Consider the following 65,796-nt stretch of genomic DNA (forward strand, 5'->3'; position numbering starts at 1 on the left):
TATGCATCGATGTAAACATTCAACTAAATTTTTTGACACTAATTATCGGTAAAGAGCATATTCAGAGATAAGAAACTCAAGAAAACACTGAATGGAGAAGCACCTGGAACTCAAAACTCAAGAAAACACTGAAAGAAAAAGTGTCTTCAAGGAAAATGCGAAAAAAGGGAGGAAGAAATATCTTACTTGTATAGAACAACTAAACCGCAAAGGGGTTGAAAAGCAAGAGGGAATTAGAAACCTGCATAAGAAATCTATAATAATAACAAACATGCATGAAGAATATCTTTTATCTGCGTGACAAAACCCTTGAAAGCAACAAGACGAAAACACTCCTAGTTCTTCCTCTTTTTCAGTAAAACTTACTATATAAACCAAACACAACTTCCCTGTCCCAACCATATATGGTAGACCCCTTAAAGATCTGATTCCTTGATCTAATCTAACTCGTACTTGCAACAGTAATAAACTAAAAAGAATACAACAAATAAAGTTAAGGTAAAGTTTTCAGTACCATTTTCTCATTTTTATACTGAACGTGCCAATGAATAAAATAGACTTTTCTTTGTAGGACCATGTAGTACAAAATTCAAGTTTCTTGTCTTAGCTGAAAAACGAAAAAGTTTGTAATGGATCAAGTCTACACACTTATAAAGATGCTTAAACAACTAAAGTCCAGTTGTTGTTCACTACTGAATATAAGGTACACAACAAATGTTTAAGAATAAGGTTAAATTATCCAAGTTGTTTGAAAATATTCAACAATGGAATGTACTCATCGACTAGCCTGCTAATGACTACCAATTACTACTAACAATGTCATTAAGTAAATAGCTTCACTTGTGCAATAGTCCAAAATAAGAAAAAAATGGGAAATCCTTACATTAGATAGTCTTTCCTACAACTATAAGGCTCAAGAAGAAATTAAACAAAGAGGGATTTCAATCTAAGCATGCAATGAATCTTTGATGCTCATGATGAATGAATATATCCCTCCTCATAGCTATTATGACACTGCATAATACATGTAATTGACTAACAACACTGACATATATACGAGCTGACACTGCTAACCTGAAACAATACAAATACAAAATGCAACCTAAAGTCTTCTTCAACGCTGTTAGTATATTTCATTTAAAATAAACATGTTGATTCAAAATAAAGACAGAATTGCCTAGAAAATTAGAGAAGGACATACTTAATCCTTTCGCTTTCATTTCAACACCCAATACTTTATGAAAGATAACAAAAAGTCAATTCTATAATGAATTTAGAAATGTGAAAACCATATACTATGTAAAAAGCAGTGACAAATTTGCTAAACCCCAAGCTTAGGTAAATAGCTTTCTTTTGTTCTCTCTCTTTTATTTTTCCTAATTAAAAACATGTAGCACAAGTAGCATGTACAATCACTAATGGATTATCTATATATTCACGTAACATTCACAAATTGTTTGACACATTTATAGTAAAGAGCATTTCAGAGATAAAAAAAAAAAAAAAAAAAAAAAAGCCCTCAACAAAACACTTGATGGAGAAGAACCTGAAACTCAAATCTCAACTCATATACAAGCTAGCTCTGAAGGAAAAGTGTCTCAAAGTAAAAGCAAAAAAGGAAGGAAGTGATATCTTATCTGTATAGAACAACTAAACATCAAAGTGGCTGAAAAGCAAGGGGTAAGCTGCATAAGAAATTCATAATCATAACAAACATGCTTGAGAGCTATTTTACTCTCTTCACAAAACCCTTAAAACAACAAGACAAAAACACTTCTTGCTGTCTCGCTATTTCCTTAAAACTTACAAATATAAACCAAACTTAACTTCCCTTTCCCCACTACTTATTGTATACCCAAAAAAGATCCAACAAATTGATCTAACTAGTACTTACAAGAGAAACAAACTTAAAAATTAACGACAAATAAATAAAGTAAGTTTGCAGTACCATTTTCTTATTTAATACTGAATGTGCCAATCAATAAAATAGACTTCTTTGTAGGACACTTTCTTGTCTTAACTAAAAAGGGAAAAAGTTTTGTAATCGGAACATAAATCTCTGCAGTCCAGTTGTTCACTATTGAATATAAAGCACACCCTACAGCATTTCCCATAAAGAATTGATGCCACAAGATAACAAATGAAATTCTGAAGAAATGACACTGACCTTCACTTTTATAATCACACTTTTGATTATATAAAAGAAGATTCCAGGATTCTAGGCATAAAAGCAGGAAACAACAACTCTCATAACAGAAAACTAAAAAAACTGTAATAGCTGACTCAACAGCCTAAAAATTTTCAATCACTGTACATAATTTCACTAATTATTTAAACACATAGTACAAAATGGGGAACAAAGACAAGAACCCTGGACTATGTTTAGGGACAGGTCTATAATATACAATACATTGCTATCTATACAAAATTAAGATCTTAACTTTTTGGATCCTAATTGATATGGTTGTTTATGTGTCAACCTCACATTGAATATAGGTTAACAGCACACATATCCCATCATCCTAAAACCAATAGTTATCAACCGGAGTCCAAAGTTGAGTTTTAACTTCGTATTTGTAGCAATACTCATAAAAACAAAAATAATAATAATAAAAAAAAGCAGAATTATTTTTTCTTCCATTTGGGAGTCATTTCTCAATTATCCTAAATGTCCAGGTTTACAATTTTCTATAAAATTTATTATCAAACTACACCAGCTACAATACAACTTCTTGATCACAAGTTCTTGAAAACACTAACTTTAAAACAAAAGTAAATGAGAGCATTTTTAATTCAATTGTCTTATCCCTAATGAGTTATTACAACACAAGCTGTAATAGCATTTAAGCCTTCAATAAAGTATTGCTACAAGATATCAACAATATAAAAATGCCGCAAATCATAAAACAGAAGAATATGTTTTTAATCTGAATTAATTACACAACATAAGTTACCAACTATACACCAAGTAATCAATTACTAGAGTCCATAAGCTTATTTCAACTACAATAATAGGCAAGAATCACCTACTTACTTCCATGTGCAAGAACACATAGACAAAGAGAAAATTAAACTGCCTTGTTCACAACCATGTCCCTTGCATGAATGCTCAAGGACGTACTCACTCTCTTTGGCACACCATAATATCTCAATTCTAAGAATAATCTGCTACACAACCTGCCTTGAACCAATCATATCATGACAACAATAGAAAGCATGCTTGTTCAAAGCCATGCCCATTGCTTGAATGTTCACGGGCGTGCTATCTCTTGTTGTCGTACAATGATCTCTCAAGTCTAAAAATAATCCGCTACATAACCTGCCTTGAGCCAATCATATCATGACGACGACAGAGAGCACACTTGTTCACAGCCATGTCCCTTGCATGAATATTCACAGGCGTGCTCTCTCTCGTCGTCACACAATGATGTCTCAAGTCTTAAAAAAATTTGCCACATTACCTGCCTTGGGTATCTGCTATATTACGTGCCTTGAATAAATCATATTATGACGACGACAAAGAGCACACTTGTTCACAACCATTTCCCTTGCATGAATGCTCACAGGCGTGCTCTCTCTCGTTGTCACTCATTGATTCCTCAAGTCTCAAAAAAGATCTGAACAAGAGAGGTAAGTGTTAAGGAGACCTAGCAAACAGGTGTCCTTAGCATGATGATGGCAAACTATCACAGTTTGAAATCTCAAAATGCAATATTTTTTAGTAATCTATTTTTATTTTATATTATTGTCCTAAGCAAGATCATGGGCACACTATCACACACTTAGAAATCTCCAAATGCAATATTTTTCAACAATCCATTTTTCTTACTTTAGAGGCAACAAGAAAAAAAACGCCACTCCAAATTGCAACCATCATGAAATCTCACAACAATCTTAAAATTGTATCAATAAAACATGTTATGATAACTAAAAATGTCTCTAGAGAACGAAAAATTAACATAAGGTCTTCTATGCATAAAATTAGTACCTGACCTTTATTTATTTATTTTTTTCTAAGAAGTAACTATGACAATATCATTGATTGGAAAAATAACGGCAAAGGGTTGAACATGTTGTCCACAAAAGATAGGATCCATCTAAAAGATCACAAAATAAAAAGATCGATCTTAACGATCACAAATAGATTAACTAATGGAAGTAACAAGTAAAATTAATAAATATCATGACCCAACTATCACACTATGTTTCTTATTTAAAGAGAAAAAGTAAAATAAACTTGTGCAACTTGGATCATTCACCCAACTGAACACAAACCATCCTTAAATTATTTATATATTCAAATCAAGTTATAGGATGATCTTCCACGGATTAGATCACATAGAATAGCATTATCACATGTTTATCTCAAGATAGATTTAAACAGACAAATAAACTGCAAGCACCTTAACCCAAAATTTCAAATCTTCAGAGCATAGTGCCAAATTCAAGAACGTTTTAACAAGCTTCAGAACAGTAAATATCAAACAAAATAATAAAAGCAATTTCAAAAAACAAGCTTCATCTTCAATCAAAAAGAGAAACATGTAATAAGGTCCATGAAACCCTATTTCCCGTTAAATCTCAGAAAAGGTTCATGATATAACATGAAACCAAAACATACAACTAACAGACTATAGTTTTTTTCCCCCTTTCTTTGTCTCATATATGTTCCTACAGAAAAAGAAGGAGAGCATAATGAACTCCATATGAGATACTCAACAAAGTTTCATCACAACACCAACACAAAATACAAAGAAAATGGCTGAATCCTTGAAAGGAAACTATAGAGAGAAATAAAATGAGCAACTAAAGCATGAAAACAAAACACAAATACTAAAAAAGTAATAGAATTTTCTTCAGACATAATCATGCACTACAATTCCCAGATCCAAACCCAAATCATATAACAGTAAAACATAATAAAATCACACTAAATACAAACATAACAGAAAGAAAGAAGAAAAGAACCAGCAAGCACAGCACACCTATTTCGAGAGGCAAAAGAGAGAAAATGCACAGAGAATAAAAAAAATAAAAAAAAAGGGTCTTGAGTCTATCCCCTTGAGAATCTCACAATAATAATAATAAAAAAAAAGAAAAAGAAAAAGAAGTTTGAATGTAGAGAGTTCTAGACCTCTAGAGCTTCTTTGTAGCCCATGAAAAAGCTGTTTTGATCATCTGGAGAATCCGAACAGTCAAACAACACCATTTATGGAAGATAAACAGATGACTTTTGCTGTTAATAAAATTAACCCGAGACATTAATTTTAATGTTATATCAAATTATCAATCGCTATGAGATAATTTTCTGTGGGCCCTTGGGGTCGCAGTTTGATCCAGCAATATACATCCTTGATTGGGAGAACCACCTTTGCCCACCCAAGGTTTGGCGAAACGACACTTGTCCCAATTAAGTTTTAAAATAACATTTTCTTATTTTTCGTCTTATTATGTTAGTGTTTTTTTTTTTTCTTTTTTTGTTAATATTTGATTAAAAACACTCTTAAATAATTTATTTTTAATTAATTTATTATAAATTAAAATTTAGTTAAATTAAAATTTTTATTCGATTATTTATTAATTTAAATGTAAAGATATTTTTTTCTTTATTTATTTAATTAATTAGGAATATTGATTTTTTATGTTAATTAATAAAAATAAAAAACATAATATTATAAAAAACATGATAAATTTAGTAGATTATTGAATAATAGTGATGAGATATTGATAACATTATAAATAAATAAATATTAAGGTCATTTAACTTTAAATAATTTCATAACATTATTCATAATTTTTTAAGTGGAGTTAACTATTTTTTCTTTTTTAATTTTTTAATATTTGACTTTTTAGCTAATTAAAAAATAATAAAAATTTATAAAATAAAATATTTAAGAGTATTTTCATCTTTTTAATAAAATATTAATAAACAAAACTTAGAAGGGTGGAAAAGTGTTATTTTGAAACTTAAAGAGTAAACAAGGGTCGTTTTGCCAAACCTGTCGTTCTCCCTCCTTGATTCAGACCTTAACTTGCAGGGGTGAATTTGATAATTTACTCTACATATTAGAAAAAAAGAGATAATCCCCTTTAATTCAAAAAAAGAATAAAAATTCGATTAACTATTTTCTAATACTTGTAAGGTCGACTTTGAATATTGCATCAAAATCTCTCTAATCAATAAGTAAGTACAGCATAATTATTTAGATTGAAGTTGTTTTGCGTTTTGCTGCAGGTACCATCTTCATGATTTCTTACCTCTATTTTCGAGAAAATAAATATGGGTATGGCCAACCCAACTCCTTTTTTAAAGTCTTCTCCCTCCAATTCCATTAACATGGAGTACCACCCCATGTACGTTGAAATCTGACGGTTGTTTTCTTAGTTTTATGAAATCGGACAAAGTACAAGACAGGATAAAACTCAAATTAAGTAAGTTGTACCTATGAAATCATCATGAAATCTCACAACAATCTTAAAATTGTATCAATAAAACATGTTATGATAACTAAAAATGCCTCTAGAGAACAAAAAATTAACATAAGGTCTTCTATGCATAAAATTAGTACCTGACCTTTATTTATTTATTTTTTTCTAAGAAGTAACTATGACGATATCATTGATTGGAAAAATAACGGCAAAGGGTTGAACATGTTGTCCACAAAAGATAAGATCCATCTAAAAGATCACAAAATAAAAAGATCGATCTTAACGATCACAAATAGATTAACTAATGGAAGTAACAAGTAAAATTAATAAATATCATGACCCAACTATTACACTATGTTTCTTATTTAAAAAGAAAAAGTAAAATAAAAAACTAATATTTTTTAAAGAAACTTGTGCAACTTGGATCATTCACCCAACTGAACACAAACCATCCTTAAATTATTTATATATTCAAATCAAGTTATAGGATGATCTTCCACGGATTAGATCACATAGAATAGCATTATCACATGTTTATCTCAAGATAGATTTAAACAGACAAATAAACTGCAAGCACCTTAATCCAAAATTTCAAATCTTCAGAGCATAGTACCAAATTCAAGAACATTTTAACAAGCTTCAGAACAGTAAATATCAAACAAAATAATAAAAGCAATTTCAAAAAACAAGCTTCATCTTCAATCAAAAAGAGAAACATGTAATAAGGTCCATGAAACCCTATTTCCCGTTAAATCTCAGAAAAGGTTCATGATATAACATGAAACCAAAACATACAACTAACAGACTATAGTCTTTTTTTCCCCCTTTTCTTTGTCTCATATATGTTCCTACAGAAAAAGAAGGAGAGCATACTGAACTCCATATGAGATACTCAACAAAGTTTCATCACAACACCAACACAAAATACAAAGAAAATGGCTGAATCCTTGAAAGGAAACTATAGAGAGAAATAAAATGAGCAACTAAAGCATGAAAACAAAACACAAATACTAAAAAAGTAATAGAATTTTCTTCAGACATAATCATGCACTACAATTCCCAGATCCAAACCCAAATCATATAACAGTAAAACATAATAAAATCACACTAAATACAAACACAACAGAAAGAAAGAAGAAAAGAACCAGCAAGCACAGCACACCTATTTCGAAGGTAAAAGAGAGAAGCTGCAGAGAAAAAAAAAAGAAAAAGAAAAAGGGTCTTGAGTCTATCCCCTAGATCTCACAAATAATAATAATAAAAAAAAGAAAAGAAGTTTGAATGTAAGATTCTAACCTCTAGAGCTCTTTGTAGCCATGAAAAAGCTGTTTTGATCATCTGAGAATCCGAACGGTCAAGCAACACCATTTATGGAAGATAACAGATGACTTTTGCTGTTAATAATTAACCCGAGCCATTAATTTAATGTTATATCAAATTACGCTATGAGATAATTTCTGTGGGCCCTTGGGTCGCATTTTGATCCAGCAATATACATCCTTGATGGAGAACACATTTTGCCACCCAAGGTTTGGCGAAACAACACTTGTCCCATTAAGTTTAAAATACATTTTTACTTTTTTGTCGGTTTGGGTTTTTTTCAATATTTGATTAAAAAACTCTTAAATATTTATTTATTAATTATTAAAATTTAGTTAAATTAATTTTTTTATTTGATTATTTATTTATTAATTAAATATTTTTTTTTCTTATTATTTAATTAATAGAATATTATTTTTATGTTAATTATAAAAATAAAACATAATATTATAAAAACATGATATTTAGTGAGATAGTGATGATATTATAAATAAATAATATTAAGGTCATTTAACTTTAAATAATTTATAACATTATCATATTTTTAGGTGAGTTAACTATTTTTTTTTATTTTATATTTAATTTTTTGTTTAATTAAAAATAATAAAAATTTATAAAATAAAATATTTAAAGATATTTCATTTTTTTTAATAAATATTTAAAGATATTTCATATTTTAATAAATTAATAAAAAATAACAAACTTAACAAGGTGAAAAGTGTATTTTAAAACTTAAAGAGTAAAATGTTTTCCAAACCTGTACGTTCTCCCTCCTTGATTCAACCTTAATTGACTTGAGGTGAATTTGAATTTACTCTACATATTAGAAAAAAGAGATATTCCCTTTAATTCAAAAAAAATAAAATTCGATTAACTATTTTCTAATACTTGTAAGGTCGACTTTGAATTTGCATCAAAATCTCTCTAATCAATAAGTAAGTACAGCATAATTATTTAGATTGAAGTTGTTTTGCTTTTTGCTGCAGGTACCATCTTCATGATTTCTTACCTCTATTTTCGAGAAAATAAATATGGGTATGGCCAACCCAACTCCTTTTAAGTCTTCTCCCTCAATTCATTACTGGAGTACCACCCCATGTACTTGAAATCTGACGGTTGTTTTCTTAGTTTTATGAATCGGACAAAGTACAAGACAGGATAAAACTCAAATTAATAAGTTGTACCTAGAAATCGTGTTATTCTATCCCTTTCTTCAATTAATGTGGTTTTACCGCGAGCGTGTACACGCGGTAAACATAAAAAAAATTTGCGGTCGTTTCAAGTTTGGCGTCGAATCACATCAGTTGAAATACTAAACGGACCACAATGAGACGTTATTATTTATTATTAATAATGAATAGATGACACCACGTGGCCATTAGTGGGGTGGGCCTTATTAGAGTTGAGAAAGTGATCCGTCTGGCCCTAGCCTGGCCTGCCCGTGCCATTTTACTTTGTTTTGACGGGACCAGGCCTAACCCGTCCGTCACAAGGCAGCCGGTTAGGCCTCTTTTTCTTCAAAATGTGGCCCCGCCCCGCCAGCCCTACCCGCCGGTTAGGTGGCGGGCTGGGCGGTTAGCCCGATCTTTTTTTTTTTTTTTGTTTTTTATTTAACTTTTCAAATAAATAATTATAATATATTTGTTTTTAATTAACTTTTCAAATATCAATAATTCAATTCAATTTTTTTGTTTGTTAACATTTCAAATATTATTTCATTTGATAATAAAATTAATATAAGAAAAATATTCATTTTCAAAAAATAAAATAAGAAATTAACACATTATTCCTCTCGTTAAAAACCTCACCAAGAAAAACCCAATGGGAGAAAAACTTGGTAAAGAAAAAGAGTGCAATAATTGACAATTAATTTAAAATTACATTTTACAAAACAACTAATTTGGGGGTGGTTCACTAGGACCTCCCTCATCTGTATCATCTATATTACAAAATTGAAACATTCTACTAAAGTATGTCGATAACCTCGTATTGATCTTGATGCGCGATCGTTCCCAATCTCGAAGACATGTAGGACTTCAATCATTTTTGGAGCAAGTTTAGTCCTCCTTCATTTAAAATCCTTCCACTTGCACTAAGTTGTTCGATGAGACGTTTGAGACAGGAGCGAAAACATCCAAGGAGTCTTGATATACCGGAAAAATACATTTTCGGCTCTCCAATCTCTAAGTATCAAAGTGACCTGTTGAAACATTTCGGGGTTGCAATATTGTTGAAGTTCATTACTCTGCGACTCCATGAGGACAGCATATTTGTTGTGTTGTTGTTGTTGGTGGTGGTGCTTCTGGAGGAGGCTGCGGCTGTGCTTCGGATTCGGGTCCTCTTCGGCCTATTCAGTGCATTCCAAAGTATAAGTCTTCATTTTTTGTTTCTTCTCTACAACTTCCTGGATATTTCCTTCTTTGCACTGCGGGTTCCCATACCTGTTTTCATATTGGAAATATACTTCGAAAAGATATTTTTTACCTCTCCTATTTGATTGACAAATGATTCGGTTGTAAATTTTCACTTAAATTGTCAACACCATTTTCTAAACGTGCTAATTTAATTCTAGATCAAATAGCACCTAACAATAAAGAAAAGAATGGGTTCCCAATATTTCAAAAAAAAAATTTCCATTGCCTTTATTGGTGCATTTAAAATTTATTGTCTCTTTTTGTAAATAACTCAGAAATTTTTATAATTGTATGTATTACCAATGGACTAGTAGGATATACACACCAGAAATTGTAAAGTGATTGGTAAAAACATTTGAAAAAGAATAATACTTAGCTATCTTCAATCATTTTCAACCAAATTGAGGACCTCTATTATTTGCTACAAAATAACTAATTATATTAGCATAAGGTAAACATGAATCAACATTAAAAATACTATTCCATCTAACAGGCATATCTAATGCAAAAGTTCTGGAGACATATTTGATTTTATACAAGCTTCTTGAATTCAGCATTTCTTTATTCTACCAGTAATCCAAGCTAAAGATTCCCTATTCTATCAATATTTTTTTTAATTGTTTTCATACACTTTTCACAATTAAATTAAACTAACTGCACAATTGGTGAAAAAACTTCAAATTGTTATATAAAGGATAATTATTTTGAAAAAAATCTATAGCTTTATTAGAACTTGCATTATCTAAAGTTAAACTTATCACTTTATCAATAATACATAATCTTCTAAAACTAACAATTTTATTATAGATTTCTAAACCACTATGATCCAATCCATTAATCTAAATCCTAATAAAATTTATTTAATTTAATTCATTATCAAAATAATGACTAGTACACACATAATCTTGTTTAGCTCTACCCCTCCAAATATCGGCAGTTAGAGCACACTAATAGACAAGTATGAATTTTATTTTTATTCTAATTTCTTTTTTTTAAACAATTTTATTAATCATTTCTAGTTGCAGTTTTAGAATAACTTTTAAATCCTGGAAAAAATGAATTTTGACAAATCTTTCAAAATATTTATCTTCAGCATATTAATAGGTTGATCAGCTGCAGCAATATATAAAGCTAACTGTCCCTATATACATCAGAATTATAACGCCAGTAGTACCCATATTAGTTATTTGAGTTTGATTCTTTCTCTATTTCATGTTGATTAATATGTTATTAGCATGCCTTTTTAAAGTACTATACCATTACCTAATCACGCTTTATAAACATTTCACAATATTTGCATCTTGCTTTCTTGACTTGAACGCCATTTTCTGTCTCGTAAAACTTGTCGAAATGCGCCCAAACGTCTGATGTGTGTCTGTCTTCCTTTCGACGGCAGTTGATATCGCCTCACTTGAGATGAAGTTGGACGAGGACGACGATTAGGAGACGACTTCTAGAACCACCGGAGCTGTTGAATGACGGCATATTTTGAGTGTATCGGATTCTGAGACTGGGATTGGGACAGGCGGACTATTTGAATCTCCTGCATTCATAGTAATCAGCGGGACTAGACTAGGATAGTAGTTTTCTTCACATTGAAATTGAGGGAGAGAATATCTATCTTTGTAGTTGAAAAAAAAATTGATGTAGAAGAAATAAAAATTAAGAAAGAGAATTGGAATATGGAAATTGGAATTTGGAAAATTGGAAATATGATTGAAAATTGCAAAAACTAATAAAAATTAAAATAAGAGCAAATTGATAACAAAAGATTAGAAATAATGAATAATTGACAGAATCGAGATTAGAGAATATGAGAGTGACAGAATTTGAGTTGTGAGAAAAATATGAAGTTTAGGGCCAATTTATAGAAAAAAATGGGAAAAGAAAATGACGAAAAAGACCCCTCCAACGGCTATATTTCAAGGGTAAAAGTGTAATTTAAAAAACTAAATAAATTTTGCATTTTTTTTTAATTTTTTTTTTGGCCAACCGTTGGCAACAGCCAACCCGCCGGGTTGCGGTCCTCCTGCAGAGAGGACAAAATAGATACCTGCGGGCCGGCGGGTTGCCATTTTGCAACCCGGCCCGCCCGAGGGTGGCTGAACCCTCTTCATTACGCCTCTAGTTTTGATTATGGGCTTCAGACTCAAAACGCGTTACGTTATATATACGTATACATTTTCTCATATGGGAGTGATATAAGATTTATAACACATTCTCTCTATCCCGATCATACTGATAACATATTGTAAATGATCCAATATGGTGTTGTTTGCTTTAGAACTATAAAGCTTCACGGTTTTGTTTCTAAGCTTTAAACACAAAACACATCATGTTAGTTTAAGACCTATAACCCCATATATATATACACTACCCTCTTACGCATGAGCATACGGGATTCACAACAAATATCTCCTTTTCCTTGGATGGGATCTATTATTTCAGTGGGTCGTATCTATAATTATGTGGGCCTCATCTACAAATTGAGTTGGGTTGATATTTTTATTTTCTATGTAAGTTTAGGTCTTGAATAAAAATATATGGAAATTATATTAAATGTCCATTTTGGGATACTCAATTAATAGTAGTACGTGTATCTCAGGAAATAGTGTTGTTCACCGATTTAAACAAAATACCCTTTTCTTAACTTAAGAAAACGAAGGGATTGATAACCAACCAATACAAACCTGGTATATCGAATAGAGTTTGTTTTGTTTCAAAACTATATCAAATAGAAACTCTATCGATCATCGATAAAAACTGATATAGATAGAGTCGTAAAACAAAATATATTTTAACCGATCAATTGATTGACCCATAAAAACTCTATCGATGGTATCAATTATTTTGGGTCTTTAAGTTAAGAAATGGTGATTTGGCTTAATTGGTGTTGAACTTAGAAATATGGGTCCGTTGGTTTTAGTATTTTGGATAGTATTTTTGAAAAAGTAAGAGTTGAGTGGGAATAACGAGGTAGGATTTAAAAATTAACCAAAACACCCCCTTGGTTTGTTAATTTACTAAACACTCCTATAATAAAATATTAAAAATTAACAAAAACACCCCCACCCACCCATTAAATACCGGCAGTCGGCCACCACTGCTGGAGGGTGGCCGAAGTCGTCGTATTGGTGCACAACCGGCTGGATCTGACAAGTCATGTGTCGATATGACCTTTTCCAGCCAGTCCATCATTGGATATAGTCGGAAAAGGATAGATCTACGACTAGATCTGGTCGTTGATAGCTAAATCTAGCTGCGTTTGGTCGTCAACAACAACCATATCTTGGTTGTCGTTGACAACTAGCTAGGCCAAAGATGACCAGATCTTTGACCGTAGATCTGGTCAGAAAAGGCTAGATCTTTTTCGGCCAGATCAGTGCACTACCGACTAGATCTAGTCGGTAGTGCGCCATTATACCAAATTCTAGTCACCTGTCAATGGTGGTGGCTGAAATCTGGCAAATGTGGGTGGGTGAGGGTGTTTTTGTCAATTTTTAAACTTTTTTAGGTGTTTAGTTAAATTAACAAACCTAGGGGGTTTAAAAAATAAAATAAAATAAAATAAAATAGGATTTTTAGAATAGGAAAACAAATGTGTATTTTGAGTATAATAGGGATAGGGGATAGGATAGTGCAAAAATAATTAAACAAAAAAACCTATAGGTCTTTTATTGGATGAATATGTTAGTTTTATTTAATACTTTCTAGTTTTCGATCAAATCTATCGAACCATATGAATCATTAAGCTAACGGTCCCACTAAAAAACTTTTTCACTAATTTTTTTATCAGTGTAATTTATACAAATTGTAATTCCCAAGTAAAAAGGTACCTTGGCCCATCCACAGTATAAAAAGTATAAGATAAAAAGGTTTTTGGTGGCTAGCAATAAAACTTTGCATTTTATCAAGCGATTATCAAACACCCCCCTTTGATGTTTCAAGTACCTCCCATGAGGTATCAATTAATCTCAACTACCTCCCTTCAAAGTCGTTTACTAACGCGAAGTCTTAATAGAATTGTAAAATTCACATTTTTGCCGTAGCAAAATTTTTTCTTTGCCATGGCAAAAACACCAAACCCGTAATTCCAGAAGCTTTTTCGTTGTGGTGAACATTTTTCCTTGTCGCGGCAAAAACACATTTAAAAGGATTCTATTTACGAAATTGCCCTCTCTTGACTTTTAAACCCAATTTGTCTTGTTTTCAACCTTAGTTCTGATCAATTCTTCCAAAGTGTATCCATTTGGCGGCGAAACTCTCATATCTTTTGAATTCAAGTCTATTTTCACATTGAAAGACTCGAAATCATTGTTTTCACTTCATAAAGATGTTTGGTTCTGAAAAGGGGAATAAAGTGAATTAAGTATCTCTTTTTCCATAAAAATGAATAAAAAGTAATCTAATGCTTATTAGAACATGCTACAAAATTACTATATAATTTGGGATTATCATTGGTGTTCTTCAAGGTGAAGAGCATGGCTCTATAGCAAAAGATGCCTCTCTTGATGATGAAGGCAATATTCTCTTAGTCGTCTGAATGCATCGGAGTCTAGTTTCAGTTTGAGAATGCATTAAAGAAATTGAGCAACTCATGGTCGGTTGTAGCGTCGACCAACATGTTGATGTGTGGTAGAGGGAATGAGTCCTTGGAGCATGCCTTGTTGAGGTCAGTGAAGTCAATGTAAACTCGCCACTTTTCGTTATTCTTTCAAACAATGACATTGGCAAGCCAGTTAGGGTATTAAACTTCCCGAATTGACCCAATGTTGATTAACTTCTATATTTCTTAAGTGATGATTTGATTGCGCTTCAGGGCGAACTTATGTTGCTTCTACTTTACTAGAGGGAAGTGTGGGTCCACCTGTAGTCAATGAACCATCACTTCGGGGTCGATCTTTGTCATGTTAGCTTGTGACCAGGCAAAGCAGTCATGATGCTGTTTTAGGAAGTTGTTGAGCTTCTCACGAATGTTAATTCTCAACTGGGCTTCGAACTGGACTTTGTGGTCGTCGTCGAGCTCTTCCATACTTGGTTGGTCCAGGTCTACTTTGATTGTTGGCTCGAAATGTAGTTACTGTAAGGTGGGTGGCTTGGCCCTCATGGGGTTTCGGTAGCAGTCGTAGGACATCCCTTGTTCAGCTTTAATCTCTTTGACTCCCCATTTGGTGGGAAATCTGATGACTTGATGGAAAGAAGATGGGAAAACCTTCATGTTATGGATCCAAGGTCGCCCGAGGATGACATTGTAGGCTAAAGTGCTGCTCAACACCATGAATGTCACGTTGAGGTTCTTTCTACCAACATAGACTGGTAAAGTTATCTCTCCAATGGTGTACTTCTACTCGACATTGAATCTAATAAGGATCATGGATCGACGATTGATGTTGGACTCATCAATCTGCTCTAAGAGCATGCAGGAACAAAACATTTGCAGATGAACCATTGTCCACAAGAACTCTTTTGATTCGACAATTTGCAATCAAAAGTGAAATCACAAGAGCATCATGGTAAGGGTTGATGAGTTGTGTGGCTTCATTGTTGACAAAGCTAATCATTTGATTGGTTGCCACATCTAATTTTGACTGTGAGGTGCAAATCTTTAGGTTGACTACAACTATGGTGTGTTGCCTATTGGCGGAGTAACTTTGCTAACTTTTGATCCGCTAGTGATGATGTTGATAGTTTTCTTTGGAATCGGTTCTACTGGTTGGGCGATGGCTCAGTTGTCTTGTTGAGCAAGGGTATGTTTCCCTTTGTCAGTTAGCAGATCTTGGAGATGACCTCTCTTGAACAGCTTTGCAACTTTGAGTCAAAACGCAATGCAGTCATCCATGTTGTGTCAATGATCACCATAAAACTCATACCACGTGATTGTCCATGATCAACTTTGATAGGGTTGCCAACTGCATGTTTGAATATGTTCATGAAATTGCATTAGGTGATAGCCCCATTATCTTATCAGTTAGACAGATTTTTGAAAATGTTGTACAATTTAGGGATGCATTATATGATTTTGTAATAGAAGATGGTTTTTGCTTGAAAAAACTTAAGACTGACAAATCAAGGGTCACTGCATTCTATGCAAGTGTAGGATTCCAATAGAGGATCCATGCTTCACTTATTAAGGGAGGCAACACTTAAAATCAAGTCATTCCATTACACACACGCACTCGTATCTTAGATTCATCCTGTAACCCTTGTATAAGCCTATAACGACGGTTCTTTAATGTAGAACAGATGTTCCAAATTTGTTTGGAATTTTCCAAAAGATGGAACGGGTACAGGAATGGGGTCATTTTGCATTGGAATGGCTTGCTCTGAAATCTTTGATTTTCCAGAATAGGGAATGGGCACAGGAACGGGGTCATTCCATATAAAATAGCTTGCCTAGAATTTTGCTTAGATTAGGCAGAAGTGTAACAACTTGAGGGAACGAAGTTGTTTTGTATGGAATGACTTGTCTGGATAGAGGAACAAGCATTCCTTAATGTGGAACGGGGGTTCCTTAATGTGGAATGGTCATTTCATGATGACTTTGCTAAATTCTTTTCAACACTTAGAAAAATTAAAATATATATGAATTTATATACATATAATATGGAAGTTATCGAAGTGTTAAGGGTGGATAGTGTATTATCATTTGGTTAAAGGACTTATTCATAATTGGACAAGGTAATCATTGTTGTTTTGACAAGAAAGGCTGCTGATGTCATTATATGATGTGAAAGGCTAGGGTTCTAATTGGAAAGATCAAAGATTTCATATCATTGGATTAGACGTAGCAAACGAGCGAGCTGGGTGAGTACAGACATAGGGAGACGATATGTTTTTGGAACTGGTAAAAATATGCATCCCCCTCCCCCCCTGATACAGGTACGAGTGGACCAGTGAGTCACATGCAAAAACCCAAACAAAACCCAAAAAGATAAAAGGTAGAACTCTCTTGATAACCGTGCATATTTGTATTTTTACAACTTCACTCTCTGCTCTTGGGCTCTCATTTCTAATCTTGTCATCTTCCTCTCATTTCTTCTTACAATAAAATTCTTAATCAAACAAAGCTCATCACCACACTCATTCTTACCCATTCTTAATACGACTCCACCTAATGCCATTTTTTTTTAAGCATTATTCATGTACGAATGAATAGGTTTAATGAAGAAGACAGAAAACTAAGAATTAAAAGTTGCAACCACAGCAGAGGAAGAAGAAGCAAATAATGGAGATAAGAACAATGGCTTCCACAACACAAATTTTATTCGTTGTCGCTGCCTCTATCAACATCAGAGATCTGAAACCCTCTCTCTCGACTATGCTTTCTCTTTGTTTTTCTTCTTCTCTTCGCTTTTGTAGTTGTTTTGTTTGTGTTATATATAGATAGATAGATAGATAGATAGATAGATAGAGAAAGAGAGAATGAAATGTGAATATCAAGAGTTTAGATTCTTGAGAATGAATGACAAAATGAGACCCTAAATCCCTAATTCCTATCGCATTATTCCTATTTCAGTTTTTTCTTTTAATTTTTACGGGTACCTACGGGTATCACCTAGCCCACCTGCAAATTTTATGGGCGGATCGGGCACGAGTAACTTTGGAATAAGTAAATATTATAGACACCTGTACGCATCCGTTTTACCTGGATACTTATGTACTTGTGGGTACGGGTCAAAGATTGCTAGGTATACATTGGATTGTGTGGAACAAAGTTGGCAAAATATTGGGATCATCCTATAATAAGATAATGAGTTATTAGGGGGTAAAATAAAATTATGTGAGATATTAGGGTGCAAAAAAAATTCTATAAGATAAGTGCATTAAATTAAGTAAGGCCGACAAGGAGAGATGGCATGTATGAAGTGGAGGTATAGGGAGCCTTACCTATTAAATGAAGGAACCTCCTCCAAAGTCAACTCAACTTCTTCCCCTTTCTTTAAAACCTTCCATCATTTGTGCTTCCTTCCAATTGATGTTGAAGGAGACTTCTTTAGTCGAGAGAAAAGAGTGAGAGAGGAAAAGAGAGAAAAGAAAAAGAATGAAGAAAGGAGAAAGTAGTGGAAAAGGGGGTTGGATGAGAGAGAGAGTCAAGGGTGATATTTCAATTTCTCATATGTTGGGTAACATTAGGATTGAGAGTATTACTTAATTCATTCTCTTCATCTATGTTTTTTTTGACGATTCTAAGTATATTTTCTTATTTTGACTAAATAAGAGAAGAAGTGTGATAAGTGCTTGAAAATACACTTATACTTAACTATTTATCAGTATCATTTGTGGGAATTTAGTTTAATACATTGCATACAATTTGGTTAGTAATTTGCTATTATTATCATAATATTAGATTTTTGTTAAGTTTAGGGATTAGTCTCTGTCAAGAACTCTAGTACAGAAATAATTATCATGTAAATATTAAGCAGAGTTTTCATTTATAGAATACTGCAAATGATGTCTAAATAATATTTGTTAAAATACAGTGGTCATTTTTATTAGAAACACAGTAAAATAGGTTAGATTTAAATATACATGTATGATTGGGGGTGAGTGGGTTCGGGTAATCAGCTTAAATCTTAGGAATCGAAATCGGAACTGTACAGTACCAGTTCCTAAGATTGAGGAACTAGAACCTACTTGCACAATACCGATTCCTAAATCTAGGAACTAGAATCGAAACCTGTCGGGTAGGTTTTAGTTCCTCAATCTTAGGAATTTAGGGTTTGATCCATGCTCGCAGCAGATTCAGTAATTGCTGGGGTTTCCAATTAGGGTTGTTGATGAACGGATAAGCCTTTGAACTCATCTTCGCCCTAGTAATCAAATGACATCATTGGAGCCGAGGGCTTTGATTGAGGATCCGAAGATGTGGGAGTTGGGTTAGGGTTTGGATTCGGATCCGACTAGGGATTAGGGGAATCGAGATTGGTTGTGGTTGTGGTGGTAGTGATGGGTGGAGATAAGTTGGACTCGGACCGAGTCAAGGGGAGATCGATGACTCAGTGGAGCGAGTTGAGGTCAAGAGGCTCATCCTCTACAACGTCCTCTTCGGTGTCAAAGCCTTCATAGTGGGAATCGAAGGTGAAGAGGGGAGTGAAAGAGAGGGAGAGAATTAAGAGGGAGAGAAAAAGTGAGAGGAGATTGTGAGACTTCATTGTGTTGAAGAAGATTGAGAGCACATGTGAGTCACCGTTAGATTCAGAGAGAGAAAGTTACTGACATGCTGAAGAAGAAAGATAAAGCAAAAAAAGATTAGGGGGCAGGAACCGGAATCGAAACTGCAATGCCGGGTACTTTGTGGTTTTGGATCTACCTTACTTTTTTTTTTCACCCCTATGTATGATCCAAAGTAATACTTTAAATAAGATACATTTTGATTATAATATTTATAAACCTATAAAATTTTTAATTAGATGTGAATCAAAGTGTCACTACAAGAAAAAAGGAAATATAAAAAGTCATATGTTTTCTTGAAAGCCTTCCCCTTATGCAGGAATATTGATGTTGTTGAAAGTGAATAACATTTCACAATTCAAAATATTCGTTGTCATATTATCAAATGCCATGAGAGTAAGACCTCGCGAGTGATCGCTGATGAGATCCTATCCATAGTTCGAGATCAAGCCTTTGACCTAGCCTTCAAATATGCCATCCATTCTCGACTTAGAGCCATCTAGAGCCTGCCTGACTAATTAGTCTTGTTTGTTTTGAGCCTGTGTGCTCTGGTCGGGTGCTTGTGCCCTTTTCTCTTTTTTGTTTGGTTTGAGCATGCAAGCCCTGTTAGGGTGCCTGAGCCTATCTCTCTCATTTGTTTGGAGCCTGCGTGCTCCCTTTTAGGTGATTGCTCCAATCCTTTTGTCCAAAAAGATAGGCACATTGTCTAGTCTTCTCTATACTGATAATCATATTTACACTATGATTTTGCACTGATTTTGATAGGATTTAGGTACTTTTCATACAATTTGGGCCATAATTGCTACCTAATTCTATAATTTGTCTTTGTAGGCCTAAACGATGATTTTAGCATAAATGACAGTTTTGAGCGTAAATTGTGTAACTTGAGTTGGAACTCGAATAACCTGATTTAGAGCTTTGGAAAGCTAAGAAGAAGAGCTACAACTTCATGTTTTGGGTTTTTCCTAATTCTGACGGACAAGGGTGAAAACGTGGCTTGAAGTCGTGGAAAAGTACGCTGGGAACTGGAAGAAAAAGGTCTTTGGACGTGCTTTGTGATTTCTACCCTAACTTGAGCTGTAGATTTGGATTGTGATGATTCTTGAACGACTAGAAAGATAATTTAAAGGGCTACAATTCATATGTTTAACACTTTTCCAGATTCAGAATCTTCATGTCAAATGGGCCGAAAGTCTTCGCCGCGGCGGAGAAAAAAGCTTTGCCGTGGCGAAAAACTGCAGCAGAAGTAAAAAATAAAAACGACACGTTTTGACTTGTAGGGTTTCCTCCTTAAGTGAGAGAGGTATAATTAGAGCGAAAAGGAAAGAAAAGGAGCTTGGTTCGTCATTTGGGAGGCAGCTTATGGAAGGAGAAGTTATGAAGATTTGGGTTTCAAATTAGAGAAGATTTCTCCATCTTTGTTGTTTTTTAAAGATAAATCTTGATTCAGTTTGTTTTTGTAATTTTATTCGTTTTTAAGTAAAATGGTTGTTTAGCTAGGGTTTGATGTAATCTTGATACAATGATTAAATTTATATGAATTGATTTGTTTGAGTTTAATTCATGATGATGTTATCTTTGCTTAGACTTTGGATGCTTGATACCATTCAATTGGTTCTAATGAGATTTGCTTTTTTTGTGAGAAGGATTTGGATTGTCCTCTTGGGATAAATACGTAGATTAGCAAACGCTAGAGATAGGTTTAGCGATCTATGAATCGATAGAATTCCATAAAGAGTTAAAGACTTTGAACTATTAATCTTCATTTGTGGGTGCGGAAGCTAATAGGGTAAGTAGGGAAATGTAACATGAAAATGTATGTTTTCAACTTAGGGATTCGATTTCAATCAAGGAATTAGAACTTGGGTAATAGATTCTATGATTTGGTTAGCGTTTAGGTGAATTCAACACCCTAGCATTTGTTTTAGCATTGTTTAATTAGTTGAGTTGTTGGGTTTTGCATTTGTATTAATTTGTTTAATCATCCATCAATCCAATTTATTGTTGCTTCAATTAGGACTTTAACTAGAAAAATCGGTACTTAGTAACACTATCCTCGTGGGAACGATACTCTACTCATCATCTTATTACTTTATGCGACTAGTATACTTGGTACATTTGCATGTTGTAAGAAACAAGCATCAAGTTTTTGTATCTCTTCTGAGGGTATGTCCCTAATTTTTTTGTATAGTTTCTCTCCTTTTTCCCAAAAAATAAAAAAATAAAAAAAAATTATATATTCAACACTAAACAGAACACAAGTTGCCCATGGTAAAAAGAAATAAACAAAAAAATTCACATATGGGGAGGTGAACGATGTAGATTTGTCAATGTCTAAGAAATAATTATTTAAGAGAGAAAAATAAAACAATAAGAGTTTGGTAAAATTAGATATTAAAATGATGTATTCACGTTTAAATGACTAATTAACTTATAGATGATTGGATCATATCGTTTAATTTCGTCCCATCAGAATATTAAACAAATCCTCATATCTTAAATTAATATCAAATGTAACCATAGGATCAAGCTTCATACATTTTCAGGAGCAGTCTTGCCCTTGGAATTAATAAAGTGTAATTATACCTTTTTCTTGGACCTTTTTTAGCCCTTGAAAATAACTCTAATTTCATAGGGTATTTTAGGGCCATAGAAAGTTGTTGGTAAGAAATAGAACAAATTTTTTTTTTTTTTTTAAGTGAATGAATAGCCATGCCATTGAAGTCAAGAAATTAGCCGGCCTTTCCAAATATATATGTTGAGATTTTAATTAATTTAGACTTTATAAGTCTTTGACTGTTGATTAACTGGCTTTCCTCTCCAAGCAACGTAGGTAATAAAATAAATTAGATGAGGAGTGAGGACCTAGTAGAAGAGCTGCCGTGTGCTTCAGGCTACGCTAGCTAAGAAGAGAATATTGATTTGATATTTAAACCTGCCTCACAAGAAAAAGTAGAACAAAGACAGCAAAGAAAAATATGTTCTTGTTATCGTGTGGAAAAATGGAACATTTTCCTTTCAATTATTGAAGACATGTATTATCAATTTTGTTTAGTTATGAAAATATTGGATCCACACACTTCCGAGATATTGGCTAGTCTTCACCATCAACCCAATCATTATCAAGATATTATTCGTTTTAACGCTGGATCAAAACACGTGTTGATCACTTAAGAACTCACAAGATATTTAATTAACGGGAAGTGATTTTTAGCCTCCATCTAACCGATCTTCAGCCCCATGGCCAAGTACAGCTCTTATATAATTAAAAAAATAAAAAAATCTCTTTAAACCTCATTTAATATCTAAAATAACCCTCTAAGCTTAGTTAGGTTTATTTTTTCCAATTTCAAACTTAATTTGAATTTTTTTTTTTTTTTTTTTGCACCATTTTTTTCCAATCAAACTTAATTAGGTTTTTTCTATACACCTCTTTTCCCCTCAATTTTCTATTTTCAACTTATTTTCTCTTCTTCAAATTTAGATTTACCTTGTTATATTTTACATATTTTCATCAAACAAACGAATATTTAAAATAAAACAAAAGTTTTCAATGATTATTAAAATGTAGGATTAGGTTATTAAAATTTAGGGTTAGGGTTTATGAAAGATTCAATGTTAATAATTAAAATAAAAAAAATAAAATAAAGTATGAGTGTATTTAGAATATATAATGTTATTTCTAGTAATTTAAATTAAGGTTAATTTACTTAAAACAAAAAATAAATTTAGAAGTGGAGGGTGAAGATCAATTAGGTGGGCGTTAAAAATCACTTAGTCTTAACTAGTTTTCAAACTTTCCCAAATGATGTGAGATGTAAAATAACAAATTCCACAAACTTATTCACCAATATTCAATGCCTTATTTCCAGCCTACCTCAAGTAGTCAAACTTTATTAATTGTTTTCAAACGCTATGAAGAAGATGATATGTAAGACCAGAGGTTAAAACACACGCCGTGTGCTTGCTTTGATTGTATGCAGACCAAGAAAAAAAACAAAAGTTTGCAGATGAAGATTAAGGGGAAGAACCGAACCCTGCTCTCTTCTCTAATCTTTTTGAGCTTTTTCTGTTCATTGTTGTTTGCCCAACTCAATAAAACTGAAAATGATACACTTAGGATTGATGTTGGAGTAATCCTGGATATGGAATCATTGGAGGGGAAGATATTCCGAAGTTGCATTTCCATGGCAATTTCTGACTTTTACACTCTACACAGTTACTACAAAACAAGAATCACTCTCCACACAAGGGATTCCAAAGGACAACCTCTACTTGCTTTATCCTCAGGTGAAAACTTTTTTTTTTTTTTTTTTTTTGAAAATTATAAATCTTCTGCAGATATTGTTGAAAATTAATTTGTAAATCAAAGATCAATGATAAATCTTGTATTTTGTGTCAAGGATAATCTAATTATTAATACGATGTTTATCAAAGTCTTAAAATCTAAACTAGGTTAACTATTTTTCTAACTTCTAACATCCATTTTAGTGCACAATTATTTATTTCTTATTAGTAACTAGAAGTAAATAATACAGAAAGAGTTAACGACTTTTTCCACCCAAAAAATAGCTCACTGACACTTTCCTACCCCTACAATTTTAAAATATCATTTTACTAGTCACTATTAGTAATTTTCGTTGTGAGGAAGAGCAAGATGGTCAAAAGTTAGTCATAAGTGAGGACATGATGGTCTTTTGGCTTCTTCAATCACTCCTAAAACGCCGACCATCTTCAACAATTTCTATGCCTTTTTCCGGCCGCTTCCTCCACTGGAAATCATCCCCACCCCACCATTTGACCCATCGTTGAGGGCGTCATCCCCACTAGCAACAATCGTTGTAAAATCAGGCTATTTTCAAATGGTTGGGGTCACAAAAATGCGACTTTCTCGCGGTAGCAATGACATGTCATAGGCTGCAAACGACGAGATGGGAGGGGGTGAGGATGGGGGTTGGAATGGTGGTGACAATGGTGATTTTTGGTGCCAATAACGGTTGGAATCTAGCCGTGAAATAGTGAGATCGTGAAATAGCCAAATAAGCAGCGGACAATGAATATTGAGTGATCAAACGCCAAAAGGTTGGGGGTTTTGTTAAGGGGTTGATGGTGAGTCTAGGGGTGGTGTCAATTTTGATTTTGGTCGCCGGAAATAGCTAGAATCCAGTAAGAGAAATCGCACGAACCCTAGCAACGATTGGCTTAAAATCGGGTGGAATCAAGTGGGGAGAGAAGGAAAATGGGGAAGTGGTGTAAATCATACGCCGATTTTCGATGTCGAAATTTGGTTGAGGCATGTTACAGTCGCCAATGATTGGGGGTATTTTCGTCCTCACAATGTGTTTAATAGAAATTGTTAAAGGAATATAATTTTTGGGTGGTAAAATGATATTTTAAAAGCGTGGGGGTGGGAAAGGGTCAATAAGCTATTTTTTGGGTGGAAAAAAGTCAATAACTCATAAAGAAATCATCTAAGTCCCTCTAAGGTACGTACGCATATCTTGGATTCCAAGATTTCAATTTAAAAAAAAAAAAAAAAAAAAAAAAAGAACATTTTTTTGGACAAGATGAGGTCTATCATTTGACTTTGACTGACTAGTTAAATGTCTTATTCACCCCTGACTCAGTTAAAAAAAAAAAAAATGGAATAAAAAATATAGATGATTAAATTTAATGCTAAGATTGAATTAAATAACTAATTAAAGTTCCTCTTAGGTTCATTGATTTAAATTTAACTACAAGTGTCTTTTCTTTTTTTTGGTCAAACTTAATTGCAAATCATTTAAACATCAATTTCTTCGTCAATACAATAACTTTATTGCAAATTAATAAAAAAATGATTAATAATCCTAATGGTGTAGTTTAGTAGCTTCAACAACGAAATAGTAAGCACACATAATATTTTCTAAAATGTTCAATGACCCTATATAGATGTAGAGAAATTTACTTATATCTTTGATAGTTCTTTTAATTTTCTCTCCATGTTTCATTATTTCTACTCAAAATTAATTTTGCTCATATACATGATCATTTGACTCATTCCCATATATATATTTCAGAATTTAACTCCATTATATTTCATAATGTAGCACTTGATCTTTTGGAAAATTCTCAAATAAGAGCCATCGTTGGTGCACAAACATCAATGGAAGCAAACTTTTTGGCTGAGCTAGGAGTTAAAACTAAAGTCCCTCTGATTTCATTATCATCTACTACCTCTACCTCATCCTCAAACAGGTATCCTTACTTTGTTCAAATTACACAAGATGAAATTTCTCAAGTTGCAGCAATCACTGATATTGTTGAAACATTCAAGTGGAAGAATATCATCATCATACAAGAGGACAGTGATGATTGGAGATATTTCATCCCACATTTGTTTGATTCGTTGCATGAGAAAAACATCGATATTACTCGTAAGAGCATACTTACCACCACGGATGATGATGGTAAAATTGTTGAAGAGCTACATAAGCTCAAGGCATTGCAACAAACGGTGTTTATTGTTCATATGTCACCACTTCTTACATCTCAGATTTTCATGAATGCAAAGGAATTGGGAATGATGAGTGAAGGGTATGCTTGGATCATGACTACAAATAGTATGAATCTTAATTTTCCTTTAATGGGATCACCTGTAATTGACTCAATGCAAGGAGTTATCAGTTTGAGGCCATATATTCCAGCATCAAAAGAGCTTCAAGATCTTATTTCAAGATGGAGAAAGAAATTTCTTCTCGAAACTAATATGGAACTAATGGAATTAAGGGCTTCTTATATATGGGCATATGATGTTGCTTGGAGTCTAGCTAGAGCAGCCGAGAAGGCGAGGACAAAGATTAGTGCATCTGAACATGGTTTAGTACTTTTACGAGAACTTTTACAACCTAAATTCAAGGGTTTAAGTGGTGAACTTCGATTCAATAATAGGAAACTCGTCTCAAATGAATTTGAGGTAGTGAATGTGATAGGAAGAGGGGAGAGAAGAGTCGGGTTTTGGACTCGTGATGGAAAAATTACAAGGGAATTGCATCGATCCAGTAATGGACGACAATTATCATCCATAAATAATAATAATCTTGAAGACATTATTTGGCCTGGAGGATCCGCTACCATTCCAAATAAAATAAGTGGTAAAAAACTTAGAATTGGTGTTCTACGAAACTCAAGGTTCCCTGAATTGGCAAAGATTGATCATGATATCGAAACAAATGCAACAATCATTACAGGTTTTTGTATAGATGTATTCAAGACTGCCATTGAATCATTAGAGTATGAAGTAGATTATGTGTTTATACCATTTCTGAATGCTAGTGGACAAAATAATGGGACTTATTTTGACCTTATATATGAAGTCTATCTTCAGGTATGTTTTCAGTTACCATAATTTTTTTTTTTTTTCGTTTTTTGTATCTTACTATTCGTTTATATCATAATGTCAAATATGGAATTTATGGTTATATTTGTTGTGTGTTGTGTTTTGAGCCAAATGTAGAAGTATGATGCTGCTATTGGAGATATAATGATCACAGCGAACAGATCTTTATATGTGGATTTTACATTACCTTATACCGATGTAGGAGTAGGAATGATATCCCTAAAAGACAGTAAAAGCATGTGGATTTTCTTGAAGCCATTAAATTCTGATCTTTGGTTATCAAGTGCTTGCTTTTTCATCTTAACCGGGGTTGTCATTTGGCTGATTGAACGTCCTGTTAACAATGAGTTTCAAGGTCCTATATCTCAGCAAATTGGAATGATATTTTGGTTCTCCTTCTCAACCCTATTTTTTGCTCATAGTAAGCACTTTAATCATCTTCTTCATTCCATTTAAGTTTTTGAAATCTCTTTTATTGCTTTATTGATTTTATTACTGTCTGCTGAGATTAGCTTGTCTTAGGAAAACCTCTGGTTGTCCACAAACTTGAGGTTGGCGTAAGAACTGATTTTGCAGGATTGCTGGTGTTTTTCACCACAAAGTTGCAAAAAGAGTCTTTCATAATCAAGAAAACAGTCTTTCACAACAAACTTAACCTTAATTTGTTGATACTGTTACAGGAGAAAAATTGGTAAGCAATTTGTCGAGATTCGTGGTGATCGTTTGGTTGTTGGTGGTGCTTATATTGACTTCTAGTTACACTGCAACTTTAACTTCGATGATTACACTTGAACATATACATTTTAACTCAAGGGAGAACTACTTAGGAGACAATGCAGGTTCCTTTAGTGGCGGCCCTATTACCAAAATGAATTTCAGAAACACTCATCTTAAGCCATATAGTTCACCTGAAGAGTATGCTGATGCTTTGTCAAAAGGAAACAAAAAGGGAGGTATCTCTATTATCATCGATGAGATACCATACATCAAAATCTTCCTTGCAAGATATTCTGCACACTTCTCCAGGATTGGATCCATGCCTATATCTAGCTTCAACGATGTTGGCATGTCTAGCACTAATGGCTTTGGCTTTGTGAGTATCTATTTCCCTTCAAATATTTTTATGAATCCATTTGTGTTTGTGTAGGCAACCTTTCTAAAATTTGAAGATAATTTTTTATAGAAAGTAATGAATTTTGAGATGCGGGATATGATAATTGGTGTGTGCGGTCATGTTCATTAACATAGTACGTTAATAATTAGTTTCTAACCATTATGGACATTTTCAGGCTTTCCGTAAAGGTTCTCCATTGGTCCATGATATGTCAAGGGCAATTGCAAAATTAAGAGAAATGGGAACGCTTAATATGATGGAAAATGCATGGTTTAGAAGTCATGAATCAATGCATACATTTGGAGACACTTCAAACAATGTGAATTCTCTCACCTTTGATAGCTTTCGTGGTCTATTTCTCATCACTGGTGTCTCTTCAGCTTTAGCTCTTTCTATACTTTATGGTTATGTGCTTTATAATTATTGGAAAGCTATCAATATTTATAACTTCATTGTCCTTATTCAAGGACAATTCACGGCTGTAAAACAATTCCTCTCCACTAAATTTTTTAGCAGAACTTGAGCTTGTAGATATTAACATGATTTTGTCTATTTCTCTACCAATCAACAATCTTATGTACTTTTTTTTTTTCTCAAATTCCTTTGAATACGTAAGTACAATTCTTCCCTTAAAGATTTATTGGATTATTTATACCCAATTTATCATCTCATTCCAAATGCCATTATAATAATATCTCCCTATAGGGCCAAATAATCAATTTGATACACTAATCTGAAATTGCCATTATAAATATCACATTTTATATATATCAATATCTTTTAAGATTTTGTGACTATTCTCAAGTTAGATTAATACTTTAAATCTTTGATGGCATCAATAGAAAAAACAAAATTATTATGCATTTAACTGATGATAATAAAACTCATACATAACAGGAAGTCCAACATTATCATAGTTAAATATAATATCACTCCTGCTATAGTCCTCAGTATAGACAACAGTATGGATATTTGATAAATGAGTGATATAAACAATATCTAAAGTAAATGAATAAATAATTGAGTCATGATAGGTTTAAGTATGTGTTATACACAAATTTGATACATACATAAAAGTAAATGATATAATAAATAACGATTTGATCATATAATTTCAAATAATTATTCAATAAAAATAAGGATCAACTATGACATTTAAACTATATAACATAATAAATGAAGTCATGAATTTATCCCGTTGCTATGACTGTATATCCCGTTGCTATGACTGTATTAACATTGCAACATAATTCTATGTATACTAAACATGTATTGAAGAAAACTCTAATACTACAATGTAAGAAAAATTAAAACAATATAACTTAAACGTCTTTCAATTACCTTAAAGCATAATTGTTCAAGAAATTACAATTCCAGTTACTTCCATGCGCACACAATAGTAGTTCTCACTAACAATCCTCTATGGCAAGTATTTCAAAACCAAGAGTCATGGAGGCCGATACTTATTTCACCCTTGATACTATGGCTCTTAATATTAAGGATGAACAACTTTTGATCTCAAATGATATTATTGATGACAATGATGCTGATTGGCGCAGTTGTGATGTGGGGTTTTTGGCCAGGTATTCTATACCCTTCCATGCTGCCCGCTCAATTGCCTTTCATGCACGGAAAGTGGATGGCTTGGAAGATGTTATGTCTACTAACACTGGTTTTTTTATATTCAAATTTTGAGATGAGGATGTTGTGCATTTGGTTTTGAAGAGAGCGCCATGGATGTTTAAAGGTAAGCCCCCTTTTTTTTTTCCCTAGTAACGACATGCTCAATTTTCTTTTGACAAGAGTCGCATTTCAATGGTCCTTATTTGGGCCTAGTTACATGGGCTGCATTTTCCATTATGGATGCAAAAGGTGTTGAGTATGGTCTCCAGTATGTTGGGTCGATTGTTGTTATGTGACAAGATGACCTATGAGTGCACCCATTTGTCCTATGCCCAAGTTTGTGTTGAGTTAGATGCTGCCAAGCCTCTCAAACGCCAATTTGACATCAAATGTCGGTTATCTTTGGAACCCATTAAGGTTAGACTGGATCCCTAAGAGATACTCTAAGTGTTGTTTATTTGGCCATGCTCATGTATGTCACTAGCCAGAAGTACCTTTAGCGCATACTGTTTAAGATAAGGGTAAGGCAATTGTCATTTTTTAGAAGGCACTTAGGGATTGTAGTAATGTGGGACCAAAGGATCATGGGCCTTTGAAATCACCAATTTCTATAGATGCCATTAGGGAGATGGAGAGAGATGTTTTAGTACTAGTTAGGGTTTCAATTGTGGATGAGGCTGTTTCCATTCATTTCGGTTCGAATAGAGTGGAGGATAATTCTTTAACTTTGATTTTGTATCAGCAGAGATAGTTCTGATTCTAGTTCGGATCTTGATTCACCTTTTCCACTAGAAGGTGAAACAAGAGTTTGGTTTGGGGTTTAGTAACTGCACAAAGAATACTTAGGTTTTTTTTGGAGTTTTGGGAGTACAATCTACCTTTTTAACAAGTTTATTCCTTATTTGCCCGATGATGATCCTATGTCTGCAGATGCCATTGCCTAGAGTAGATTCTTTACACCCGTTTTCTGTTTAAGAACAAGGTTCATCGGGCCAGTGTTGAGGTACCATCCCCCTTGTCCTTAGATGGACCAAGCAATGAGGTACCCTTCCCCTTGTCCTGACGGACCAAGCGAGGTGTCAGGAATCTGCTTAGGCAACGTGGCATCTGGTGACATAGGATCATCATCACCAAATAAGAGGAAAAACTTGTTGAAAATGTAGATCCTGCTCCCAAAAAAAAAAAAAAAAAAAAAAAAAACGAGTATTCTCTGTACAGTTATGTACCCAAATGAGCTCTTATTCCTTCCACTAGAATTAGAATAAAAATTCATCTCTACTAGCACGACACTCTATTGATACAAAACAAAGCTAAAGAATCATCCCCCACTCTATTCGAACCAAATATAGAAGTAACCTCATGTAGTTAAAACCCAACTAGTACTGAACACATCTCTCTCCCTCTCCCTAATGGCATTTGTAGAATTGACGATTTCAAAGGCCCACGATCCTTTGGTCCAAGTACTACAATTCCTTGGTGCCTTCTAAAAACTAACAACTATCTTACCCTTATCCTGAACAGTATGAGCTGAAGGTACTTCTAGCTGTGACATACATGAGCATGGCCAAATAAACAACACTTAGAGTATCTCTTAGGGATCCACTCATATTCCTTTAACCTTAATGTTCCAAAGATAACATATTTGATGTCAAATTGGCGTTTGAAAGGTTGCCACATCTAACTAACACAAACCTGGGCATAGGAAAACGATTGCACTCAAGGTCATCTTGTCACATGACAACGGTCAACCCAACATTGGAGACCATACTCAACCCCTTTTGCTCCATAACGGAAATGCAACCCATGTAATGTGGCCAAAACAGGGATGATAATCCTATTTTTTATCGTGTTTTTGTATCCATTTCAATAGGTTAAAGTACTTCCATTGTATTTTGAGATAATGATAGTACTTGTATTAATCCACTTTGTAGTCCCAAAGGGTTTTTGAAGGAAAATGGGTATTTTAATTTTCAACTCAGAAAATCCAAATTTTATGATTTGAGAAGTTTTGAGGTTGAAGAGAAGTGTTCTTGAAGACTTTTTCATAAAGAAGATTAAAAGGTGAGATTCAAAGATTAAGTCAAAAAGGACATTTCAGCAAATTGTAGAAAAGCTTGATTCGCGGGTGAGAATAAATTCATCGTGGTGAAAATCCTACTAGATTTTTGGGTTTTGGAATTTTGGTTTTTTGTTTGCTATGAAATTGCGATTTTAAGGGAGAAAAAAGAAAAAAAAAAAAAAAAAAAACCCTGGTTTGGACTGTAAGGTTTTTAACCACAAAAGGAAACACTATATAAATGATGAAAGATGAAATTTTTAGGGAGTTCACTCATTTGGGAGGTAAGGGAACATGAAGAGGAGCAAAGATTCATCATCTTAGAGAGATTTTTTGCATCCTTTACTCTTGTTTTTCCATGATGAACTCTATATTACTTTGTTTGTATAGTTTTATTTTCATATCTATGAGGAACTAATTGTTTATCTAGGGTTTTGATGTAGCCTTGATACAATTACTCAATACATATGATTTAATATACTCTTTTGTTCTAATTTCATTGAGTGTTTATTTCTATGTTTATTGCATCTTTTGATGATTGGTCACCATGCAAATGATGATGTTCATGATGAGACTGAGAAGTGATTCATGATCTTTGCATCTTGTGAAAAACACCATAGGTTGAGTGAAAACTAGAAATAGACAAACACGATCTATGTGACCAATATAGAATCCCATATAACTTAATAGACTTTGAACTATTAAACTTCAATTTTTCGGTGTGGAAGGTTAATAGGAATGAATGAGGTAGCATAACCTGAGAATGAGTGTCAAACAATATAGATGATTCAGTCTTCAATCAAGAAATTAAGAGTTCGGGTAGAAAAATCTATGTATTGGGTAAGAATGTCTTGGTGAAATCAAACACCATAGAGTATTAAATCATTTGTGAATTTGTGTTGATATTAGGTCTTGCTTTAAATTCATTATTAAGTGTCTATATTTAGTTAATTTGTAGTTAATTGTCAATATTGCATCTTTCCAATCTCCATTGCTTCAATTAGGACTCATTCTAGATAAAGTGGTAATTAATACACTATCCTCGTGGAAACGATACTCTACATCATCACTTTATTACTTAATGTGACTAGTGTAGTTGCTAATATGCATATGAAATTACGCATCAAGTTTTTAGCGCCATTGTCAGAGATTGTTTGTGTTAATATAAGTAGAATATAGGAAGTGCTAACTTAAAGTTTTTGATTTCATTTTGTAGTTAAGAGTATATTTTGTTTAGTTTAAATTTTGAATTTTTTCTTTGTTTATAGTGCATGCGAAAAATGAGGAGTCACAACTTGGTTCCTATTGATCCTAAGATTGAAAAGACAACAAGACGACTCATTAGAGAGCAAAAGAGAAGACAAAAGACACCAGTTGTAATCATGGTGGATCAAAGAACTCTGAAGGAATTCTCGATCCCAACAATTGATGGAAGTGGTCCAAGCATTACAAGACCACCAGTTCAGGCTAACAATTTTGAGATCAAGCCAGCAATCATACAGATGATCCAACAATCAATTCAGTTTGGGGGTAATACATGTGACGACCCTAATATGCACATAGCTAACTCTTTGGAGATATGTGATACATTCAAGCACAACAGAGAGACGAATAGTGCTTTTTGGTTAAGGCTATTTCCATTTTAATTAAGGGACAAAGCTAATGGATGGTTAATGTTAGTACTAGTGGGAACTATCACTACATGGGATGTGTCAGCGCAAAAATTTCTTGCAAAGTATTTTTTGCTAGCAAAGTCGGCCAAGATGAGGAATGATATAACATCATTTGTTCAGAGCGATAGTGAATCCTTGTTTGAGGCATCAGAAAGATATAATGAGTTATTGAGAAAGTGTCCACATCATGGTTTGCCTATCTGGATGCAAGTACAAGCCTTTTACAATTGGCTACTACCTAATGTTCAAACCATGGTAGATGCCGCATTGGGAGGAGCATTAAACAACAAAACTCCAAAAGCCACTTATGAGTTGCTTGAAATATTGGCGAGTTACAATTATCAATGACCCAATGATCAAGCAATGCCTAAGAAAAATACAGGTTTAGATGAAGTTGATGCCTTTACCGCCCTTTTCGCTCAAATTTTAGTGCTTCAGAAGCAATTGGGAAGTATGAATGTGAATTCAATTCAATCTCCTAAACTAACATGTGAATTTTGTGCAGGAAACCATGCAAGTGTGGAATGCCAAGTGGGAAATCCTTTCTTATTTTCAACAAATGAACAAGTGAACTACATGGGGAGTTTACAAAGGCTGCAACACAACCCATACTCCAGGATAGAGGAATCACCCTAATCTTTCATGGGGAATTCAAGAAGCACCTAGATTAGGAGCTCAGTTTCAACAACCATAATAGAAATCTAACTTGGAGGAGATGTTCGGGAAGTTTATGCAAGAAACTACCAACTTCATGAATAAGACGAGGATGAATTTTAGAAATCAATGAGCATCTATTAGGAATTTGGAGACTCAAGTTAGACAATTATCAAAATAATTGACAGAAAGATCTCAAGGTTCCTTACCTAGTACAACAATCACAAATCTAAAAGAACAAGTAAATGCGATAACCTTGAGGAGTGGTACAATCTTGAATGAGTCTCAACAAAAAGAAGCGGTTCAATTTGAAGAGAAAGTCATGGAACAAGTTCATGAAGAGAGGGCACCAATGAGAAAGAAGGAAGAGAAGTCATCGCATCTGAAGATTCCACCGAAACCTACCAATCATACTTCACCGATTCCTTTTCCTCAACAAATGAAGAAACAAAATCAAGATAAGAGTTTTCTTAAATTTCTTGATGTTTTTAAGAAACTTCATATTAATATTCCTTTTGTAGTTGCATTGCAACAAAGCCCACACTATGCGAAATTCATGAAGGAAATTTTGTCAAACAAGAGAAACTGGAGGAAGATGAAATGGTAATGCTCATAAAGGAATGCAGTGCGATACTTCAAAAGAAATTGCCACCAAAACTCAAAGATCCAGGGAGTTTTACTATTCCCTACACTATAGGAAGTATTCAATTTGATAAAGTTTTGTGTGGTTTGGGAGCTCTTTCTATAGATTTTGTAGTGTTAGATATGGAAGAGGATAAGGAAATTCCTCTTAGTTTACAAAGACCATTCCTTGCTACTGGAAGGATGTTGATTGATTTTCAACAAGGAAAGCTTATTATGAGGCTGCAAGATGAGGAAGTCACATTTAGTATGTCTAAGGATATGAATAGTCCTTTAGAGTTGAATTCTTGTTTTAAGGTTGACATTGTGGATCCAAGGGAGATTAAGGATGAAATTCCTAAGTTGGAAAGGGATGCAATACACTTAAGCAAATTAGGTGTACTTACAAGTAATTCGCAATCGATGCAAGAGGACAAGTCTCATCATGAGTTGACTTGGTCAAATTCTTATCACACCTTTGCACATGATAGGTGTAAATTTCAAAAGAGTGTCTATGGAAAAGCCCAATTCCTCAAGGTAAGGACCAAGAAGTGGCAATGGGTAGCTAAGCATCCCTCAAAGGATATGAGTGAAGAAAATCATTTTTTGGTGAAGCCTTGAGTGAAAGAAGATGGTCGGGTTGTGATTTGCTTGAATTGTTCGGATTGACAGAGGACATTGGGAAAGTTGGGCTACCGACTCTAACTAAAGCCCTTATTGGGAGGATACCCAAGTGTTTTTCTTTTTAATTACGTTTTTAAATGTTTTTAAGTGATTGTTAGGTTAATAATCTATGTTTTAAATTGTGGTTTCTGGAAAGGACCTGAAAGAGTGAAATTGGACAAATTCCAATTACTCTGCGACAAAAAAAAAAAAAAAAAAAAAAATTCTTGTCACGACGAAAATCCTTCTATCCAAATAACCCAAATAAATTTCCAGATTTGCCATAGCAAATATTTTTTCTTGCCACGGTGAAACTAGGAAATTGTTCATCACTTAGGCGAATATCCGAATTTGCCACGGCAAAATTTTTTACTTGCCACCGTGAAACTGGAAACTATAAAAAGGAATATGTAGCCTCATTCCATTTTCGCAAAACCTTTCTCCTCCATTCAAATCCTCTCAACTCAACTTCAATTCTTAATTGATTTTTGACCATAATACACCAAAAAAACACCATTTTATCACTTCTAAACACATTTGAGCCTTTGTTTTGCAAGATTTACACCGATTTAAGTAGAAATTTTGAAAACCCTAAGTTTTTAAAATTTTGAGATTTTTGCATTTTGTGAGGAAAATAAAGCAATCAAGGGTGAAGTACTTGGATTGGTTGTAAGTGAGAATTCTCTTTCAATTAGTTTGCTTATTATTGATATTTTCTGGAGAAATTGCTCAAATAAATTGAATTTTTATGCAATATTTGAGATTGTGGTTGTGATTTGGAAGTAAAGTAGGACTTAATTGTTGATTGGATATTGTTGGGTGTTGGTGTATTGCAATTAATTATTGTTTTAGTTGCGAATTTGAAGTGATTGAAGTTAGGGGTGGAAAAAACCGATTAACCGAACCGGTTTATCCTATATTTGAACCGAATCGGATTCCAGTTAAATAAAAAACCAAACCGAAACCGAACTGGTTTTTTATTTAAACCGGTTTGTAACCGAACCGAAAATTCACCGGTTAACCGGTTTTAAAACAGTTTTTTAAAATGGTCTGGACCAGTTGGCCCAATTCAATAAAACCTTCCAATTTGGCCAAATTTACTATAGCTTGCCACTCACCCACTCCAAATGGTCTTTGATCGGACCAATAAAAGGGAGACCATATTTTTCCTAGAATTTTTCGGATTGGAGGCTGAGATGGTGAAACCAAAGACCAATAAAAGGAAGACCATAGGATTTTTTCGGATTGGAGGTTGAGTGGTAGGTTGAGATGGTGAAACCGTGGTTGATGGTGCTTATACAGATGGCTTATGGTTTTGATGATGAAGTTTTATTTGGAGTATAGAACATTGGAACTGAAGTTGCAGAGAAGAAAAAGATAGAAATGGTGGATGCGTATTTGGCTATTTGCAGAGAGAGTGAGAGAGAGGGAGAGGGAGAGGGAGAGTGAGAGGAAGTTAATAAAAGAGAAAGTTTGAAAATGGAAAGGAGAGAGACATATTTAGTAAAAGTGAAAGATGAAGATTGAAGAGATCGGGGGAGAGAGAGAGAGGCATTTAATAAAAGAGAAAATGTAGAAATCGAGAAAGAGAGAGAGGCATTTAATAAGAGAAAAAAGTGTAGAAATCGAGAAAAAGAGAGTGGTATAATACCGAGAAAGAGAGAAGGATTTAATGAAAGAATTTTTTTATTTTTTTTTTAAATCAGTTTAACAATCCGATTTCGGTTAACCGGTTTATATTTTTAAGAAAACCGAAACCGAACCAAATATTCGGTTTACCCATTATTGTAAACCGAAACCGAACAGAATCCCTAAAAAACCTAATTTTTGGTCCGGTTTTTCGGTTCGGTTTTCGGTTTTTTTTTTTCCACCCCTAATTGAAGTGTTGTGTGTGCTTGTGGAGAGATTTGGAGTGTGGTGATTGAATTGTTGATTAAGTTTGTGTGTTGTGGAGTATTGATTGTGTTATTGTTGAGAAATTGAAGTGTGTTGAGAGTTTGTTTTGGTGTGGGACCAAATTTTCACTACTAAAAAAAACCTCATCCTTGATAGAATAATTTGAAAGATTTTCTTAATCATTCTCAAAACTGTCAAGAAATTTAATTCTTGACAAATTCTTGACATTTTGGATGATTCTTGACAGTTATTAACTGTCAATGATTAAGTTAAAAAAAACAAAAATAAAAAAACCCTAAAACATTTGCTTACCCGTTATTTCACTAAGGCAAAAGTTTCCCACCCATTTTTCATTAAGGCAAAAGTTTCCTACCCATTTTTCGTTAACCCGTTTTCCATTCTCTCTACCCTAACTTATTTTCCCCTTTTTGTTCTCCACATCTCGCTGAGCTTTTCTCTTCAATTCTTCGTTCTCACCTTAAATCCTTCTCCAATCTTCTTCATTCTCACCTGAATATAAGACAAGCTCTGGCCTTCGAGTTTGTGACTTCAGCCACTCGCTAGTTCATCATTCTTCAAACTCTTTTCTTTCAAAGTTAGGTACTATTGTAATTTTGTTTTACTTGTAAGAATTGATTGTTTTTCAAATGAAGTTTGGTTCTTTCACCTTGTTTTCATTTGGGTTTAGCTTCATTTCTTTGCTTCTTTGTCTTGTTTCAATATTAACAATGAATTAGTTGCTAGTGATGTGTGTTTGGGTGTGAATGTGTAAATGACTTCTGTAATAACTCTCTCTAGCTAGTATACTTTGGGAAATTATAATATGAAATCACTAAATATGTTATAGAAAACATATATATATAAGTATAAGATAGTGGGCCCAAAACTAACTTTACTTTCATATACAAATTCTCTATATTAAGTAAGAAAGTCATATACATAAACTCAAAATACAATTGGATAGTAGTGTCATTCTCCTCCGCTACTTGACGTTCCATCTGACTGCATCTCATCTATTGCCTGCAAAAACAGTGAAATCAAACAGAGTGAGCATTAATTGCTCAGTAAGTAAATCCACTATGCTAATCTTTGTATTCTAGATTTCTTTCCTTACATCAAACTTCTCAATTCTTCTCTACTTTCTCTAAGATTCTAGTTACTCACTTACCGATATGTAAGCACAAATAGGGAAACTAACTTAGGATAGTAGAAATGGCATAATGCATATGTACAAATGCATAGGGGATATATTTTCTTTTCTGTTTTCTGTTTTCTGTTTTCTATTTCTCATTTATTTTTCCTTTTTTTATTTTTTCTTTCTCTTCTTTCTTTCTTTTCTTCTCTATTCTTTCTTTTCTCTTTCTATTCTTTCTTTCTTTCTTTCTATTCTCTTCTATTCTGGTTTGCCAATCAGACTCAGTTGAGGCATAGATTCAGAACCCTGGCCATTTGAGTGAGTACAGTCCTCATCTATATGCACTACTCACGGACTATACAAGTACTGTATCTCTCTGCTGTGGCTACTCACTCGTGGCGATATGCATGTAGGTATGCTCTGCTGGGTATAGTCCTCATTCACATTCACTTCTAATGGAATGTATAACTTCTTCTTTCTATTCTGAGGCCGGTCACTGAAGGCGGCGTGCATGTGTGGCTATTTTGTTTCTCTGTCACTCACGGGCTTCTCATCACAACAACCTTCTCTTCTCTTCTCTTTTTATATTTCTTTAAGTAAAATTTCAGATTTTAATTGTTTTTTAATTATATTTCTTAAAACAATAATTCTACATTTAATTGTTTTTCTTTCTTTCTCTTTATTCTTTAATGTTCTCATGCATGTATATGTGCATGTAAATATGCTCATTTTTTGCTATTCTTTCTAAATGCAAATGTAAGAATGTATTATGGCATATAAAGATATCATTATGGAACTAGTATTCTCTACCAACAACATTTCCATAATAAAGTAATAATCCAACATACTTATGTATATGCACTTTCTTTGACATTTCATCAAACACCTTACATGCACATACAAACCCTAAATTGGTTACACTTCCACATATCTCTCAAGTCATCAAAATTGGAGCAAACAACTCTTTAAAGCCAACAATCAACCTAGCCGAATTTCATCCTCCACCTTTCCACATCCATTCTTTCATTTTTCATCCAAAATCCCATCAACTCAACACATACAAATACATCACTTCTCATCACATACCAATAAATCAATTCTCATCACATACTAATAAATCAATTCTCATCACATACTAATAAGTCACTTCTCATCACATACTAATATATTACTTCTCATCACATATAATAAATTACTTCTCATGGCCATGAAATTCACATATCAAACAACCTCAATTTTCAATCCATAATTCTCATCATCCAAACACCCATACAACATAAAAATTTCTCTACATAAGTATTTATCCAATCAAAGCTAAGTTGGATTTACTTACCTTGAATTTGAGCACCTCCAACACTTTAATCTCTCTTTGATAGAATTCCATTTCCTCTTAAACCTAAGCATATAAACCATAAGAATCAAAACTTTAAAATTTAATCTCACATCTTGGTGCAAGAATCTTACCTTGGATGCTTAGATTGAAAATCTATCAAAATTGAACTAAAATGCTATGAATTTCCTTGAAAATTGATGTGAAGAATTTGGAGAATTTAGGGTGAAGGTGCGTGAACTATGTAGAGTGACTAGGGTTTCTCTTTTTGAACCTTTATTACATATAATATTATATAGTTTCCCATTTTACCTTTGTACTTTCTAAAAATTCCATCAATGTCCCTTAGTCATTACAAAAATGCCCTCATTTTTATTAACTTCTCCATGTTTTCTACTTCTTTTCACTCCCCATTTTTTCAACTATTATGAGTGAAAAGACCATTTTACCCCTAATAACATTGTAAGATTTCCTTACACTTGCCAATAACTTAAAAAACAATCCATTAAGGGTTTAGGGCATAAATAAAGCTACTTACCTTGATGTGGGCGTTACAACTTCGGATTACTAGAAAAGTAATATCGGGAAAGCTTTATAAGTTATTTCACTAAGTAAGAGTAAAGATAATTGTAGGGAAGTTTTGGGTACCTGTTTTATATTATTTGCCTTCAGACCAGGGTGGATTAGGGTAGGGGTTCGTAATTTCAGGAGATACATATGAGTTTGGGGCATCAAGAGACTTCTAACATAAAACATTAACCAATTTTGAACAGCCATAAATCCAGAGCAGACAAATTGCAACTACTCTTTGACAAGTAAAGAAGGAGAGAAAGAAATGGAGGCAATGGTAGCAGCATAGCAACCACTTATGAAAGTGGTGGCTTTTTGCGGGTCTCTTCGTAAAGCATCTTTCAACCGCGGCCTCATTCACTCTAGTCTCCTCTCTCTCTCTCTTTTCCATATCCTTTATAAGCTTTATGAGTTGTGTTGAGTTTCTTCTGACAAACCATGGGTTTCTTAAATTAAAGCTATGTAGTTGGTGAAGGACTCCGTGAAGGGCATGGAGATAGAGTACATTGACATTGCGTCATTGTCAATGCTCAATACTGATCTCGAAGTTAATGAAACTTATCCTCCCATTGTTGAAGTGTTTCATCAAAAGAGTCTTAAGGCTGATTGTTATCTCTTTGCGTCTCCTGAGTATAATTACTCTGGTACTCTCTTGATACCCCTTTTTGCAATGATTTTGTTTGCTGTGAAATGGGATTTTTTTTTTGTATGTAGAAGGAAAAGTTCATTTAGTTTATCACTTGTTTGTTTAAAATCTTGAGATAGTTCTTGACTTATGCAAATTTATGAAACCTAAAACTGGTGCTTCTGACAAATACTAAGAGAGATTTTGGTTTGTTTTCAATATTTTATGATAGGTTTCTTTTTACTGAAGTTTGAAACTAGTACAGTAAGTTGGATAGAAATTTCCTATAAATAAGTTTAATTTTTTTCAAGTATCATGTGGAGGAACAAAGATTAAACAAGAAAAGTAGGAGTTAAGGGCATAAGATCTTTTGTTGAAGACACATTGTGGGTTTTAGTTGGAAGTTGCAGGTGAGTGGACAAGGTATCAAATTTGTGCCATTAGGACCATAACCTGAGTTGGGTTCTTTGTCATCATTTTATGGGGCCTTGTGGGTGATATTTTGGGTCTTCACACTTATGGATGACTTGTATTTCTTAATTTGTGATAGTACATTGTGAGGAAAATCACAAGGATACCATTAACCTTTAATTGGGAATCGTGTTGTCTTGGTAGTTGGCTTATAAGTTCAGTACCTTTAATTCGTGAGTCACACATGATTACTCATAAAACCAATTTGCATGACTTGGATTATATCTATGTAATCTAAGGATTTATGAACTTACATATTATATACAATATCTGAGTTCACAATGGATAAGTATTTTAAAAACAATGACACTATATTTGTATAGAAGTACTTAAGCATTTTGTTGTTATTGTGTATTCTTATCCTCGCACGGTTGTTCATGTTTTTCCATTCCTCCAAAAAATGAAAATTTGCTACTTACTAATATAGAGAGCTTTTAGGTGAGATTTAACTTGCTCAAAACTGTTTCTTGGCCATTTTTCTTTCCTCAGAGATATATGGTTGGTCAATGTAATACCTTGGCAATCTTGGTCTAAGATATCTGCCATGTGTATAATTTGTAGTCTAACTTGACATTCTAAATCAAGCAAATGTTTCCATCATCATACTTCCCCATTAAGAAGGAAATATTCATACTGATTTTGTTGTTTCACACAGGAGCTATTTCTGACTACATTTCTATAATCATATATGATGTTTCAAATATGGAAATACATACTAGTCCATGTTGCTTTTATAAAGCTATAAATCTGATCTATATAGCGTTTATAGGTTGAAATTATCCATTTTGTTTTCATGTGAAACTTAACTAATATGCTATCAATATTTAAAATGCAGGTGACAACAATTCTATCACTTGCAGGTGCGCGCATGCTCAACAGCTAGGGTCACAGTTCTGTATACAAAAGACCTAACTTTGAATTTTAGTTTTGTTTTCATTCGCTAGTTCATCACCCAATCTTCTTCGTTCTCACCCGATTATGTGTCAAACTTTTAATTATTGACGCACTAATGCCATGGGTCTTTTATTCATGTATATATACTGAATTTATCTACTTTTCATCTTTTACAGTTATTTTTGCAATATCTTAAAACTTATATTGTTGTTCAATTTTTGTTTAATAAGAGCAATAGTAATATATGTACCATTCAATAAATTAATTGAGACATTGTTGAATGTCTAAATTTATTTTTGAATTGTGATAATTGTTGTTGGTTGAGGAATATTATGAATAATTTCATTGCACTATTCCATAATTTAGTTAATAATAACCAGGAAAATAAACTAATTACAAAATAAATAAATAAATCTTGACTGTTTTAAGACTGTCAAGGATTTGGGGATTTGGTTAAAACTAGGCTAAATCCTTGATAGTTTTCAAGAATCTGTCAAGAGATTCTTGACAGTTTGAAAACTGTCAAGACCCTTGCTTGACATGGGCTTCCTTGACAGTTCAAAAACTATCAAGGAACCCCCTTCTTGATAGTTTATAATTGTCAAGAATCATGATTTCGATTGTAGTGTTTGGAGTGTGTTGAAGTGTTGTGCCAAGTTTTTGGAAAAAAATTGTGATGGCTCCAATGAAACACCAATCAACCAAGAAGAGAAAAACTACAGGTGAAAGTAGTAAAGGAAAAGGGAAACTGAATGATGATCGATTTGTGAACGATACAGCCAGACAAAAATATGAAGAAGATGTTCACAAGCAAAGGGGCTTTATCGAATAAAGGGGACTAGATTTCTTGGATTATCCTAGGGTTAGTGATAGGATAATGGTTTTAGGATGGTGTGATTTTGCAAGGAGACTAACCACACGACATGTGCATTCTTGCTAATGGAATTCTATGCGAACTTTCCTGAGTGTCAGAATAATAAGTTTTATGTTAGAGCCTAGAGGTGTTCAAGTTCCATGTAACGCACGGGTAACTAATGGGTATTTTCATTTAGTAGATGTGGGGAATGATGAATATGCTGCATGTTAAACATGAGATCATCTGAAAACAAGATGTGCAAACCTAAGTTTCTAATTAGTAGCAAATATCACAAGTAAATAACATAAGGTAAAATCAGTAGAGAAAATGAATACAAGGATTTATAGTGGTTCGGTAATCAATTAGATTACCTACATCCACTCTTCAGAGCAATAAGAAATCATTCCTTATGAGAATAAAGGAAACCTTACAGTGATTGCAGCTCTCTCCTTTACACAAAGAAAAACCCAAGAAAAAACCCTCTGTAATACACCCGAAATCCCAGATGTTCCTCACCTCTCATACATATCAAACAACTAGAAGTTAATTGACATTTTATACACAAACCAAAGGAAACAGAAAAGCAAACTAAAACCTACCAACACCGTTTGATTCCATCAACGATCTTCAAGGTTCCAACACATCCAATTTGTAACAAACTTTCTTTCTCTGTAATCAAGAGAGAAAGATCGAGAATGGAGCACACCCACAATCGACCAAAACCTAATTCATATTAGCTTACATAACAATCACAAGAAATTCCATAAATGCCCTTTTGCTTTTAACAGAATAATTTTGACTACCCAAGTTATAAAGCTGACTTCCGCGTAAGGCATAAGTCAATGCCACATCACAACACTGCATTTTTGCAAAATCCCAATTATGATGAGGTAATATAGAGAATAGCTAAGTCAGGAACTACTTTAAGTAGATTTCATAGCGTGGAAGGAGAAAATTTGCTAGCGTCAAGAGTCCAATACTGATTTTTGCCCATGTACGCACAATAAAATTGATATCTTACTTTCCTCCCCATTTTGTAGATTTTGGTGTCGATTTCCCAAATTCCTACTATATGAGGGGCCTTTTTGGAAAAGTAACTTTAAGTTGGGCTTAACGATCACATTCAGATATTTGGTCAATATAGGCCCCTCAACTTTTGGTAATGTCAATGCGTTTATAAAAAAAGTAAAAAGTAAAATAATAAAAATAAAACAATTGTACAGATCAATTTACCAAATGTACAGCCGGAGCTGTTTTACCCATGATGGAAGAGGATGACATCGCTGTAGCGTCAGCGTTAACGGTGAAGCTTGGGCCGCCATGACGGAGACGCCATACGACTGGAAAAACCGGTGACAACGAGTCTTCGGCAGTCCTGGCTGTGGCGTAGCTCGTGAGGCCTGCGCTGCTGGACGTGGCCAGGAGTTGCCCACGCTTGATTCAAAACGCCTTCACGATTGACCCACCGCCATTAACGATTTACCCACCTTGATTTTTGCGTTGAATTTTTCACGAGGTATTTTTGGTTTACTAGATCTGTGTGTGTAATGGTTGATTTTGGTGTGTTGTGGAACTTTTTTAAGATTTGAAGTTATTGTTGTTTGGCCTTCATATTTTAATCTATATAATGTGTGTGGATTTCTAAAGTGTCCCTGTTGCAGGTTTAGTTATAAGAATTTTAATTATTCGTTTGCTTATAGAAATTGAAGAACTTGTTACTGGTTTTGCATGTGTTTTCACTTTTCATAGTGGCATATGAGATTTGGTTAATGATGTTAAATGACCAACAAACCCTTCAATCTGTTAAATCCCCACCGTTATCTTTGAAGTCAGTAATATCGACAAATATTTGAAGCCATATTTTCAGTCTTTCACGCCTCAAAGTCAAGATAAGCTGAATTTTTATAAGCAATAGGTGAAGTCTGATTGAATTGTTATATGACCAACTAGAAAGCATCCCTTTTGATCGAATTATACTATCGAGATTAAGATGAAGAACAAAACTTTTTTCTCTTTGTTAATATTTTTCGGCATTCTTGCTTCATTGTTTGAACAAAGTTTTCAGGACAAGACTGATGTTGGCGTGATCCTGGATATGGGATCATTGGAGGGGAAGATGATTGAAAGCTGCATTTCCATGGCAATTTCTGATTTCTACAGTCTTCATAGTTACCACAAAACTAGAGTAGTTCTCGACACAAGGGATTCCAAAGGACAACCTCTACTTGCTCTAGCTTCCGGTAAGCTTTTCTCGTTCCTTTTCTTGGTATATAACTGTAGCTTTTTGGTTTTACTTAGCTTAATGTACGCAAGGGGTATTAATTATCCCAGTTACACTCTAACTCTATCAGATACTTTCTCAACAATATGTTATAATTCTGACATCAGAGTTCTCGTCATCCGTCTTCTTGTATACATTTATTTTTCCCTTTTATCTGATTACTAATCATTGTGATTGGTTGGTTTTGCAATAAACACATATTTGGCTTCAGACGAAGGTCAGATGAATAACTATATTAGTGAAAACTTCGGTGCAGATTTCCTGATCTATTTAAAATCTTGACCAAATCTTTTTCTGTTAAATTTCTCACCATAAAAAATTACAGAATTTTGTCTATTAAAGCTTGACATAAAAAAAAAAAAAAAAAAAAAATTATTTCGAATTTTAAAAAATCCAAGTTGTATATAGAGAAAAAATGACAGCCTATGGAGGTGAAACTGTATACCATGAGGATATATAGCCTTTTCACAAGCAATCCTTGCTAATGAAATTGGGCCTTTTAAATTAATTGTGTTGAATTTTGGATATGATAATTACCATTCATGGGTTCTTAGATCTCTCTTAATTAAGTAGGGTAAATTTATCTTAAATAATGATTTTACATTTTCATTAAAGTAGTAATAAAACTCAAAATCTCCTTCATTATTTTGTAATTGTTCTCAGCTTTCGATATTTTTGCACAGTGCAGCTGTTGATCTTTTGAAATATTCAAAAATAAGAGCAATTGCTGAAACATCAATGGAAGCCAAGTTTTTGGCTGAGCTAGGACATAAAACTAAAGTCCCCTACATTTCATTTTCTGCTTCTGATACTTATCCATCCTCAAACAGATTTTCTTATCTTGTTCAAATCACACAAGATGGAAGCTCTGAAGCTATAGGCATCACTGCTATTGTTGAATCATTCAAATGTAGAGTTGTCATTATTATATACGAGGACAGAGATGATTGGCAAGATTTGATCGCACATTTAGTTGAGTCATTGGTTGAGAAAATCATCCATATTGCTCAGGGGTGGATCCAAAAATTTTTGTTAGGTTGGGCCAAAATAAAAACTAATTGCACATTAATATTTTTGTCAATTAATATTTCTGTTAGGGTGGGCCAAAATCTAGAAATTGTACATATTAATATTTTTAAAAAAAATTTACAACCACCCCTGATATTGCATATAAGACTTCCCTTGCTACCTTATCTGGAGACAATAAAATCATGGAGGAAATGCATAAGCTTATTGCATTGCATCAAACCGCATTTATTGTGCATATGTCACCGTCACTTTCGCTTCGCTTTTTCATGACTGCAAAGAAACTAGGATTGATTAGTAAAGGGTATGCTTGGATCATGACTGCAAATAGCATGAGTTGTCTGCATTTCACTAGAGAATATGACACCAGCTCAATGCAAGGAGTGATTGGTCTCAAGTCCTATATTCCACCTTCAAAGGACCTTAAAAGTTTTTTCTTTGAGATGGAGAAAGCAATTTCTTCTTGAAACTAATATGGAAGTAATGGAGTTAAATACAATTTGTGTATGGGCATATGATGTGGTTTGCGGTCTGGCAATGGCAGCTGAGAGGGCGAAGCCTAAAATATCTTTGATCCAAAATCAAGATAGCACATTGAATTGGATGGATTTAGAGGACATTAACACTTCTATAGCTGCACATGGTTCAATATTTCATAAAGAAATATTGCAGCTATAGTTCAAGGGTTTGAGTGGAAGATTTCAATTTATTAATGGTAAACTACATTCAAATGCATTTGAGATAGTGAATGTGATAGGAAGACACCAGAGAAAACTAGGTTTTTGGGCTCCTGTTAGAGCAACTAGTAGAACAGTTTACTCATATAGGCATGGTAGACAATTATCTTCCTCTAGTGATCTTGAAGGCATTATTTGGCCCGGAGGGTCTGCTAAGATTCCAAAAGAATATGCAGTGCGGAGTGATCAAAAGTTTAGAATTGGTGTTATACCAAATCCTGGATTCCCTGAATTGGTAAATGTAGATCATGATTTCGAAACTAATGTGACAAGTATAACAGGCTTCTGTATAGACGTCTTCAGTTCTACCATCGAAACCTTGCATTACGAAGTTGATTATGAATTTATACCATATCCCAACTCTTGGAAAAGGAATAATGGGACTTTTAGAGAACTTGTTCACCAGATGTATGTCCAAGTATGCTTGATACAAATTTCAAGATGGCTGCCCCACTTTGATCTTTTAAGTACCTGTGAAATAAATCTTAAAGGACTGCAAACTTTTTCATATGAAAATTGTTTTTCTAAATCTTACATTTTATTTAAGTCAACTTTTCTGATTATGGGTTATATTTTTTGCATGTTTCATTTCAAACAAATTAGGATTTTGATGCTGCAGTTGGAGACATAACAATCACCTTAAAAAGATCTTTATATGTTGATTTCACATTACCTTATACTGACATGGGAGTTGGAATCATAGCCCCAAAAGACAGCAAAAACATGTGGATTTTCTTGAAGCCACTAACTACTGAGCTTTGGTTATTTAGTGCTGGCTTTTTTATCTTGACTGGCCTTGTAATTTGGCTGATTGAGCGTCGTATTAACAATGAATTCCAAGGTCCTATATGTCAAGAAATTAGAATGATATTCTGGTTTTTGTTGTCAACACTTGTTTTCACTCATAGTAAGCACTTTCTTATTTTTCAATTTCATTTTATCGGTGGTCAATAAATGATTAATAGAATTTTTGTTCACATTGTTACAGGGGAAAAGTTGTTAAGCAATTTGTCAAAGTTTGTGGTGATCGTGTGGTTGTCTGTTGTGCTTACATTGACTACTAGTTATACAAATGCTTAATCTTCAGCCATTTCGTTCACCTGAAGAGTATGCAAATGCTTTATCAAGGAGAAGCAAGAAGGGTGGTGTTTCTGCTATCATTGATGAGATACCATACATCAAAATCTTCCTTGCAAGGTACTCTGCAGACTATTCAATGATCACATACATGTCGTCCACCAATAGTTTTGGATTTGTAAGTATCATTTTCTTCTTAATCTTGTATGCATAGTCCATTCATACAATGCATTATTGTTATTGTTTTCAAATATCACAGCATGATGAGTTCATATTTTCGCTACCTTGGGTTTCCTCTTAATGTTGACATTTCAGGTTTTTCGTAAAGGTTCTCCATTAGTCTCTGACATGTCAAATGCAATTCCCAAAATAAGAGAAAATGGAAGGCTTATTATGTTGGAGAATTTATGGTTTCAAAGTCTTCAGTCGACATTTACATCAGGGGACGCTTCAAACACTGTGAAACCTCTTACTCTTGATAGCTTTCGTGGTCTATTCCTAATCACCGGCGTCTCTTCAGCTTTAGCTCTTAGCCTGCTGTATGGTTTTGTGCTCTACAGAAATTGGCATGTTGTGGAAAACCTTTTGGCTGGCATTGTTGCAAGACGAGTATAGTATGTCAAAAAGTACCTCTCTACTACTATACTTTTCCATAGGACTTGAACCGAATGTTACAGCCAATGTAATATATTTTAGAATGTGATCAAATGAAGAGAAATAGAACCAAATTTAAATCAAACACAGCATATTCTATCCATAACATCCAAATTAAATATATCACGCTCTAATATTTGCTGAAAACCCGAGTACATTTAACTGGATATTATCTGTATTAGTCTTTTAAAATACGTATATTTGATTGAGGAGAAGGGGTTGTGAGATCGTCACTCATTGTATCATTGGGCTGTGAGTTGACCCTGATTTCTGTTATAACAATTTGGATCTACTCAAGTAAATATTCTCCATTTTAGATCTCACGCTCACCAGAAGCAAGTTTATGCAGTCTGAGGGCTGGGAAGGATTCATAAGTTAATTATTTAGAGGAGCCAAGTTCAAAATAGATAAAGAAAAATAAATGGATTGGATGTGGATATTACTTTGATAACTTCATACATACCTGGACTTATGGATAAAGTTGGAAACATTTTCAGAGAATTAACTGGATATGAGCTTATTCAAGTGGTTAGGAGTCATAGTCACGCAAAGAGCACGTTAGTTTGTGCGTTACAAGCAAAACCATTTATTTTAAGATGATGAAACACATGAGCATTAACTCCTAGGACTGACTTTTTAAGTCCTAAGTAACTTGTTAATTGCTTTTCATCATCTTCTTTATACTTTATATTCTTACTTTTATTCACTCATTCACACCATTCCATGCATGGACCATGAACTCTAAGAAGAATATGTCAACTTCTGTAAGTTTCTATCGTTCTATTTTTATAATGTATATGCAGCAGATATGTTTCTTCTTTTGATTCTGATTTCCTCTTGATTTCAGATATACCCAAAGGTTGAGCGCAAGAAGCACAAATCATTTCATTGCCTCCTTACAGTGATTTTGCTCGCTGCAGCTTTCTTCTTGGGGAGTGCCTTTGTCGTCTCAAACTGTAAAGAGGTATCAATAGAATTCTCCTATCAACTTATCATGACACTGTAACCCTCCACCCAACTGTTAAGATATTGTGGAAACGAATCAAGACAAAAGCTTTTGAGCCCAACTATTTGAGGTAGGTAAGAGACAAAAAATTAACAATATCATGACAGTGGGCCGGGGTGGCACATATATTGGTTTGGTAGTTTAATAGATGTTTATTAGATGGATTTGTTCTCTGTTCTGGATGTTAATTGTTTTATTAAAAAATAACATATTTAACTTATAATGGGGGCTTCTGTGAACAGAAGATTTTTCGATGGGGAGTGCTTTCAAGGTCTAAGATGTGTGAGGTTTGTCTATTTTCTTCTGTTTTCTTAGATATACTGTATGCAGTGAGTAGCTTTAGCTTTTGATGATTTGTTATTGTATGCATTCAGACTCGAGACAGACTTTATGGAAGCGAGACGCTACCTGAAGGCATTGTCTCTGGCACGTCTGATTTGAAAATGCGTCCATTATCAGGCCCTGGAAATGAAAAGGTCAGTGATATATAGATTTTCTGTAGCGAAAGGCAGAAGTTACTATCATCTCTTATGCACAATCGATGCTAAACAGAGGTGTTTCAGCAAATATATCGGTATCATCAAGTGAATTAACTATGTTGTTCTATACTGTTTTGCTTAGAACTCAAAGACCCCAATGAACTTATTGGCCATTGCAGCTGGGATAAAGCAAAAAGAAAGTGTAGATAAAATTGTCAAAAAGGTGAAAAATATGAATTTTTGCATGTAGACTTTCATGGAATTCAGTCTCTCATTTAACTTTCATGTTACAGTTTCCACCAAGTGATTTTGTGGTAATGCTTTTTCATTATGATGGCATTGTGGATGATTGGAGAGATTTAGAATGGAGTGCTCAAGCCATACATGTATCCGCTATCAATCAAACTAAGTGGTAACTAATGGTCATTAGCCATGAATATGAACCAAATTTTCAGCTAAGCGTTTAGTTAATCATCAGTAACTTAATGTTTGAAATGTTTCCTTGATCCAGGTGGTTTGCTAAGCGTTTCTTGCATCCTGATATTGTTTCAGGCTATGCCTACATATTCCTGTGGGATGAAGACCTTGGAGTTGACAATTTTAATGCTAAAAGGTATTCATATATCTATCCTAGCTCTGTTTCAAAATTTCCTGACAGTTGTTCAAATGAAAAGTTCAAATATTGATCTTCTGCACTTCGAATACCCAATTCCAGATATCTTTCAATTATTCGAGAAGAAGGGCTTGAGATATCACAGCCAGCCCTTGATCCTGAATACTCCGAGTTGCATCATCAGCTTACAGCCCGAGACAACAGAACAAGAGTACACAGGTTATCAATCTCTTTGAAAACTATTCTTTTCCAGAAAGAAATAAGATAATAGTAAAATTCTGAGACTGACGCTTTTGTTTGCTTATACAAAATGCGGCTTATTCTAATTGAAGTGAATATTCTGTTAGATATTTTCTAATTCGAGGTCTGTGGTTGTTAACAGGAGGATTGTTAAGGTGATCGGCGGTGGAAGAAGGTGCCACGAAAACAGCACCAATCCTCCTTGCACAGGGTAAAAGAACTTGTGTACTAAATTTTCCAACTGAGTGGTGTATCAATGACTACATTATTTATAACTTTATGGCTTTAAAAGTCTTATGAATTGATCATCCAAATACATTCAAATTATGTATTCTACCGGGAATAATGAAAATCTTACATATTACAGGTTTGTGGAAATGATGGCACCTGTTTTCTCGAGAGCATCCTGGTGTTGCGCATGGCATATGATTCAGGTATGGCATCTGTACTATAATTTGACAAAAAGGAAACTATTATTGAGAGCAATGGCTTCTTACTAAATTAAGCAACACCAAAATGTTGTCATTCAAGAAGTGTCAAAAGAGTTTGATGGAAGATTCAAGATTGACTGTTAATTTCTCAAATAAAAAACATAACTACAAGGCCTCCAGATATTTCTGTTATTTGGTTTTTCTATGTCTTGATTTACATGCAAAATGTTTTTGCCAGAATGACTTGGTTCATGCATGGGGCTTGGATTTTCAACTTGGCTATTGTGCACAGGTAATTTCCTCCAGTACAAAACCCTTCCATTTTTCCAGCTCATTCTCCTAAACAATCGTGTCATATCGTTTTATAGGGCGATCCTACCAAGAACATAGGAATTGTTGATTCCGAGTATGTTGTTCACTATGGTCTTCCGACACTTGGAGGTCCAGCACTAAAGGTCAGAAACTTGATTTTGCATTGAATTAAGATGTCAGACACTTGTATTGTACTTCTTGAATTCAGATTCGACAGCCAACAAACATGCAATCAACTGTTGCACTCTCATTTGTATTAGTTACTAACTCACAATGGCAATCCTCAATGCAGACAAATTCTGAAACCCCTGACTTAGTAGCTCAGAATGAAAACTTAGCTAGTTCAAAACAACAGGTATAATAAGCAGGCAAAATAAGATATCAATGTGTTTATTAAAAAATTTTCATTTCCGATTTGGGATTTAATGGCCATTGAATTCACAGGTAACATTGTCCAATCAGCCTACTAGTAGAAATGAGGTAAGCATAGTAGAGATCCTGCTTCTGCTGGTGCTATTTTAGCTCAACACAGTTAATATATCTTTTATTAAAATTTGGTAGCAATATAATCCCACTTAACTTGGGCTTATTGTTGCTGAGACTACAGAATATTTAGCCATTGAAAGAAGATTTCTAGTATTCATTAATTCACTAATTGTGCAGGTGAGAAAACGGTCATATGTTGAATTAGAGATCTTCAAAAATAGATGGAAAAAAGCTGTGAAGGAAGATGATTGCTGGATTTATTCACTTAAAGAATAAAAAAAACAGTAGAAACACTCAAAGCGTTTTGTTAGAGAGGAGAAATGGCAGCAATTACCAACAAAGCTACCGTTTCAAGTGTAAAAAGTACAATTATTTTTCTGCAATGTTGAGGAGCATAAAGTCTAATACCTATTAGAATAAAGCTATTCTTTTAATCTATCAAATCTTGTATAACTACAGCAATATAACACGATTCGTTTTGCAAGGGCTAGACAATTTATTTATTATGAATGGAAATACTGAGTCTTCATTGAACTTTCATGTCGCGGTATTTTGTAATATCTAACAAGGTTAGCTCAACCTCAGAATAAAATAAAAAATGAAAGGGAGAGATTGTAATACAGTTCATATATGCCTTTGACTTAGCTTGATGTCAAACAAATTCAAATTAAATTTGGTAGAATGAGTTACCCATAAACACCTATAGAATATTTTTATTTCATCTCCTTCTGCTAAAAACTTCAGAAATAATTTGTCCAAGTTCTTCGCCGCAATCTTCTTGTACATGATGCCCTGCCTGCACAGTGCAACAGATCACATAAGTGCATTTTTTGCCAGTATCATAAAAAACCTTAACGACTAAAACTTTCTCCAATATCTTTAAATGAAGTAGAGATTGTAGTTTATACCATTGGAAGTTCGATTAGCTTATGATTTGAATCCTTGCAGAAATCTTCGACTCCATCATAGTTCAACCAACGGTCTCTCTGACCCCAGCATACTGTTGTNGATACTAATTGTTGGAATTGGAAGCAATAACTTTAACACTTTTACTGAAGGAAACAATGAACTCTCATAATTTTTCATTAATGTTTAACTACTTTTATACAACAAAGGAAATACTACTTCTACTTCAAAACAGATTCTACTTTCCTAGTTAGATACAAACAAAAATCTTATGAACTAATATTCCTAATCAAGTTCTACTTCCCTAATTTGACTCAACCAAATCTCTTATGAATAAGAGTTATTCTAAAACTAGAATACTAGAAAACAGGAAAAAGAATAAAGCTGGAACTTTTTACGGCCCAGGACGCTCGCCGCGGCCACCATCTCCATCGCCGCGGCTGTCGTTCTTCTTCATGTTCAGCGCTGCTTTTCAGTGCTCGCTGCAGCTACCAGTTCTGTCGCTGCAGCGATCGGTCATCTCTTTTTCCTTCGTCACTTTGCTGTAGCTTCCCACTTCTGCCAATGACAACTTCAAGCTCTCATAAATAGGTTCACACTTTAACAGAAGCACATCAAAAATAGGAAGTTCCAGTTTCATTTTACTAAACATTATAGATAAAGTTAGCTGCTATATCCGAACTTTGACAATCAAAGAAGGAAAACATGCCTGGACAACAATCGAGACCTTGTCGCTGCCAATTTCATTAATAACAGACTCCAAGGATGCCACATATTCTGCAACCCATAACAAACAGACAATATGTTTTCATTTTCATAATTTGATAAATGAAAGCTGTTGCATTAGAAACTAAACCAATCTATAACTCTCATTCGCGAATCGCCACCATGAAGGCTAATAAATAATTACCATCGAGAGTATAGTCAAATCCATATCTGGGTTGAGGCTTATCTGAAAATCCAAAGCCTGAAGAAGAGAGAAAAAGGCATAAATTTTCCATATCAGTTTATATTCTTTTGGGAGTGAACCCTCTTTCACTACAATTCACCATATACTAAGAGCATGATGTTACCTAGCCAATCAAAAGCAATGGCATGATAGTTCTTGGCGAGTGTAGGAAGGACTTTGCGATAAGAATAGGCATGTTAACAACATAAATCATGAAAAACAAACATGATGTTACGCATAATGTTTATAATTGATCGAGGGAATAATACTCACTTGTGAAGGGAAACCATGAATCAACAAAACTGAATGATTATCTGCACTTCCACTTTTGACGCAGAACCATCTAAGGCACAAAATCATATATAGAGAGAGCATGTTTCAATCGGTAAACCCTGCAAATAATCAAATCTTAATCAAAAAGCACTATTGAAACTACTTATTAGGTAATAGTCTACAGAAGATTTCAATTAATTTCAAATATATTACCCGAAAACATCAGCTGAGGCCTGAGAAGCAGCCCCTAGTAAGTCGGAAAACAGGTTCTTTTGCCTTCTCACCAGAACCAGAGACAGGATGTGCTTTCAAAGCAAAAAAGATTCTTAAATTCGTATTGGTGAGCAACATTACTAAACAACCAAGAAACATTTCAATGTTTATCAATAGGCACCCTTGATGCTTGATACTTCTTCTCAGTAAACCTCAACGACGCTACGAGGAAATTTATTATAACTTATTCAGGGGACACAATGAGCCTTTAACCCTTAAAAAAAAATTTTACTACACAGAAATTTTCCTTGTACATTTAACATTTTTCCTTGCTTAAACCATTCATCAGAAGGTGACGACCCATCTGAATATTTGCCTGAACAAAACAACCACATTCTCCTTCAATAATATTCTTAATAATTAAACAGTTAAAAATGAAATAACTAATTTGATGGGTACCTCCACTGAAAGAAAAGCCATCACCAACAGAAACAGGAGCATCTATGAGATAATCCTGACAATTACAAATTTTAAACAATTTTAATGAGTTAAATTATATGCAAGTTATGAAAAAGATGAAGATTAATGATCAAACTGAGAATGGGAGGTACATCTTCATTGGATTTGCGAATGATTCTTGGAGATTTTCTGGGGGCCTTGTGAAATTTAGAGTGGAGGTGTCCAGGAAGAAACGTAAATGGAGAAACAGTAGGAGAGTGAGGGAGGAGTTAAATATGAAAATGAGAGTAAAGAGATGAAGTTATAGGTTGAATAGCCATGGAGGAATGAGAATGTTTGGCGCGCATTAAACAAACATTCAAAGAGACCGTTAACCGTTGGCTTTAGTATGAACTTGGTCCATATAAACTTGCGCAAGAGATGGGGATTCTCTGGCTCTCATTCCTTAAAATCAAACCCCAAGTTTTTCATGTAATTATGGGTACATATAATCACATTCATCTTCTATTTCTATAATTAATTAGATAAATATATTATTATCTCTAAATTAATTTAAATCATAGCATAGTCGGTGGAAGTAATTAAATTAAAAAAGAAAATAAAGGTAAAAGTATACTAATAATTTCTTTTCTACTGAAATCTTTTTTTTTTTTCCTTTTGTTAACTAATGTATCTGAATTAGTTTACGCGCACCTCAACTAATCTTCAGGAGAAACTATCCTACAACAATCAACTGTCGTAGTCCCCTAGGTAAATCATGGGCAAAAGGTAAATCAGGGCAAATTTTTTAATGAAATCTTATTATTTATTTTGTTATTTCTCATTCATGATTATTTTGTTGTTTCTCAACCAGAATAGAATTAGGTTAAAAAGATTAAAAAAATGACAATTCCGAAATAAATTAAAATTTTTGAATATAATTTTTTTAATCGATATTGGAGCTTACAAAGAGATTGCATGGAGCTTGAATAACACCACTCCGTTCTAATTCTAATTCACATCAAAAATAAACTTTATATTTGGGATTTAGTCAAATTTATTGGGGAAAAAAAATGTTAAATTAGAATAGTTAATAAAAATTGAGTTTTGCTTTTTTAATTCGTGTTTCTTATGGGCTAATTGTTTGAATAAAACTAAGATGATAATATTTAAATGTAAAAACTAGTTAATTTAACAACTCCAATATAATACCACTAAATTAATTTATTCTATATACATATTTACATTAATACTTATTTATAATCCTTAAAGATTATTTTAGTTTGTATATCCATCCTCATTATTAAAAACTTATATCTTTTATTTTATCAATCTTAACGAAAGGAAATTTTTTTTTTTCTCATTATTTCTTATTAAAAAAAGATTTCCTAATCCTAATTTAAAATGAATTCTTATCTTATCATTCCTTATCAAAAAATAAATTAATATATAGGTCTCTACCCCTTTCGCTCATTTGCAACATTTTTCCTTCTTGATATTATCATATAATTAGCATTTCTTTTCAATGAAAAAAATAAATTTCAAAGGGTAAGGCTCTTTGTATCCACTGTTAGGTTTATGATTCTTCATCTATATTATAAAAGTTTCTCATACCAACTAGAATTGCAAACAATTATAAATATAATTTAGTGTAATTTAAAGACAAAAACAAAACAAAAAAATTCAGCTCTCCCCGAACCCGAATTAAATTTTTGGTTTCACCCCTATTGAAGCCCTAAACCCTTTTACATGTTTGAGATTCTTTTTTTTAGATTTAAAATATTCAGAAATATGATGGAAGATAGTTTCAACTCAATCAATGGAAAAACAATAATTTTGAAAAGGTACCCACCCATGGGTAACCCAATGGCAATTGGACAAATCAAGAGGGTTGTGTATGACTTCAGCCTATAGTGTCAGGTTTGATTCCCCATTCGAAAATATGATGGAAGGTAGTAGTTTTATCCATGATCTACTTAGGAGGCCAAGGCGGTGAAAATTAGTCGAGGTGCTCGTAAGTTGATTCGGATACCTCAGTTAACAAAAACAAAGAAAAAAATCATGAAAAAGTAAGTTTAATTTTATTTTTATTTTCAAATTCTCTTCTCTTTAATCTTTTGGCATCTACATTTCTTGGTAAAAAAAAAAAAAAAATCATGAAAACAGGAAGAATGCTAATACGAGCAAGGCTCCCATCATCGATCCTCTTCTTGCAACAAACGATTTTTTGCTTGACAACTTTGAAACGTTGTTCTTGTTCCTACTTTCTGTTCCTTTACAGTAAAGGAGGCATTAAACATGGTGGAGTGGTATTTGGAATAAAAAATATTCAAGTAGATGTTTAAGAGGAAATATGATGCTGTTGAAGGAATTTAATCTCAGGTTAACTAAAAGATTAAGAAAATATTAGAGAGGGTAATCTTGGAATGAAATATGATATGTATTTTAAAAATGATTGTAATTAATATTGGGGTTAAAAAGAGATTGAGTGGCCACTCTAATGTTATCTAATGGTGTTGAATGAGAAATTATTATTGCGGACTAAGTCATTGAATATTTGTATATCAGCAAACAAATGTAATAATGGCACACTCTTTATAATTAATTAAAGTCAATCAAATTGTTTTTACCAAAGTCTTTAGCCGCGTGAGAAACTTTCTAAAGAATCAAATTCAAAACCATCAATTTTCTATTCAATATATAAACTTGCTTAAGCGTGTTGACCCAAACTTGCTTCACACTTTTCAATCAAAACTAATTTTCTTCCGGAAATTAATTGTTAGAGAAGCCAGGATTTCAAGTGAGAGGGGACGAAATTAAACAATATAATATTCTTTAAAATATTTTCCTAATCATAAATGTATTCAAACTTTAATATTAACGCTGATAATTTTAATTTGTTGTTCAATACATTTATAAAATAAATCATACTAGCATAAAAATTAAAAAAAAAAAAATCATAAAAAATCATCTTCTTGCAACAAAGTCGTAAACTTTAATATATATATATATATAGACACACACACTCACACACATACATTTGTTATTAAATTTTAGAAATTAAAATGATTTCTTTCATCAGTTTACCATAAAAGTTTTTGCTTTCATGATAGAGTCTGCGGTATCATAGACGTATCACATCAACTACACCACAAACCAATAATATAGATTCCTTAATTGGTAGAAATTAAAATGAATTCTTTCATCAGTACATATCTGATGTTCTGAATGTTTTGAATCAGTGGTAGTTTATATAGATTCCATGCTTGCTTCTTAGAAAAATCTGTTTTAGTTTTCAAAGTGTCTCCAAGTCTACTCGAGACCAAGACTATTGGGTTGGAATACTGGAGTTCTCATAATTCATAAGCGTATATAAACCAAAGAAATATTATAAACTAACAGAGGTTACACATGGAGATTAAGAAGACGACCCGAATCTTCTGCAAGCTCTACCTTTTTATCTTTTTCAGCTTCAATGCTCCAATAATATTGTTTGCTCAACTCAATAAATCTCTCATGGAGATTGATGTTGGATTGATCGTTGATATGGGTTCATGGGAGGGGAGGATGATGCAAAGCTCTATTTCCATGGCAATTTCAGATTTTTACAGTGTAAATGGTTACTACAAAACAAGAATTGTTCTCCGCACAAGTGATTCCAAAGGACAACATCTACTTGTTCTATCTTCCGGTGAGCTTTTATAGTTGATTTTCAACGATCATATCATGTTTTAACAACTGACTCGTGCTTCATTGTTATTATTTTATGAATACTTTTCTTTTTCGTTGATGAATTGTGGTGAGATTTCTCTTCACCAACTGTTGTGTATATAAATTAATCTTGAGATTTTGTATATTACACTGCTGTGTATATAATTAATCATGAGACTTTTGTATATTACTGTAAATGCAAAAAATCTACCGTCATGAAAATAGGGTCTGATCCCGTAAGGTTGAGGCCACTAACAATCCGCTAGATCAGGAGTCTTGTCGGAGGCTAGAATTACGGCGGAGGCGTTGGGTTCTTGGGAGCAAGAACTTTAGGAGCAAATAGATGGTTTTGAGTAGTGTAGATTGACTATAGGAGATTGCCCCCTTTAATGAGAGGCAAATCTATGTTTTTATAGTGAACCCAAGGGACTGGAATCCTAGTAGGACATTGAGTCCTCTTTTTTGGGAGATAATCCCTATCAAGAAAGCAATATATCTCTTGGCCTTATCAGATTAAGTTTAATAGTTTAAGTAAGGTTTGGAATCTTAGTAGGACACTAAGTCTTATTTTGGGAGATAATCCCTATCATGAAAGAGATATTATTTCTTGATCTTATCAGAGCAATCTTAATAGTTTGAGTAAGATGTAGATTAATCTTAGTAGAAGAGGAAATAGAGTGGGATTCGGATTTCCTATTCATGGACTGTTGCAGGCTAATGGGCTGAAACCCAGTTTAGCTTAACTTATAGGATAGTCCAACTAGTAGAGTGGGTAGGTCGCAAGGTGATTTTAAGCGTAGGCCCGATTGGGATTGGGTTGAGGCCTTGGGCCGTGATATGTTTATTTCATTATTAGGCCCCATCAAGCCCAAGACGATTTTTGGCCCTAACAATTACACGACTGTGTATATAATTAATCATGAGACTTTTGTATATTACATGTGTTTATATTGAAGAAGAGGAAAAAAAAAAGTAATACTATACATACAACATTTTTCATACAATATGATGTCACAAAAGATAATTTGGTGAAAATTTATTTTTAATTTAAAATCAATCAATCATCTTTTACCACATCATGTTGTATCAGAAATGTTGTATAAAAAAATTGTATGCGTAGTATTATGTAATAAAAAATAATATCTTAAATTGAAAATTAATAATTAATAATGTAGATTACACATGTTTATAATTAATAATTTGTTTTACAGTAAAATTTGTTTATAGTAATATTTTATATAGGAATAACCTTCGTACAGTGAAAAATTTCAGTCTCAACTTAGACAGCTTATAAATAAAAATAAATTTCACATTATAATAAGTTATAATTTTTCTAGATCTTATCTTAAGGAACTTGGCTCCACATAGTAATAATTATATGTATATTTTAAAAAATATATGCTATGTTACTTGAATTAGTTGAAGATTGCATGCATTGTGTTATAGTATAATGTATTTATAGAATTTACGATGAGAGAAAAACATTAAAAAGAATGCAAAATTTTAAACTTTTAGGATGACTTTGCATATACCAATATTACATAGATACATGTACTAGTTTTTTAAAACTGTCTATCTCTTTTATCGGTGATTGCACCTTAGATTTGACATACTCCATTAATTAATTATTAATATAGTGCATATTTACTTTTATACCACTTGCACTAAGAGTAACTAAGTCAAAATAATAATTTAATTTTATAGCTACACCTCTATTGAATTATAACTTTTTCGCAGTAATAAAATTAGTGTGATCACACCACCATGACTATAGAGATGTTCTACTGTATAAAAGATTTTAAAGAGTGTATTAGAGTAGTTTTTAAAATTGAAAATTGGTTATGTAAGTGTCTATTAGTAAAATACCTTAAATTGAATATAAATCATAAAATGATTTTATATAAATAAGTATTTAATTAAAATATTTTTTTTAATTTAAAACTATAATTTCTACCTTAGAATCCCAAGTGATTAAATGTCCTGCAGCATGCAGCTTTTGATCTTTTGGAAAATTTCAACTTGAAGGCAGTCATATTCATAGCTGCACAATCATCAGTGGAAACGAAATTTTTGGGTGAGCTAGGAGATAAAGCTAAAATCCCCATTATTTCATTTTCCACACATTCAACTTCTCCTTTCTCAAACAAATTATACCCTTATCTAGTCCAAATCGCACAAGATGAAACCTCTCAAGTAGCGGCCATCGCTGCCATTGTTGAAGCATTCAAATGGAGAAATGTCATTACGATACACGAGGACAATGATGAATGGAGAGTTTTTATCCTGCGACATTTTGTTTTAATTTTAGCATTAAAATGAATTCTTTCATCAGTTTACCATAAAAGTTTTGCCTTCATGGATCAGAGTCTACGGTTTCAAATCAGAAGTAGCACATCAACTAAACCACAACCAATAATTATCTGCGATTTCGATAATGTTTTGGAATCAGTGGTAGTTATATAGATTCCTTGTTGCATTCTTAGAATTTCTGTTTAGTTTTCCAAGGTGTTTCCAAGTCTACCGGAGCCACGACTATAGGTAGGAAATACTGGGTTTCATAATTCCTGCATAACAATATAAACCAAAGAAATATTATAAACAGAGGTTGCACATGGGGATAAGAAGAAGGACCCGAATCTTGCGGCTCTACCTTTTCATCTTTTAGCTTCAATGCTGCCAAATAATATGTTTTGACAACTCAATAAATCTAAACATGGAGATGATGTTGGATTGACCTGTGATATTGGTTCATTGGAGGGAGGAGATGCAAAGCTTCTATTTTCCATGGCAATTTCAGATTTTTACCGTCGTAAATGTTCTACATACCCGGCAATTGGATGTTTTTGGCACAAGGTGACTCCAAAGGACAACATCTACTTGCTCTCGTCCGTAAGCATTTTTCTTTCTTCCACTCCTCTTCACTGTGTTATTTGAGTATACTTTCATTTTTGGGTATGATTGTAGAGATTTTTCAGCCGCCAACTGATGTATATGAGTAAATTTACTCCACAGCTCTTCCTTATAAATTTTTTCTCACAATTCTAACATAGCATGCTCACAATTAGTCTAATCACAGTTTATCACATGAGCTCATATGAGACCCTTCGATTGATCAATTGGTGAGTGATATCACGTTAGATGTTGTTAGAGAAAATTCGTGAGAAGAGGTTGTTGGTGGTAACATTTTCGGTAGTGTATCTTACGCTATGGCATCTTGGGTAATAATTAATATACTATTTGTAAACCACTTTTTTCATAACAAAACAGTGTTATTATCCTTTAATTGTCAATCATTTATCTAATTTTTGGAACATTTTAAGATTGACTTTTATAAGATTCATCCCATTCATTTGATAAGTGTGAAAGCAGTTTGTACAGTATTCATTTCACATAATTACATAAGACTTATAATATATAGACTGTTTATATAAAGAAGAATGAAAAAAAAACCAATAAGCGTTTCTGAAGAAAGTGAAAAATTGAAATACCCCTTCTCGAAAAGGATGAAATTACAGTCATTATCTTATGTTAGTATAATTTTAAAGGAAAATCTACAAGGAACGGGGATTAGCCTCTATTTTGATGGTGCGGGGGGTTTACAATTTTGGGAAAAATATAGGAGTTTATTGTAAAAACTGTCCTACAATTAAAAAGTGGTTAATAACTTCAAAGCTGATAAATAATTGTTTTATAAGGATTTTCAAGAGTGTTATTAAGCTTAGTTTTTAAATTGAAAATTGGTTATGTAGTTCTATTAGTAAAACCTTAAATTGAATATAAATCATAATATGTTTATATAAATAAGTATTAATTAAAATATTTTTTTTTTAATTTAAAATTAATTTCTACCTTAGAATCCAAGTGATGATCTGCCCATGCACTTTGATCTTTTGGAAAATTTCAACTTGGGGCAGCTCATATTCATAGGACAACATCATCATGGAAACGAAATTTTGGGTGAGCTAGGAGATAAAGCTAAAATCCCCATATTTCATTTTTGCACCATTCAACTCTCCTTTCTCAACAAATATACCCTATTTAGTCCAAATCGCACAAGATGAAACTCTCAAGTAGCGGCCATCGCTGCCATTGTTGAAGCATTCAATGGAGAAATGTCATTACATACACGAGGCAATGATGAATGGAGATTTTTATCCTGCGTTTGGTTGAGTCCTGGAAGGTAAAACATCCATATTGCATACAAAGCTCGCGTTGCCGTCTCATCAGCTGATAATCACAATGAAGAGCTGCAAAACTCATGGCATTCGGACCAACGGTTTTTATTGTGCATATGTCACCTATTCTCGCATCTCGTTTATTCATGAGTGCAAAGAAATTTAGATGATGAAAAAAGGTTATGCTTGGATCCTGACTGTCAATAGTATGAATATGAATCATTTGCATTCCTCAAGGTCGTTTGAGGTTATGGACTCAATGCAAGGATATGCGGTCCTCAAATCCTAGTTCCACCTCAAGGAGCTACACATTTTACTTCAAGATGAGAAAAATTTCTTCTTGAAACAGATATGGAAGTAATGGAGTTAACCCCATTTTGTATATTGGCATATGATGTTGCTTGGGGTCTGCAAAAGCAGTTGAAAGGCAAGGCCTAAAGAATACTCCTTAAGAAATACTTTGCTTAGTAAATTCAAAGGTTAAGTGGCGATTTTCAATTTATTAAGGGGAAACTAGTCTAAATGCATTTGAGATAGTGAATATGATAGGGAAAGGGGAACGAAGAGTTGGGTTTTGACTCCTGAAGGAAAAATTGCAGAGAAGTATATTCATCCATTCATGGAAGAGAATTATCATTGAGTAATACTTCTGGTGGAACTTGAAGATATTATATGGCCTGGAGGATCTGCTACAATTCCAAAAGGTACATCAAAAATGAGCAGCAGAAAGCTTAGAATTGCTGTTCCACGATGGTGGATTCCCTGAATTGGTGAACGTAGATCGTAACCTTCAATCTAATGTAACATCAGAACAGGATTCTGCATAGATGTATTCAAGGCTGCTATTGAAGAGGTAGAGCTTGAACTTGAGATGAATTAGATTATGAGTTTATACCCTTCTGAATGCAACGGGGAGAATATTGGGACTTAGTGACTTATTGACGAGGTCTATCTTCAGGTAAGCTTGTCACAGGTTTTATATATATAAATCCTTTTTTATCCAAAACACAAAACTTGTTTTCTTTATATTTCTTCTAGCAATTTTTAACCAATAATGTTGCTTGATGTTGCATTAATTTTCTCTGCATTCTTTTGCATCTTTTGGAAAAAAAATAGAAATATGATGGTGCTGTTGGAGATATACAATGACGGAAAACAGAAGTTTTATGTTATTTACAATACTTATACTGATTTTGGGAGTTGGAACTATAGCCCCAAAAACAACAAAAACGATGTGGATTTTTCTTGAAGGCCGCTAACGGTTGATCTTTGGTTACCAGTGCCGGCCTTTTATCTGACTGGCATTGTCATTTGGCTAATTGAACGTCCTATTAAACAATGAATTTCAGGTCCACATCTCACCAAATTGGAGATTTTCTGGTTCTCCTTTTCAACCCTTGTTTTTGCTCACAGTAAGTACTTTCATTGCACAATTCTTGATAACAATTTCATTATTTAGGTTACTCCACCATTCACATAATTTTAATTGTTACAGAGGAGAAGCTGTAAGTAATTTTTCAAGATTTGTGGTGATCGTGTGGGTTCGTGGTGCTTATGACTTCTGTTATACGCAACTTTGACTTCAATGATTACGTTCACAGATTCAACTGAACTAAAGGAGAATTATATGGATACCACCAATAGTTTTCACGTCAGGAGTCATTGTAACCGAATTTCACAGATTCTAATCTTCACCATTCAGTTCTCCGAGAGTATGCTAATGCTTTATCAAGAGGAAGTAAGAAGGGCGGTGTCCTCTCTATCATGATGATACCATACATAACTCTTCTTGCAAAGTATTCTGCAGACTATGCCATGATGATCCCTTCTACCGCAAATGGCTTTGCTTTTGTGAGTACATAAAACCTTTTTTTTTTTATGTTTTGCAATATATGTTGTGTGTGTGTGTTTGACTACTACCGATTTTTCAGGCTTTTCGTAAAGGTTCTCGTTGGTTCCTTACATGTCTAGGGCAATTGCCAAACTAGAAATGGAAGCTTATGAAGATGGAGCACGAATGGTTTAGAACAATCAACCTTCGCATCTGAGTGAGACACTTCAAGCGTTGTGAAGCCTCTTACTCTTGATACTTTCGTGTTTCATTCTTATCAGTGGAGTCTCTTCAGCTTTATCTGTAGCAGTGCTCTATGGTTTTTATGCTTTAAAAACTGGCACTTTTGTGAGAACTTTAACCTCAAGACATTATGTAGACGAATAAAGGTTTGAAAGAGTCCTCCTATAACAACTAGAAAATCGATGTAAAAAGGTACCTCAGAGGGCCTTGTGACCGTAGAGTAGAGTTGTAGGTGTAAAGGAATTTTTTTTTACTGAGAAGTATTTGTTTACCATCATTGGTAAGTAGGAATTAGAAAGGCCGCGCTCTTCCATCATTGATGTATCACCATACATCAAATCTTTCTTGATAAGTATTCTGCAGATTATGCGGTTGGTTTTGCTGGAGGCGCTTAAGGAGGATAATATTGAGTAAAGAGAGAGAGACGGCTGCGGCATGAGTGCTCTATTTTACATAAAAAAACAGGGATAATTTTATCACAAAGCAGTCCCTGTTTTCACCGCTCGTGAAGGCTATTCCGCAAGTGTACAAATACGCAGTATATAACTCGTGTAACGAGTATCGATCCCAAGAGAACTACCTACCAAATACCAAACTAGTACTATTTATTGCTATTTGATGAAACATAATTTTTAAGAATGAATTTAATGAAAAAGAAAAACAAACTAAAAATTAAACAAAGTAGAATTTTATTAATACTTTGGTAACAAATCAATATGACTAAATTAGGGTACAGATTTCACACTAATTTAATCCTATGAATTCACAATTATTGCTAACCTAATTAAGCTATTCTAAGGCAAAACTCCTTGATATTCCACT

General features: G+C 33.6%; 3 protein-coding genes, 1 long non-coding RNA gene, 1 other non-coding gene and 1 pseudogene across 6 annotated transcripts; 3 read left to right on the plus strand and 3 right to left on the minus strand.

The window, feature by feature from the left end:
• Positions 1-2,899: 2,899 nt before the first annotated feature.
• Positions 2,900-5,026, minus strand: LOC116106209. The gene is made up of 2 exons (XR_004124288.1): positions 4,986-5,026; positions 2,900-3,617 (listed from the first exon to the last, which is right to left on the minus strand). It is a non-coding gene; the product is annotated as an uncharacterized LOC116106209 (long non-coding RNA).
• Positions 5,027-23,161: 18,135 nt separating this feature from the next.
• Positions 23,162-28,432, plus strand: LOC116106239 (glutamate receptor 1.2-like). 2 transcript variants are annotated; one of them, XM_031392587.1, is made up of 6 exons: positions 23,162-23,624; positions 25,424-26,700; positions 26,830-27,133; positions 27,393-27,403; positions 27,515-27,805; positions 28,002-28,432. In XM_031392587.1, the coding sequence occupies exons 1-6, from the start codon at positions 23,312-23,314 to the stop codon at positions 28,347-28,349; spliced, it is 2,544 nt and encodes an 847-aa protein (XP_031248447.1). In that variant the 5' UTR covers positions 23,162-23,311; the 3' UTR covers positions 28,350-28,432. The 2 variants fall into 2 exon arrangements, with proteins under 2 accessions (XP_031248447.1, XP_031248446.1); XM_031392586.1 differs by having other exon boundaries at positions 23,164-23,624; positions 27,393-27,805.
• A 4,833-nt stretch (positions 28,433-33,265) lies between these two features.
• On the minus strand, positions 33,266-33,372 carry LOC116106245. The gene has a single exon (XR_004124289.1). It is a non-coding gene; the product is annotated as a small nucleolar RNA R71 (small nucleolar RNA).
• Positions 33,373-44,762: 11,390 nt separating this feature from the next.
• LOC116106142 (glutamate receptor 1.4-like) lies at positions 44,763-48,880 on the plus strand. The gene is given in 9 exon segments (XM_031392491.1): positions 44,763-45,133; positions 45,863-46,179; positions 46,350-46,631; positions 46,633-46,848; positions 46,879-47,532; positions 47,535-47,844; positions 47,926-48,012; positions 48,014-48,192; positions 48,330-48,880. Coding segments are annotated over 9 exon segments (2,595 nt in total). The 5' UTR covers positions 44,763-44,883; the 3' UTR covers positions 48,630-48,880.
• A 9-nt stretch (positions 48,881-48,889) lies between these two features.
• LOC116106143 lies at positions 48,890-52,743 on the plus strand. Its single transcript, XM_031392492.1, has 15 exons — positions 48,890-49,432; positions 49,516-49,632; positions 49,920-49,961; positions 50,049-50,150; positions 50,296-50,376; positions 50,447-50,565; positions 50,665-50,766; positions 50,869-50,985; positions 51,149-51,217; positions 51,374-51,440; positions 51,676-51,729; positions 51,806-51,892; positions 51,958-52,104; positions 52,194-52,229; positions 52,413-52,743. The coding sequence occupies exons 1-15, from the start codon at positions 49,403-49,405 to the stop codon at positions 52,509-52,511; spliced, it is 1,269 nt and encodes a 422-aa protein (XP_031248352.1). The 5' UTR covers positions 48,890-49,402; the 3' UTR covers positions 52,512-52,743.
• A 1,010-nt stretch (positions 52,744-53,753) lies between these two features.
• LOC116106194 lies at positions 53,754-55,355 on the minus strand (annotated as a pseudogene).
• Positions 55,356-65,796: the final 10,441 nt, after the last annotated feature.

The sequence above is a fragment of the Pistacia vera genome, unplaced genomic scaffold, assembly GCF_008641045.1.
Source record: "Pistacia vera cultivar Batoury unplaced genomic scaffold, PisVer_v2 Contig51, whole genome shotgun sequence".
Lineage (NCBI taxonomy): Eukaryota > Viridiplantae > Streptophyta > Magnoliopsida > Sapindales > Anacardiaceae > Pistacia > Pistacia vera.

Coding starts and splice junctions, on each gene's coding strand:
- LOC116106143 (XM_031392492.1), top strand. CDS start 49,403: ATGAACTCTAAGAAGAATATGTCAACTTCT. Junction 51,218..51,373: donor ACCAATCCTCCTTGCACAGG/GTAAAAGAACTT, acceptor TACATATTACAG/GTTTGTGGAAATGATGGCAC. Junction 51,730..51,805: donor AACTTGGCTATTGTGCACAG/GTAATTTCCTCC, acceptor ATCGTTTTATAG/GGCGATCCTACCAAGAACAT.
- LOC116106239 (XM_031392586.1), top strand. CDS start 23,312: ATGCAGACCAAGAAAAAAAACAAAAGTTTGCAGATGAAGATTAAGGGG. Junction 27,134..27,392: donor AACCCTATTTTTTGCTCATA/GTAAGCACTTTA, acceptor ATACTGTTACAG/GAGAAAAATTGGTAAGCAAT. Junction 27,806..28,001: donor GCACTAATGGCTTTGGCTTT/GTGAGTATCTAT, acceptor GGACATTTTCAG/GCTTTCCGTAAAGGTTCTCC.